This window comes from Sceloporus occidentalis, unplaced genomic scaffold (genome assembly GCF_023333645.1).
Source record: "Sceloporus occidentalis isolate IW3139 unplaced genomic scaffold, rSceOcc1.0.p SCAF_2, whole genome shotgun sequence".
NCBI lineage: Eukaryota > Metazoa > Chordata > Lepidosauria > Squamata > Phrynosomatidae > Sceloporus > Sceloporus occidentalis.
The window spans coordinates 132435608-132507696 of record NW_028316982.1 but is presented as its reverse complement, the minus strand read 5'-3'; the positions used below and the strand labels follow the sequence as shown (position 1 = coordinate 132507696).

Here is a 72089-nt window from a genome sequence, read left to right as displayed (position 1 = left end):
CCAGGAGCATGTTTGCACAGCTAACATTTGTGCACCAGCTGCTCCCACTTCTTGAGACAGCAGATCTTGCTATGGTGAAACATGCCTTGTTTACATCCCTTTTGAATTTCTGTAATGGGGCTGGCTTTGGAGAGTGTTCAGAAACTCCAGCTGGCCCAAAGAGCTGCTGTCAGACTCTTAACTGGGGCTGGCTACAGGAAGCATATTGTTGCAACAGCTGCTGGTCCATTTCTGGGCCCAATTCAAAGTTATGGTTATGACATATAGGTCCTTATAAGACTTGGGTCCTGATTATCTGAAGGGCCATATTCTCCCATGTGAACCCACCTGTGTCTTAGATCTTCGGAGCAGGTGGAACATGAGGCAGGATCTTCTTGGTGGCTGCTCCCACAATCTGGAACTCCCTTCCTAAAGAGGATAGACTGACACTTCCCATAGTGGCAGATGAAGACTTTTGTTTTGGCAGGCCTTTAAAAGCTAATTGCAAAGGACTGATAACAGTGAGCTGGCACTACAGTGGTCCCCCGGGTTACGAAATTAATTCGTTCCGCGGTTAATTTCGTAACCCGAAAACCTTCGTAACCCGAATTGCCATAGGCGCTAATAGAAAAAAAGCCGCGGCTCCGCCGCGGCTCCATTTGAAACAGCGCCGGGGTTTTTTCGTAACCCGAAAAAACCTTCGTAAGCCGAAGCAATAAATCCCTATGGGATTTATTCGTATCCCGAAAATTTCGTACCCCGGGTAATTCGTATCCCGGGGTACTACTGTATCTGTAATTTATGTTTTTGCAATTTTTAGTGGGCATGTTTTAAAATTAATTTTAATTCTTTTTATAGTTTATATTTTAACTTTTGTATGTATTTATGGTGTAGAATTTTATCTGTTCTTTTAATATTTGAGTCCTAAGGCTAGGGGAAAGGGGAACAGATAAGGATATAAATAAATATTAAAAGCAACAGCAGAGGAAGAGATGGAGGCAGAGGTAAAAGTGAACAATGCTACCCTAAACATTGACATAGAGAGCTCCCATCCCCCAAAATATAAAGTCTGTACAGCTAAAGGCTTTATGGGTGGGAATTGTAAAAATGTAAAATCTCAGTAATCTTTAAAAGTGAATATGGAGATAGTGGCTGAAAAGCATTTAGGATGCTGAAAATGCCAACCAGTTCCCATGAGCCTCTCTCTCCAACCAGCTAGACAGTAATTCTTTGCAATTCTTTCTGAGTGTTTCATGTTTCTATTTATTCACACAAACACAAATGGTGGGTGCCATTGATGAAATGTTTTTCCCTGCTTTATCTCTGGGAGTTTGGAGGAAATTGAGGCAATCTGCATTACAATGCCTTGTTACTACAGTGAAAGAATTCACAGATATTTTCTTACTTTTCTCCTTTTTTTTTATCATAGCTCCTGCAAAAGAATCATTCTTTCAGCATCATTTGCACAAGCAGCATATTTTTCCTTCCAATATGCGTGTGGGCAAAAACATGTTGAGGACACCTCCCGTACACGGCTGCTGTCAAAGGTCTGAGAACACAGGTCACTATTGAATTTGCTTCATTATTTCTTGAATTATATTTGTATCCTGTATATTCCCATACAACATATACAATACAATAATATGATATATCCCATAATACGTAAGATTTATATCCCAAAGATAATGTAAATAATATATTTATAGTTCCTCAGAAAATATAAGGTAGCATATATGGTTTTCGATGCACTACTCCACAGACGCAAACTGGATGGTATTCTGTTAGAGGCACACACAGTTTCAATTACCCCTTTGTAGGGTGCTGCAGAAACTAGAATTCCCTTCTTCCCTCTGCAGCACTCACAGCACTCCCCCTAGACTTCTCTACAGTCTCTGAAGCCTTCACTACTACCACCACACCGCACTACCATTCCATGCCTCCCATGAAACAGGTGGGATTGGAGAAGTGACAGCACTGAAATCGATAAAGGCCCCAATGGATCTCAGCACTGATATAATCATTTCACTTGTAGCTATGTGGGCAAAGCCAGACATTTCTCTCATCACGCCCACTTCGAGGAAAGCACAGAATAGTTGGTGAAGGGGGCTTCAGAGGCTGCACAATAAGTCTGGTGGGAAGTTGGTATATGTCTCAGCTTAGTGTAAATCCTCGTGTAGAATTACTACGCTACACTGAACCACAGAGGATTGCAGCCGTTGTATTCTAAAACACAGCTTTGTAAGACTAAGTAGGATGAGAGACATTGACTGGCCCAAAGCCACCTATTGCTCACTGGGAATTTAAACCTAACTATTTCTAGTCTTACCCAAGTTGGTAACCACCACACCACCTTATGTAGCAAGAGCAAACCATCATCTAAAGCAGGAAGGAACATGGAAGAAATGAAGATGAAAAAGAGCCCTGGTGGCGCATTGGTTAAATGCAGCCACTCACTTACAAACCATAAGCGAAGAGCTCAAGCTCGACTCAGGCTTGCATCCTTCCAAGGTCACTAAAATGAGTACCCAGATTGTTGGAGGAAATTAGCTTATACTTTGTAAGCTGCGTAGGGGGTGCATAAGTGCACTGATAAGCGGTATAGAAATGTATGTGCTAATGCTAATGCTATTGTTATTGGGGTTTTGCTCATTCTACAATCTTTTCCCTATGGAGAATCCACTTCACTCTTGCTTATCTTGCTTATCTTCATGACACATCATGATATGTGTTGTATTTTAATCTGTTGCTGTTCCCCAACTTGATCCATGGGAAGAGCCAAGCAAAAAATAATAATTGTTGTTAGTGATGTTGCTGTTGTTGTGATCATCATCATAAATATCTGCAACCCTGCCTGGAAGAAACGAGATTTCACAGGAAAAGCAGAGTGTAATTAAATTCTCAGAATAACCCTCCCATCCACAAACTACCTGGACTGTCAAGATCCCAGTCTGCCACATTAACTGCAAGATCTCAGTCATATAATCTGTACTGTTTTGCAGATTTTTGATATCATATAATTTTGGAGGTGTACAACACTATTGTCTACCAGTGATGACATTTTTAGATTTGGGATGACAAAGACCTACATCCAGATTACTTCAACTGTTAACGCTGTGCAAAAGTGATATTCAGCTTCTCTTGGTGACAATACTTTTATTTATTACATTTGTTAACAACTAAAGTGCCCTTGTGGCACAGTGGTTAAATGCTGGTACTGCAGCCACTCACCCACAGTCACAAGGCTGTGAGTTCAATACCAGCATCCTTCCGAGGTGGCTAAAATGAGTACCCAGTTTGTTGGGGGCAATTAGCTAACACGTTGTAAACCACTTAGAGACTGCTTAGTTCAGTGTGAAGCGATTTAGCAATGTAGCTGCTCCTAGTTGGCATCCTGTTCAATAATTATAGTGTTGTAAATTGGCTTACAGCATTCACTTTTATGGCTGTTGCACCATTGCGATGGCCAAAGTGCCCCCCTTGCCATAGAGTACCCCTCCTTGCCACCAGAGAGGGTGGTGAGTGATGACATGTGGGATATTAAGGGGAAAACCCTGCTCAATGACGGAACTCCTTTCCATGCTGGTAAATAATTTCATAAAACTGGTACTTCCATTTTGGCTAGAGACTACAGTTAAAAAAAAAAACAATTTCCTAGGGCTGACATGTGCACTTTATCTGATCGATGGTGATGTTAGTTCATACAAAGGAGTCAAACATCAGAATGTCTAAGTAAGCTTTTTAAATGAATTGGGGAAAGAAATAGGGTTGTTCTAAGCCGACATAACTGATAACAGGATTCCACCAAAAGAAGAATTACAATGTTTAAAGTTGGGAGTGACTTGTGCCAGATACACCCTGTTGCACATGAAGGGTGGGTGCAGGAGCTTCTTCTATTCCATTTGTCTTCTGTGTTGAATAGCACCACATGAAAAGTAGGATTTTAGCTAGTACTAGGAAAGAAATGCATTACCTTACGTGCACTAGAAAACTCTTCGCTCATATATATTATAAATTTAAAGATGAACTTATGAAATTTAAACATCACATTATGCAAGTATAGCTATTGAAAATGCAGTTGCCAGCAGAATGTTTACACAGTTGTCTGGAAGTGCATTGTTTGCCTACCATCCAAAGATATTTTGCATTCTAGCCACGTAGTAGCAAGGAGAAAAATCTACACAAAATCACAGATGCACCAAATGTCCAAACTCAAAGCTTGCTTTTGGTATTGGTTGCTGTTTGTTTTAAAAAACAGTACTTGCATGCTTCTAAATGAAGAGTTGAGGACGGCTGTGGGATGACAGGAACTGATAGAAAACAGGCAATTCCTACCTTAATAGTGTGCAAAGGGGTAAATGGATTGAAGAAGCAATCAGAAATAATGAGAAGAGGAAGGAGGGTGGTAAAACTAATGGGAATATGAGTTTTAAACATCAGTCTTGAAAGCAGCACTAAATTATGTGGATCCCATTGCCCCTCCCTTATCCATAAGACGGGGAGCACACAATTTCCTTACCTCATCCATTCTTACAATAACCATGTCTGGTAGGTTATTATTGCTGCTGTTATCATTTCCACAAGCAGATGGGGAAAAATGAAAGCAATCTGTCCAAGTTCACTTGGGGAATTTCTAGCTAAGCCAAGAAATATCTTAAATCTCTCAGATCTGGGATAAACACTGCATCCATAACTGGAACTTCACGCAATGCAAGCAGGGTTGGTTGGAGGTTTCCATGCCAGCGGGGTGGTGAATTTGCTCTGGGTTATATTCTGAACTTTAAAGGCACTATCTGAGGTGCTGGATAGGGCTTAGCTCCTTGAATGGCTCATATAAAATTCACACTAAAACCTAGAACAGATTCACCGCCCAATTCACACGCAAGCCACCAGCTGCTACTGCATGTGAATTGTTACTTGTCTGTGAAAATCTGGTTTACTTACACTGAGTTTCTTAACTTTATTATATTTGTATCCTGGTTTTTATTCCAGCAGAAATACTCAGTGTGGCTAAAATAAGAAATAGAAATGGGATAGAGGGTGTTTTACTCTCTCTCCTTGTCCTGGAAATTTGTTGGCTCCTGGTAAAATCCAAAAATGCATTGGCCGGTTAGCAGTAAGAACACCCAAGCAAAGACTCTTGTTCCGTATTTAGCTGTATGGGTGGCTGTCACTGACATTTTTCCTCCTTGTAACACATAAGAACATTTTCCCCATGTAATTGGTTTAACATGTTTTAAGCTTCTACACCAGTGGCAAAGAACATCAAAATGAGATGGTGTCACACCATAGGCTTTGCGTACGAGAATATGACTTCTGGCATCCAGACTTCTAATGCTTTCCTTAAAAAGTAATGATTAGGAATAATACTTGCTGCAACAAAAACATACCAAATTAAGAATTCCCCTATTATCTCTAATGTAAATTAATTAGTGGTTTTTGCCTCACTAATGATTAACAAACCAAACTAAGGCATTGTAAACATTCTAAGCCCTGGTTGTTCTGTCTTGAGAGGTTATCCCACCTAAGCACTCTTAAGTGCCTGACTTGTAAGCAAAAGGAAACAGTTTGTAATGCCTGAGCCTCCACAATGGCACTTGTGGCATGAAATTTTGCAGGCTTCACTAACAGACTAGTTTCCCCACTGGCTGACTGTACCATTGGTAACATTGCTTCTTGAGGTAAATGTATTTTTTTCTTATTCAGCAAGGGAGAAAGATGCCTCCATTCACAGCTGATGGGGATTCACATTAGGATTTGCCTCAATGAATATGTTGCCCATCGGCAAGCCAAAGAGGAAAATAGGTAGGGAAGTTATGACTGGGAAGTATCTAGAATGAGCAAGACAGCACCCAGGTAGTGAAGAACTCAATAGAGAAAGAATAGCAGCCTTTGCACACCTATCAACTTTCCAGCCAGCTGGAGCCATTTCCAACTATGGTGCTGCACCACCTAAGAGGCCAAGGCTATTTTGAGTCATAGAAGGTTTTAAAACTTAAAGTTTAATGGATAGTCCTTATCCACAAGAAATAAGTATCTCCAGGGCAGGTCTCCCATTGAACTAGCAATGGAAACTCCCTCCCACTTTCTGTTCTTTCTATTTATGTGAGCACTCTTCTGACCTTCATAATGACACCCATGGAGTAACTGATGGGATATAGCAACTTCGCATGCTGAGACCTTCTAGTAATGCATGTCTATGGTATTTTATTGCCCCCTATTCATTGCCCCTCCTCATTTCCTGTTTACCCATGAGGACACACCTAACCTTTTGTCCCAAGAAGAAGAAGCAAGAATGAGACGCCATTAGCACCAAAACTTACCTACTAATCTGCATGCCTACGTCCGGAGCTGAAAAGATGCTGGGACAGCATCTTTCCTAATATGCATGTTTTCTACCTCATTTTTCTTGCAACATGAAGCTAGACCTGTGTATCTCTTCATGCACATGATTTTGTAAGTAAACTTATTTCTTTTTTCACTTTTAACCAAGTGACTGTGTTTTTACTGGGGACATGTGGCTGGGAGAGGAGTGGAGCTAGTTGAGTTTTCCTGCTTGCCTCATATTCCACTATGTAAACTCTGCTAGTAAGATTAAACAATCTTGCTTACTTTCCCGAGTTTCTAACGATCCTCAAGAAAGAACTACATTTCCCAACAGTAACTGTTGGTTGATTTGGCACGTTGTTACAGCAGCTCTGTTCGCTCTAGAATGCATACTGGTCAATGGGAAATTAGAGTTATCCTTAGCTCTCTACTCATGCTTATCTCAACAACTGTTTTATATTTGATCAGTTGGTTAGTTTTGTTTGTATATTACTCTTTCAAGTCAATGAAATGATTAAAAAATACGATTTCAGACCAATGTTGACTGCACTCATATATTTCATTCCTATTGAACAAACTTGTGCATGCGCTGTTTGGGGATGAAGCAAAAACAAGGGACAATCTGGGATTAGGGAAAGAGTTTACAAATTTTAAATCTTTTGGGGTCTTCCAGCGAAAAAAGGGGGAAGGGGGGTAAACAATAACAGATAGAGGAAGATAAAGAGTCGAGGGAAAGTGCTATAACTGGGGGCACAGTGCTATAGGATCTTGGTGGCCCCCAAATTGTCCATTGCTTCAAATAAAATGAAATAATAGTAAAATAAAACTTTTATTTATATCCCGCTTTTCTATGACAAGACAATCAAAGCAGCTTACAACACGTTAAAATCCACATTTACAAATTTAAGTCCCAAATTTCCCCCCTTAAAACAGAATTAAACAAGTTACAATTAAAACATCTATTAGAAACACAATAAAAAATACAGCGAGGACAGAGTGGTGGGCTAATACATGATGTGAGGGGCAGTCATTCTGTGGCTGGGCACTTTTATTCAGGAAAGGCCTGCCGGAAGAGATCCATCTTGACAGCTTTTGTAAAGCTGTCTAAGCTGACAATTTGACAGATCTCGTCCGGCAGACCGTTCCATAGTTTGGGAGCAATTGCAGAGAAGGCCCTCTGGGAGGTAGCAGTTAGTCTGGTTTTTAAAGGCTGCAAATAGCTTGGATAGCCTCAGTGATAGATCCTCTGGACTGAAAATGTTGCAGCTCAATGTCCAACTTGTAAACTTGGCTCCTGATTGTTCCATGTCATTTGATACATTCAAATTTGTGTAGTTGGATGATGCAGACAGAATTCTGGGAGATGTGGGAGCCACCACATGTGTGATGAAACTGCATCCTTCCTGCCTTATAAAAGCAGTCAGAGGAGACTGCAGGATGGGTAAGACTGGATGAATGCCTCACTGCAGCAAGGCACAGCTCTGTTCTGTCTAAAGGAGGCTATTAATGTGGAGAGGCTATTAATGGAGGGAAAATCCTCCCTAAATTTGACTACACTAGATTGACTAATGGACAGTCCCTATTTTTGACAAGATTCTGGACTATATGTGGGCCTCCGAGCCAGTGGCATCCCTAGGGTTGGTGTCACCCAGTGCGGTAACTCATGGTGTCACCCCCCATTGACCTCCTCCCGTTTCACACCATATAGAATCCTTAGCAAAGCTATTTTACACTAATTCCCATATAGCACTGGGTGTAATGCTAATAGTTGTGGCATAAAAAACTATCAAATTTAAAATTATACCTTCAATTTAGAATCATAAAATCATACAGTTGGAAAAGACCACAAGGGCCATCCAGTCCAACCCCTTATCATCATAATAATAATAACAACAACAACAACAACAAATGGTTTATTTATATCCCGCCCAATCACAAAGAATCAGGGCAGCTTACAACAGTAAAGAAAATACATAGCAAATAACAATGGCAATCAAATAACATGGCAAATCACACTAGCAATATGCAGGAGCTCACAATCAAAGCATCCCTGACAGATGGCCATCCAGCCTCTGCTTATAGACCTCCACACTCTAAAGAAGTGTGTTCCACTGTCGAGCAGCTCTTACTGTCAGGAAGCTTCTCTGAATGTTGAGCTGGAATCTCTTTTTCTGTAGATTGTACCCATTGTACTGCATTCTGGTCCCTGGAGGAGCAAAAAACAAGCTTGCTCCATCTTCAATGTGATACCTCTTCAAATACTTAAATAGACTATCATATCACCTCCTAACCATCTCTTTTCCAAGCTAAACATACCCATCCCCCTAAGTCTTTCCTCATAATGCATGGTTTCCAGGCCCTTCACCATTTTGGTGGCCCTCCAATATCATATGCACATCCTAAATGTATCTACATACTGTATGCATAGTGAAGATTTGGTTAAAATGTGATGATTTTTAAAGAATTTTTTTAAAAAAATTAAAATTTCAAAAAATTAAAAAATTAAAATTTTGAATTTTAAAAACTTTTGGGGCCACTTCTTTCTCCTCCCACTGAGGTTCACCCCACTCCCACTATCTTTTAAAGCATGTTAAAGGGAAGCAGATGAATGTCACAGCACATTTCTGCCAAAAGTAAGTGTTTGGGGAGCAATGGTTTCACCCGCTCCCCCCATTAGGATGTCACCTGGTGTAGTCTGCACATACCTCCGCACCCGCTTAGTGACACCACTTCTCCAAGCTCCGGGGTTCCTGAATAAAATAGATTATCTGGATCCATCTCAACTTTGCTTCAAGCCTGGGTGTGGGTAACAGACAGCTTTGGTTGCCCTGGTGGAAAACAAGCACCAGGAACTGTACAGGGTGAGTGTTTCCAGTTGGTTCCACTGGACCTTTCAGGGCCTTTCAGTACCATAAACAAAGGAGGGCACATATTTCTGGGCCTCCTCTCTGGGATGGGTCCCAGAGGCTCTCTTCCACAGCAGTTCCAGTCCTCCTTGGAGTGGAGGACTCAGAAGGTGGTGCTGGTAGATTCCTCTTCTATCCCCAGGACGTTGGTCTGTGGGATGCCTCAAGGCTTCATTTTGTTTCCATGCTGTTTCATATCTACATGAGTTTTGGAGGAAGCTATTCAGAGTTTTGGGATTCAGTGACAAGAGTATCTTTCCATTCCATCTAACTACAAGGAAGCTTCCTTGGTATTAAGCCAGTGTCTTCCGTCAATATTGAATACATACAAACTGAAACGTAATTCAGATAAAACAAAGGTGCTCCTTGAGCTCATTCACACTACAGATTTAGGAGATTAAGACATGCAGCTTTTAAGCTGTAATAGTCATACAGTAGCACCTTTAGCAATACTTATCACACATTGTTGTGTCTGATCTTGTTCTATGTCCCAAGCATGGTTAGGACATCTCTTTTAATTGACTCAGTATGGTGGAATCATGGGATTTATAGTTTGCTATGGGACAAGAGCTCTCTGACAGAAAAGGCTAAATATCTCACAGAAATACAAATTCCATAGCATTAGGCCATGGCAGTTAAAATGGTATCAAACTGCATTACTGCTGCACTAAAGGTACATAGTGCTATCTTTCCAGTTTAACTGTCATGGTTCTGTGTTATGGAATCCTGGGAGCTATGGATTAGTGGGTGAGGGGCATTTAAAATTCTCACCCAGAGTACTACCATACCTCATCAAATCACAAGCCCCAGAATTCCATAGGAGGGAACTATAATGGATAAAGTGTAATACAAGCACTATAACTGAGTGATGTGAATGGAACCACTGTCAGTCAAAAGGCAGATTAGAGAATAGAGATTGAGGGTTACATTCCCCCCTGAAATCTCAGGTTCACAGTTTGGGCATATACCTCAACTCAAATTTGAGCCCAGGTGCCTAGATTTTGGAAGTATCTCAGACTGTCTGCTGCACCTGTTCCTTGACATGTCAGATCTGGCCACAGTAATGCATGCCTTAACTATATACTGGCTAGATTAATGTAACACATCCTTTTGGGGGCTGTTTCTGGAAACTGTTCAGAAGCTTCAGTGGATTCAAAATGCTGGAATCTGGATGTTGATTGAGACTGACTACAGGAAACACATAACTCTCTTATTGAAACTGTCATTGGCTATCAGTCCATTTTGGGGAAGAATTCAAAGTTCTAGTTATGACCTTTAAAGCCCTGTGTGCCATAGATCGAGACTATCTGAAAGATTGTTTCTTCCTATATGAGCTTTCCCAAATTTTAAGATATTTGGAGGAAGGATTTCTCTTAGTCCCAATGCCATCATCAAGGAAAACTTGGTGAGGAAACAGGAAAGAGTCTTCTTGGTGGCTGCTTCCATTGTGGAACTCCCTCCTACAGGAGGTTTATTTGACCCTCTCTCTCCTCTTTTTTTCCTCCTGGTAAGCAAAGACCTCCTTATTTAGACAGGCATTTGGTTTATAAATCATGAGGCAGAAAGGGCTTTTAATGGGACCTTTCTTTTATTTGTGTTTGTGTGTGCTTTAATTTTGTTTTAAACTGTTTTAAACCTTTCTTTTCAACATAATTAAAAAAAAAACCTTTGTACAAAAAACTTTTACACTGGTCCCTCCACATTCACTGGGGTTAGGGGAGAAGGATCCCTATGAATGGAAAAACTGCAAATAAAAAAAAAAACACTATTCTTTTTACCCAAGAGAATGCCTCTGGGAACATCTGCCAGAAGTTGATCATGCAATCTTGCTGGAGGACCTACAAATCTCTAGAGAAGTGTTCTCCAGTACAACTCTATGGTCAACTTCTGGCCAAGTTGTGCTGAAGGACCTAGAGATTCCCAAGGAGAACATATTAATCAAAACTGCAAATAATCAAATCCACAAAAGTCAAAGCTGCAAATGTGGAGGACCAACTGTAATTGGATTTGGGTCCTGTGTGAGGAGAAAGATGGGATAGAAGACAGAGACAGACAGACAGATTTGTTGTTTCTGTTGTGTGTCTTCGTATCATTTCCAACTTATGGTGATCCTAAGTCAAACCTATCATGGAGTTTTCTTAAGAGTTTTTCAGAGAAGGTTTGCCATTTCTTTCCACTAAGGCTCATAGTGTATGACTTGCCCAAGGTCACCCTGGGCATTGAGAGCTGGGAATTGAACCCTGGTCTCCAGATTCATAGTCCAACAGTCAAACCACTACACCACACTAGCTCTCCAACAGACAGAAAGACCGACAGACAGACTGTGGGCTATTTCTTTTGAAAAAGGAAGTATGGTTTTACTTAAAGCAGCCTAGAAGGGAGAAAATGATGGAACAGGATTCATTCATTCATTCATTCATTCATTCATTCATTCCCCATGTTTTTAGAAAACAGGTTAATGGGCATCATCTTCCTTAAGAGCCCTGTTGGTGCAATGGTTAAATGTCTGTACTGCAGCCACTCACAAACCACAAGGTTATGAGTACAATACCAGCCAGGGGCTCCGGGTCGACTCAGCCTGGCATCCTTCCGAGGTGGCAAAAATGAGTACCCAGCTTACTGGGGGCAATTAGCTTACACAATGTAAACCGCTTAGGGAGTGCTTAAGTGCACTGATAAGTGGTATAGAAATGTACTTGCTATTGCTATTCCTTGGCCCAGTTCTTGCTAAGGTGGTAAGCGTGTGTCTGTGCTCTACCACTTCAGACTCTTCAGATGGATGTCCACTTGAACTAAATCATGTTACTCCACACAGTTCAGGAAACATAGGCCCTCAACAGACTGGCAAAAAACATCGGCGTGAGGACAGAGTGGGGACATGGCAACTGCATGCTACCCACTCCCACACTAGCATCATGCCGGTGTCACTCCACCCAACCAACCACACATCGAGTAGCATCATGCTGCATCTTTGGCACAGTGTGTAGATGCACTGTGCCAAAAAGCTGTGGAAAAGCCACCACCGCAGCTAGTGCACCATTTCTGCAGGGCAAAAAGCCACTTTTGGCAGCTTTTTTTGTGCCATGGAACTGCCACAGTGGAGGTGTGGCATGTGGTTGCTGTGCCTCCAACCCAGGGCTTCCAGGAGTGGGGTGGCACCACATATTAGCGGCAGTGTGCCGTACCCCATAGTGTAAGCAAGAAAATGTGATGTCAGGCATGCTTTCAGCAGTTGGCTGACTTCTGAGGAAGGGGCTTTGGACAGATTGGTGTAATTTTTATTGATGTATTTTTAAATTGCTTTTTTATTTCTATTGTGTTTCTGTCTGTTTTTATCTGACTTGTTTCAAGCACTTTCAAGCACCCTTTACTCTAAAGTCTGGAGGAAAGACATATTGAATACCTAAACAAAACAGCAAACAAACACTCTACACATAGGTACTCACATTTTCTGTTGAGAAGACATATTTTTAAAGCGTATTCTGTCTTAAGAGCTTCCAGCATCAATCTCAAAAAATAGCAACCAAACTCAGACTCAGATTTTTGCTATTTCAATAAAACAAGGCCCGGGTTGCCAGCTGAACAGACCTAAGATGGCTGTGTGGAAGCCAGGTGGAATTCACTCACCAAATCATCTAACAGATTGCAAGGTGTACTCGCTGACAAGGGGCTCTGTATCCATTTGCTGTTTTTTTCCAGTCGCTTAAATAGCTGAGTCCAGAGGTGTGTGAGTGTCACTGTTTGGAATAAAATCTCCCCAAGCTGGCTGCCTGTTGTTTTCCAGACCAACTGTCAGGAAAAGACTTCAACTGCTAAAGAATTTGATTTTACTTTTTATTTCTAAAAATAGTTTATTAAGAGAGAGAAAGATCCAGCCAGTTGTTCAGCTATTTATTGTCTCTTATGCAGAAGCCCACATTCAGTGCCAAATAATCACAAAAATTGTATTCAACATGAATTATGCAGCACATGACTTTTTGTGTAAATACAGTTACATTTCCCAAGCTGACATAACTACAATGTTTTATTGTGAATCCATTTTAATAAATAAATTAATTAAATAAAAACAGTATTTGGAATTTATAGTAAACCGAAGAGTGCTGGCAGGAGCAATGAAAAAGGTAAAGGAAGTGTAGCTGTGGTCTTTTGATTTTAATTACTTTGACCATAGGCCATGCCATTGAAGATTACAGCCTGCCCTCAAAACACTAGAAGCGTTTGTAGATACTGTTTCCATGCACATAAATATCTCCACAGAAATGAAAGCACAGAATGTACTTGTTTTAAAAAAGACTGCTGAGATTCTCTAGAGTACAAGCTCTGTGTTAAATAACTTGTGGTCAAAATTCCAAATCCTACCATGACTAACAGATCTGGTGCCAAGTTACAATTTTTTTCTCTAAAGAACACTCAATCCAGTAAATAACAGGAATGGTGCCAATAATTTTGACTTTGAATATAAAATTGATTGTATCATTTCATCAACTGAAAAGATTAACATGCAGATTTTAGAACAAATCCTGCATGTGATTGGTTTGTTCGGGTAGTGAATGAACACTACACACTTTAAGACGCTTTACACCACAGAGGAGTCCTTGCAGAGTCTTCCAGATGCCAGCCACAGATGCTGGCGAAACGTCAGAAAGAAACTCTGCTAGAACATGGCCACATAGCCCGAAAAACCCACAAAAAACTATGGATGCTGGCCATGAAAGCCTTCGACTTTACACTATAATTCCACTTTACCTGCCATGGCTACATGGTGGATCCTGGAATTTGCAGTTTAGGGAGAGGCATTCAGAATTTCAACTAGAATGCTTTACTAATGCCTCTGACCAAACTACAAACCCTAGGATTCCACAGGATCCAGCCATGGCAATCCAGCACAAAATTAACAGTGTCTAAAGAGATTATCGCACACCACATCCCCACCAGGATATGTGTGGGTTGAAGCCATCACCAAAGGATATTTTCACACTGCCCCATGGCCAGGCACTAGGCAGTCTATATCCAACCCGGGCTTCTCCAGCAGAGAAAATCCCCTTCCTGAAAAGCTGCAGGAGAAGCCCGGTGGGGATTTGGCATGTGATCATCTCCTGAATCAATTGAAGAAGATCTCATTCTCCATTGCCCGGTAGCCTAGATCTTGATGTCATCCACAAAATTAGAATTAGGAACATTAATAGAAAGGGTTAATGTGTTAAATGTTAATCATTAGTTAACCATTAATAAACTTTAAAATCTAATTCAATTGCCTTTAGGTAAGAGGAATAATTGACTATTATGTTTATGCCAAACTGCCATTAAAATGTAAATTACATGCTGGATACGAGAATGAATTTAAATTTAAGCTAAATACCCACTTACCAGAACGAAGCTGAAAAATGCCATGATTTTACTCTCATCCCTTTTTGTCTCTGTCTTGACTTTGGAAATTAAAAAAAATGGCTGCATGAATTTTTGAAAAATCATTTTATCATCCAACCCATCAAAAATTATTCTCTTGCTTTCTCTTTCTCCCTCCGTTATATCTCCCTATCCCCATCCATTCTTTAAGTTACTGATTCTCACATGGATGTCAGCAAAAGTCCAAAGATTAAGAACTTTATGGAATCCTATGATACCAAATAACAAAAGGCAAAGGAACACAAATCAAAGCGTGGAGAGAGATATGGCAAAAATACAAGAGAATTGGGTTTTGGCTGAATAATTATTGAGGAAATGGAAACCAATGTTGGCTCTTTAGCACTGTCATTTAATTAATTAATTAATTGCATATTTGTATGACCACGTTAATAGTGATATTCCTACTTGGGTTAATCACTTTAACTTAATACGTAACCTTTTAGTTAGAAAAACTCCAACTTAATTGATAACCTCATTGACTTTAAGTAGTGAGTTCCTATCTCTGCACAAGAGTCTTTTTGGACAGAAAAGTTTACAAATCAGAATTATTTAATAGGAAAGATATTTTCATCTACTCTATCAGAAATTGATCTAATCCTTCTAAAAAAAAGTAGCCATAGCATTTATATTGCCCTTGGTATTTACATCAATGACAAAATGAAATGGGTTGGGACCTGTTTACTATAATGTCCTGTTTCAAGATTATAAGTTGTGGAAAGAAAGGTCTGAAGAAGCCCTATGGAAATGTGACCTCAATTTGTTTCTCCATGCATTTTCTTTATGCAGGTCCCATTTGTTTCATTGCAGCTTTCACAGGAACGTTTCTGTGAAGTTTTCACTAAGATGCTTGTGGGAGGTGATGCTTTGCTGCATCTCAAACTACCAGCTTGTAGGATACTTAATTCAACCCATCTGGAAAATATCATGGTGTGGAAAACAACTTAAAAATTACAAAAAGGAGGCACCAATAACAAAATTAGTTACTAGGGACAACAGTTGCAACCAAGCATGCAAATCCCACAGTTTCTTTTAAAAACAGACAGTGTTTGTCCTGGCTGCCCTATATGGCTCTGGCCAGGTCTGCCATTCATAGTCACAGTGGGATGGAGGTGAGGATCATGACAATATCCAAGGAGAGCACTTGGCAGAAAGGTGTCTAAAAAAAGAAGATTGGCCTCTCAGTGTTTCAGAAGCCTTGCTAAGCCAGTGAAAGTAAAAGTATATAGTGAAAGCATATAGTGGTTTATGCAAGGAGGTGAGAGATTATCTTGGGACTGGTGGATGTCTCAACTACCACACTTGTGTTGGCAATGGCTTTTTGTATTCATTTTTGCAGTCCTGTCAAGCTAATTTAATAGCATATCCTCCGGCAGATAGAAGGTCTAATTAGGAAAGCTGTAGAATATCGAGAGGCCCAAGGAAGAGATGCTATGGCAGAACTAATCAAGGTCACAGCATTGCTTGAAAGTAAAGATGTGGTGAACTATAAAAGGAGGGTGACCGAAATGGTGAAAGGTCTTGAAACCATGCCCTATGAGGAATAACTTAGGCAGCTGGGTATGTTTAGCCTGGAGAAGAGATGGTGAAAAGATGGTATAATAGCCCTGTTTAAGTATTTGAAGGGGTGTCATATTGAGGATGGAGCAAACCTGTTTTCTGCTGCTCCAGAGAATAGGACCCAGAACAATAGATGGAAGCTACAGGATTAGGAGGAACTTCCTGACAGTAAGAGCTGTTCGACAGTGGAACACACTTCCTCAGAGGGTGGCGGAGTCTCCTTCTTTAGAGGTTTTTAAACAGAGGCTGGATGGCCATCTGTCAGGGGTGCTATGATTGTGGGTCCCTGCATGGCAGGAAGTTGGACTGGATGGCCCTTGGGGTCTCTTCCAACTCTATGATTGTATGATTCTATAAGTCTATAAGTAGGTTGCTGGGAACTAAAGGATGCAAGTCTGCAGGATGCCAAAAAATGCAAGCCTTAAACAAAGCTTCAATAGGCCTGTAGGCTTGCTGTAATCTTACTGATAGGCCTATGTTTGCCTGTTCAGATCAGAGGTTGTCAGAGACTGCCTTAGAAGCCACTGTGGCAAGCCGGGTGATTTTTACCTGGTCCTCTAGCCTTTCTCCTGTAGTGAGACAGTACTTTTAACTTAGGCCAAAAACAGATGGCTCCTCTTTGTGCGCTGGATTGGGGGTGCGGCATCCACATGCCACAGCCCTGATCTGGCCTTTTTCCAGTGCAAAAAGGATCATCAGAAAGCCGCTCCTTTTTGTGCTGTGGAAAGGGCACCCCTTTTGCCACAGCGATGGCTGTTCTCTGCTTCTGCAGTGTGTGGTGTCTAATCGCTGCGTCACAGGAGCATTCCCATGCTGCCCCCAATCTACCCCCAAGCTGGCTCTTAGTTGGCCATTTCTGCATAGAGCATGGTGTGTGCATTACCTATGGGCTGCTGTTGCAATGCCAGATGGCTATTGACATGTGTGTCCCACTGTGCCATCCTGTGCAGCCACCACTGCAGCAGGTTGCTTGCTCTGAGATCAGAGCTAGTTGCCCAGCATCAATCACATGGTTGGGTGACTTGTTCTGGCCTCAGAGAGTGAGTCACCACTATGGCAGCCACAGCAGGTGGAACAGTATGATGCAGTATAAATAGCTACCCAGCATAATAACAGAGAGTTCCAAGTCTTTTGGAAAGATCCAGAGTAAATAGTGAGTTTAAAATATTTTGAGAGTGGCATACCCTAGGTTCAGTGCTAAACTGGTCAGATGTCATCCAGACTGTTTGCACCAGAACCAGGGATTGAGCCATGTGTTGTCCACACTCCCTTCCAAGAGGATGGAGGGAAGGATGTTTTATTTTGCACATACAGACAGGGCCCTGGTAAATTAGCTTCTTTCCTTTCTCCTGTAACTATCTCTTAACTGCCTGAATAACCTTTAAGATCGGTAAGATTTTGTTTTATGGAGTGGGTTATTTTGGTGGCATTCAAATTTTGCCTGCAAAAGATCCCAATTTCTTTTCATTGTGGTGTGCATTGTGATATTGGTTGTCTCTGTCTATGGCCTGTGCATTATGGCCCATTCAAAAGGATGTGGTAGGAAAAAAGAGAAAAGAAAGACCCCCTCCCATAGGGGTTTGAGTGCCCCTCCCTTGATCACAGGATAAGGAGGAGCTTGATGTCACAGCAGTTTTAGTTCATCTGGGGGCATATGAAAATAGTATGTTCTATCAGTTTTCAGAGGGTGCAACTAAGAAGATGAGCAATAAAAAGCAATGACTGGCTCTTAGCTTTAATTTGTCAGGCAATGTGTAAGGCAGCTCTTGAAGAAAACACATACCATCTATAGCATCTATATCTGCAGTTCATCTGACTCCAGTTGGGAATTTCTAGAAGATTTCCAGTCCAGCTGCTCTGTCATTCCTGGTCTAATATAGTGAATTTGTTGTGTGTCCCTGAAGCTTACTGTACTAGGGACCTTACAGACTTCATTAATCTCACACCTGGACTAATGATTGGCCTCATGCTGTCCTGAAAAGTTTTGGGATGATAGCTGTGGAAAAATCATTTTCTACCAGAAACAGAACTGCAGTTCCTGGATTTTGCTGCCATAGCGGGTGTTCAAATCTAGCCAGAAAGGCAATGATTCATTCAAGCATCTAAATACCTAAGCAAACTGGGCCAATTCAAATCAATTTGCCATAGTTCAGAAACAACTTGAAGACAACAACAGCAAAGCAGATTCTTGAAAGAGCTGTGCTGAAATTGTCTGATTGTCATCTCTTAATTTCCTGTTCTTTTGACTAGTTGAATTGCCTGGCTTTATCCTGTTTGCCTTTCTGGTTAATCTTAATAATCTGCTCAGTTGTCTGTATGCCTTCTAGGTAATGACATTTATTTTCCTACTCCCCAGTTGCTCCTAGTTTTTGCTAGATGTTTGACTTGCTTTTTTTCAGTGATCCATTTTGTTTTTAAATGATTGTTTCTGACTTTGTCTGTGTGTGGTCTTGGTTCGTCAACAAGCAATTTTATTTTCTTCACAATGCACATATCATTTATTATTATAGTTCACACTTAATCTATATTGTGAAGCAAAACACCAATTATTTTATTATCTGTTTGGCTGAGTAAGAAAACCACTAAATTTATTATTACCTCTGATTATTAATCTAATTTAGGGGCTGTGCAGACAACCCCGAAGGGATGGCCTTCAGCTGCCCCTTTTACACTGCTGCCCTGATCTGGCCTTTCCAGGATGCAAAAAGGAGCCGCAAAAAGCAGCTCCTTTTTGTGCCTGGAAAGGGTGCAATAGCCACGGCACTGCAGCTTCACAGCGCTCATTTGGTGCTGTGTCATGCGGACGCAGTGCCAGAGGAGTGCCATAATACTAGGTGCCATACAGTGTGGCACATGGCATCACACCACCCTGGGGGTGGAGCTAGGGCAGGCATCATATGGATGCTACACCTTGACTTTGCCCCCAACCCGGCCTTTAAGGCTGGTCTGCACAGGGCCTTAATCACATATGAGGTACCTCTGTCATGATAATAGAAATCTTCTCTGAATAAATCTCGCCAAGAAAATCCTATGATGATAGGATTGCCATAATTTGGAGTGAACTTGAAGGCACATAACAACAAAATAATAAGATGAAATCCACATGGTTTGCCTTCACCTCCAGCAAGGGTTGCAAAGGAGTGTTTTCTTGGTGATAAAGGGAGAAAGACTGCTTCACCCTCCGGTACGGCTCATAGGAGATTATCACATGGGGAAAAGGACATCCTTGTCCCGTCCTTTTCCCGTCTTTATCATGCAATCACGAAACGATTTTCAGACAATATCATGCTTATCTGGTCATTGTCCCATCATTGAACCACAATTGACCACAATTGCGCAAAGATTTTTACATGATGTTGTGCTTATCCTGTCATTGTCACATCACTGAAGTAGAATTGTACTGTCATTTTGTATTAACAGGAGTTCATGTTAATATAATTCCATTTAAATGACAGGACAAAGCATGACGTCTCTGAAACCCTTTCGCACAATCGGGACAAGGACGAGAGAGAGACCTGCTTCACTCCCAACCACGTCCCGTCCCTGTGTGATAAGCTCCATTATCTCAAATCTCTAGAATGTGATTAGAAGGGATATAAAAACCTGCATCCCATGATTAATAGTAAATCCCCCCCCCCCATTATGTAACATCCTTTTTTTCATAAAAAGAGTGATATACAAATAAACTGGAGACTTGCTTTTCTCTGTTCCCTTGATTTATTGGTTTGTTTTAAACATATACAGAAACCTATGCTGGTAAAATAGGCTGGAAAACGAGGTCATGACGAACAAGGTATCCATCATTGTACACATACAGTTTCTGATCTATAGGGCTGTACCCAATACTCTGAATGGTTTCCAGCATTTTATCAATAATGATGCTTAATCTCCCTTCTCTTCCAGTGTTTGTGTCATATGTGTAAAAGATCTCCTCTTTCCTAGTATTAATAGTCCTTGTGGCATAGAGCACACCACATACAATGAAGGCATTAGACACTGAAGGCTTGTACTGCTTTGTTTGCCATGTTTCAAGCACATCAAGAGAGGTTTCATTAAGTTTGCTGATCACAATGTTACCTGTACTGTCTTCTGTTGAGTAAATGACCCACAACCCACTTTCATCCACAGCAAAATCCATATCTTGCCATGACACACCTGCATACGAGAACCGATTGTTATAAGCAGCATTTGGAAGGGGTTTCCTCAGCACCACAGTGTTTCTGGCTAGATCTAGCTTAGCTATATCTCTGGTACCATGTACATTAAAATACATGTAATTGTTGTAAACAGTGACACCACTGCCATCACCATACTGGAATTTAGTTTCCACTGAGTATTTGAAGAGCAATAAGTCATCATAGGATTCATGAAGTCTGTAGTATTCCAAGTATCTTCCACTTGTCAGTGGTGCAACCCAGTAAAGTTCCTTTTCAGGGGCAAGTGGAGAGGAATATCTTCCCCAGGCACCTTGTTTGAAGGTGAATCCCCTCCAGTTCAACTGAATCATGTAGGGCTGGCTGATGTTCATAACTCCACCATGGCCGCAGGTTCCTTTAATCAAAAAGAGGAAGAAGAATGCTTTACATGTTTGAAGGAGGCATTCAAAAATTATAAACTCATGCCTCTAAATAAAGTGTCTCATATGTTCACCACTCACTAAACCTTTCTGTCTTAACCTGTCATCTACTTACCACCCATCCCCCAAGCCTCTTCCAACTTTTGGCAAATTCTCATTTCCCTTGGCACTCTGATTAAACCCAATACCTGGCTGCCAATGCATCCATATAGCTACTGTAAAAAGGTGTTCTTTTTCACAGATAAAATGTAACATTCCAAGCAAAATGGAGTAGACTATCTTGTCCAAAAAAGAAATGTGTTTTGTAGGAATATCTACTTCTACTTGCCCCCTTTGTATTGTCCAAGAGATTGGCTAATAAAGGGAAAATATGGCTGTTGTCTAAGATCCTTCCTGTAACTTTTTCACTATGAGAATTTTATTTTATTTTATATAAAGCATTTTTATCCTGTTCTTCAGCCCAAAAGGTTCCCAGAGCTGATTACACAGAATCAATAAAAACAAGAGAATCTTTGTCTGCAAAACAGCACAAAAGGAAACAGGAATAAGAAGAAAAAAAGAAAGAGAGAAAGTGGCCTTTCAGCATGGCTGGTGTAAAGGCTGAGCTCTCCGCCTCATCTCTGCCACTGCAGCAGCCTGCTAAAATTGCTGCTGGTAGAATCTAGCTTTTCTAACATGGACCAAACAGCAAACACATGCTTTTGTTTTTTAAAAAAAATAGGGCAGGATTTGTTTTTTATGGTTTATTTATTTATTATGAACATGTATGCATTCCTTTTCTGTCAAATATTAATATGTCTACAGCTTCTTCCATATCAGAGTGTTGGTAATTCTAGCTTCTTCATCAGTAACATAGTGGCTGAACAGACCGCCTGCAGCCGCCCCTTTCAGCGCCAGATCGGAGCCATGGCAACTACATGCCATGGCCCTGACCTGGCCTTTTTGCACCGCAGAAAGGATGCCTTGGCCACCAGCCCCGCAGCTTTTCGGTGCTCCTTTGGTGCTGCATCATCTGAATGCAGTGCTAGAGGAACACTGTGATGCCACCCGCCATGTGGTGGGGCACACGGGATTACCCTGGCATAGGGGCAGAGTCAGGATGTGTGTCATGCAGACACCAGGCACTGACTCCACCCCGATGCCGTCCTTTGATGCTAGTCCATCAAGGCTCTAAGGTCATTTTCACACAAGGCTTTCATAGGGCAATGGAAGTGGGCTAGCATCAGTAAGCAAGGGAGCTTTTTCACATGACATTGCTCCTATTGTAATTTCCTCCTGCTTTAATGCCAGCGTTTTTTGCCATCAAAAGTATTCCATTTGTCTATGCCCTCCAACTATCCTAATTTTAAGGTACAGTTCAAATTATTCTTCTACCAGCCCACTTTTGTAACCACTTTTAAAATGTCCCAGTTTCTCTCTCCTCCTCCAACTTTACCCATTTGTCCTCAGCTCTCAATTTACTTCATTGAGTTCAAAGTGCAAAAGTAGTTTGTATTCACTCAATTCAGCAGAGGAGAGGAGAGAAGAAGGGATAAAATCTTGTCTTTCCCAGAAGGCTCAGCCAAAAACAAATAACTTCAGCTTTTCCTAGGTTGTGTGTTCTTATTCATCAGTAATTTCAGCCATCTGAAATTTCACCATACTCTGATATTGCTTGGCCACATCTGTCCTGGTCTTTTCCTTTGGGGAGAGGGACTCTGGTGTAAAGAGTAACGTTCAACAAAAACACTTTATTGACAAAATCTTTGGTTGTCAGCTGACATTATGTCCATATATAGTTATCCCTCCACATTCACTGGGATTAGAGGTGCAGGACCTCCATGAAAGTGGAATAATGCATTTTTACCTGAGATAACATCTATCTAGGAATCTCTAGGTCCTCCAATGCAACTCGGTAGTCAGTATCCACTGGAAGTTGACTATAGAATTGTGCTGGAGAACCTACAAATGCCTAGAAAAGTGTTTTCTCTAGGACTCTGTAGGTCATAGATTGCAACTCTATGGTCAGCCTCTGGCAGAGTCATGCTAGAGGACCTAGAGTTTCCTAGAGAGACTGTATTAATCAAATCCATGAATAATCCAATCCGCAAAAATTAAAACCACAAATGTAGAGGGCTGACTGTACTGTATAATTATTTTTCCCCTACAGTTAGTAATGGACAGTCTTCAGAGGTCCCAGACTATTGTCTGACAGTCATCTCCTGACCTGTGGCCATCAGTACTAATGGAAATGTGTGCTTCTATGTCAGCTGTACAACCATGACCAGAAAGTTTAATTTACAGGTTAAATTATTGCAAGCCATGGGTATCTAGAGTAGAGTCTAGACTGAACTTTCATCCATCTGTGCAGCCAAGGAGGGCAAAAGTAAGCAGCCAAACCAGATGGCTGAAATGATGCTGGGCACAATACTGCTAAATTTCTCCATCTTAAAATGCCAATCAGGAAGAGAAGCTCCCAAACAGACATTCCCCTGGCACTACAAAAACATATGCAGCTTTGATGTATGTATCAAAAGGACAGGTGCATTATTGGCATTTTATTATTTCGGCAAAGGTCATAAATAAAACTGTCAGGTTTTATCTCTGAGGATTTTAAGTCTGACATTCTACCACAATTAGGTAACAGACTTTACATTGATCAGAATCAACTGCTGAGAAGAACAGAAATGAAATGCATGTGTACAACAAAACTGCTTTGTTGTACACAAATGCACTCCATTGCAGCTGTCTGGCCAGTCTGGATTGGTCAGTGATGTTAGGTACAATAACCAAGCAGTAAAATACCAAAAGAGTTGACATGGGAAAGTTATCAGTAAATTACAGAATACAGGCTCCAGGGCTTTCTTCACTTCCAGTATGTGTCAGGTCATTTTGCAATTTTTAACAGACACTTGTCTTGGCATATTTGTGCTAAATGCAATTTCAAATACATTTATGAAAGGTCCTGCCATCCAGACAGCCAGTGTCATATAGTGGTTTGAATGTAGAACTAGGACTCTAGTGATGGTGGTTCAATTCCCCACTTGACCCTGGGGACCCATTAGGTGACCTTGGGTGGGTCACACCCTCTCAGCCTCAGAAAACCCTATGACAGGTCCACCTTAGAGTCACCATAATTCGGAAATGACTTGAAGGCACATAACAACAAAGCCATCCAGAACAGGAAGCTTGAGCTATAATCTAACTTTTCCCAACCTTTTCACCATGTAGTAACCCTGGAAATAATTTTCAAGTCTCAGAGAACCCCTGCATTAAAATGATTGTACCTACGGCTCAAAAATGTTGTTATTTATTCCAGCCAGAACTTCTCACAGAAATCTTACTGACTTTTCATTGAAGCCTAGGGTTCCGGGGAACCCTAGCTGAGATACCCTGATCTAGCTCCTGGGTTGCCAACCGTCAGGGGCTAGGGACCTCCCAAATGAACTTCAAAAGCCTAACCATCACTCTGGCATAGCCACATTTTTAAAAAGTATATATTTATCCCACCACCACCAGGTTTGGAGGGGGGGACAATATTGCCACATTTTCCACACAGCCTGGGCCATTTTAGCATATCCTCCAACATTCCACAGCTGAAAACTGAGACCCATTTTGACCAAGTGACCTTACAGTGTAGTCAAGATGGCCAGATTACTAATGAGGGAGAACAAACAAACTAGGAGTGGCTGCAGCAGTTTGTTTTTGCCTGAAACTACGGGGAAAGGCAAAATTTGTCCCTCCTCTCCTCTTCTCTCACCACACTGAGTTAAATGAGTGCAAACTACTTTTGCAATGTAACCTCAGTTTGAAGGAACTGATGATAAAAGGGGAAAGGAAGAGGAGGAGAGAGAAGTTGGAACAGTTTAAAAGCAACTCAAAAAGTGGTACAACAGAGGATTAATTGGGCCTGTCCCCACCAAGTCAGAACAGATTAAAAATATGAAGATTTTCATACCTGGCTCCAACATCACTGAAACGTCCTGAAAAGATGGAGGAAGCATGCATGTCTGAACGCCAGGCGCACTTCCTCAATCATCATGGAAACGTGGCTCCCTCTAGCATCTCCGAATCATCACTAAGGAAGTGGATTTCCTATGAACGCAAAGTTTCCATGACGATTGAGGAAGTGTACTTGGCATTCAGACACGGATGCTTCCTCCATCTTTTCAGGATGCTTCAGCAACATCGGAGCCATGTTTATGCCAGGTATGCAAGTCTTCTACGTTTTAGTCTCAGGAGGTTCTTTTTTTTCCAAGAAGAAGTGACCTAGAATTCAACTTCTAAGTCACTTCCTATTGCAAAAAAAGGTCCCTTCTGGTACTATAATAGCCTGGGGGAAATATGACAAAATTGTTTCATGCAGCCTCTAGGGAAAATTTGGGAGCATTTTAAGAGCCACAATTTTAAAAAAAATAGATAAGAATTTTGTGGCCATAGAGGCCACAGTGTTCCCATCTTGAGCTAGACCCTGGTCCTAAAGTATGGTAGAAATGGTTTAAAGCTGAATCCATGTTTATTTCATTTTGAATCACAAACTCCACATTTAATACCTAGCTTGCAGCAGTGGCTCTGCTTTTTCTTTGACTAATTAGAGGCATGGGAGGTATTTTTAAAAGATCATAGAATGAATACATGCAGGGAGACAGCCTCAAGCCAAATCAATTCCCTCTGTCCTCAGGAGGTTTTTCATTTGAGAGAACATTCAGAAATAAGATTCTCCTGTAGCCCAGTCTGAAGTGGTACAATCCATTCTATCACCTCATTCAATTACAGTTATAGCCCAGCCTTTTCAGACATTTGTTTGGGGTAAAGAAAATGAGTGTTGAAACATTTCCATTACACTTTGAAAGTAGGGCTATTTTCACCCCAAGTTCATCAAACTCCTATTCTGCATGAGTAATTGGTTATATTCACCAGTGAGTCACAACATGTGGAGACCTGATTTACAGTCAGTTTGGGTAGAATGACAAGTTGTGCTCAAGATGAGATTCCAGCTTGTCCTATTGTGCATCACATTCTGATCCTAGGAATGTAAAGAATACATGCCCATTTTAACATGCTCAAAAAGAAAGAAAGGGTGAGTTGGCACATCAGGATACCCCTTCAAAAATGGTCAACTGTTGCAAGATTTTCCATATTTGAGGGATATCTTGCAAAAGTTTGATTTGTGAGATTTGTGAGTTTAGAGGCTTTGAAAAAACACAGTGAGACAGAAGATCTGGCTGCAGTAGTAGAAGTTGGTGAAGAGGTGGTGACTCAGGAGGCTAGTGACAAAGGTGATGCCTCTGAGCATATGTTGACAGGTGAATCTCACAGCACTTCTCTTCCTTAGTTACATACACTAATTATGAATCCAGAGTCCAGGAATGGCCTTGTGGGGATTAGAATAATTTCAGTGGAAAGATTGTGGTGGCACCAAGGGTTCAGCAAGGACATGGTTTTAGCCATATAAACCCTCCCCCATTATTATTATCATCTGTAGGAACCCTATCAGGCACCATATTCACAGCAGTGCATTTATGTCACTTATGGGAATCTACAGCAGCCCACCACTAATAATTATAGTGATGTGACTTATGGGGCCAGTCCTTTAGGGGACCATACAATGCCCTGGGGGACCATCTATTACACGCCACTGTATATAAGACCCTGTATAGAGAATGTGTGAATATTTTCTGTTTGCAGATACAATTATTCTTAAAGAAACTGCTTCAGATACAGGAATATCCTCGCCCACTTAATTTTTTTGAAAACATGTGTGTCTCTCTGGCTATATATTCCAAAGGCCAAATAGCATGCATATATAATTGTCTACTAGAGGAAACATTTGGGAACCCAACACTTCATAAGGCAGGATGGGAAGCAGAACTTTCCCTTTCAATTGATAGTAAGACCTGGGAAAATATATGAACTCATTTACCATTTAAAACTAGGTCCATAGCCATTAAAGAGAATACTATCAAGTTGGTCCATCAATGGTACCTCACCCCAGTCGAATTGGCTTGTATGTCTACCAATGCTAATCCAAAATGCTGGAGGGGTTGTGAAGGTAGGGGAACCTTTGTACATATGTGGCTGGATTGTCCCCTAGTGCATGAGTACTGGACAGAAATTTTACAACTGATCTCCAAGATCACTAAACAAAGTATACAATTATCCCCACTCCTGCTCCTGTTCTCTATTTTTATGAATGAAAATAAAGCCCTGCAGCGTAAAGAACTTATTAGTTTGCTTCTGGCTGTTGCCAGGCTTGAGATAGCTAAGAACTGGAAAACTGGAAAGTTGAATATTGCAGGATGGTGGACTACACTCTGCAACTTGTGGTTAATGGAGAAAATGGCAGATAATAACAACAGAGCAAGAGGCTTACACTCTGGGTTGACCTTTCATAAGATTTGGCACCCATTTATTGAATACATCCAACAAGATTTAGTCTCTAGACATCCCCCAATTTTAGCTAAATTTCTATGGAAAGATGTTTGAACACACCTTTTATCTATAACTTTCAGGGCCTTACCTGGGTTATTGCCTGTATTTATTGTTGATTTGATGTATTGTTTGTTGTCATGTTTTGCTTTACAATGTATTAATAAAATTTTAATTTAAAATTGTTTTCTGTCTGCTTTACAAAGAGTAAGAGTTGGGGAAGAGTGGGAGGATTAGAATGAGAAAGAGAAGGAAAAAATATGCAGGCATAAAGTGGACAGGACCTGGAGAAACTGGCTGTCTGGGTTTTTATTTATGTGGAGGTTATTGCAAGGATGTTGCCTTGGAGAGCATATTTGCTCATCCATTATATGGACATCATCCTTAGGGCCATAGGCCCGGTACAGTCAGGCCCTTTGCTGTGTCATGGCGATGAGCCAGGGTTGCCTCGGGGCGGTGTGTGCACATGCCCTGCAACCCTAGCACATGATGAGGATGTCGCAGCTGCGCAGCACCATCTACACGGCATACACAGCTGTGATGTCGCAGCAGTGCAGCGTCCAAACAGCGCTGCACAGCTGCGATGCTATAGCACCGCCTCTGGTAGTTTCTGGCATCGCAACTGCACCTCAAAAAGGAGCCACTTCCGGGTGCTCCTTTCTTGCTGCGCAGCAGCATCGCACAATTTGGTTGATGCAGCGCTGCTACGGAGCAAGGAAAGGTGCCTCCCCGGTGCCTCTTTTTGGCACTCTGTATTGTGCCTATGTAAATTTTTCAAGGCCTACAGCACCTGGTATTAGATAGTGCTCTCCCATCTACGTACTACCAAGAGCTAGCCCTGCTTGCCTTCCAAGATCAGATGGGATCTGGTGTTTTTAGGGTATTTAGGCCATTCTTGTTAAAGAAATATTTAATATATGATCCTCTACTTGCAGTATAATGTTGTACAATGCAACCACATGATCTAATGGTCTAGAACAGAGATTCCCAAACTCTGCTCCTTTGGGGTTTTTAGACTTCAGCTCCCTCAAACCTCAGGCATTTTGGTCAATGGTCTGGGATTCTGGGAGCCAAAGTGTAAAACACCTGGAAGGCCAGAGTTTGGGAATCACTGGAATAAAAAGACTGTAAAAATGTATAAAATGTTTGATATTCATTCACTTAGTCATCATTATAATAGCCTAGTAACACTGTTCTCCAGTTATTTATGGGAGGGCCTGAAAATAGTGACTTTCCTAAGGTCACCCAGTGAATCCATGGTTGAGGAAGAATCATAGAGTTGGAAGAGGCTTCAAGGACCATCAATTTGAACACCCTGCTCAATGCAGAATCTACAGCTAAAGCAATCCCAGCATCCTCATTTTGCCCACCTCTTTTTGAAGACATCCACAGAAGGAGATCCCACCACTTCTCTAGGCAATTGGTCCCATTGCCAAACTGCTCTTACTGTCAAAAAATTCCTTCTAATGTTCAATCAAAATCTACTCTCCTGTAACTTCTCTGCAAGTAGCAGAGAACAGGCCTGCCCCCTTCTCTGTATTAAAGCCCTTGAGATATTTAAAGAGGGTGATCATTTCATACCTCAGTCTTCTCTTGACAAAGCTGAACATACCCAACTCCTTCACTCTTTCCTTATATATTTTTTAATCCATACACCATCCGTATCATCCTTGTTGCCCTTCTCTGGCCCTGCTCCAGCATGTCTATATCCTTCTTAAAATGAAGAACGGACACAATGCTCCAAATGAGGCCTGACTATAGTGGGACTATTACTTTGAACTGTTTGACTATTAATTTGATCTGGAGATGTTCCAACTCACAGTTCACACTGTGAATCACTACATAATCAGAATTATCTCAGCCTTTGGCATGCATGTACTTTTCTACTTAGAGTTATATATGCCACTATTGGCACAATGAAAAGAAAGCCAACACTGATAGTAATGGTTTTATGAGCCAGGTTTACTGCTAAATGCCTTGCAGCTTACCAGCTCTCTCAATCAATAGGAGTTCTTTATGGAGGAGAGATGTAAGGTTATGTTGCTGTTGTAATTTATAGTTCGTCCTTAACTGTCAACACACTGATGGAATTAGTACACCAAAATTAGTACTGTTATCTTCAAATTAAATGCTTATTAATGGCTTGCATAAATCTTCAATATTTTGTTTTTTAAAAACAAAACTATACCAATATATGAAGATATAAAACTGTCACAGCAAGTCACAAAGATTTAATAATTTTTCATGTCATTAGACCAAATACCAATGAGCTCTGATTTTTAATAATTCATGCACCGTTTCATAAAAAAAAAAAACAATTGTGTATTCAGCCAAGAGGTTTTTTATTGTACAAAAGAAATACGAAAGATATCTTTTTTTCTTAAAGAGAGCTCTCTCCTGAACACTTGCTTTTTTATTTATGAATTAGTGCATGAATTATTAAAGTTAGAAGTAGGTTTGGTTTAATAATATCAAAAATTGTTTGAGGTTGAATATCCCATATAGGTTTTTTCTTTTTTAAAAAAAAATCAAATCCTTATGAACATACATTTTAACAACATAACAATACAATACTCAGGGAGGGTTACCTGTGTCTGGTACAAATTTTTAAGGCTGCATTGCTGTTGAGACTGTTTTATGCAAATGTGCTGACTACCCCATGGTGGGGTGAAAGGGAGTGAAAGAAAACAAAGCATCATCTGATTCTGTAAATATCAGAAGGCCTATGAAATAAATGTGCATCAATTATTTACACTGCACCTTCTTTTCACTGTTTAATTCTCTGTTTATTGTAACCTTGGCACATATCCTGCTTGGCTCAAAGTTTCATTATGCATTGTGCAGACTATCAATACAGATATGTCAAGGATTGTGTCATACGCGAGGGGAATTAGAAGACACTGGACTGAAAGCTTGCAGGTAATTAAAATAAGTAAAAGGTAAAGGTAAGGTTAGTCCCTTGACATGCAGATCTAGTTGTAACTGACTGTAGGGGGCAGTGCTCATCTCCATTACTAAGCCAAAAAGCCAGCGTTGTCTGAGGACTATTCCGGTGGTTACGTGGCCAGCATGACAGCACCAAATGCCATTACCTTCTCATCGAAATAGTACCTGTTTATCTACTTGCATTTGTATGCTTTCAAACTGCTAGGTTGACAGGAGATGGGATAGTGACAAGAGCTCACTCCATCATGCATCACCTGGGCCTCAAATTGCCAACCTTCTGATCGTCCAAATGGGCATCTTAACCACTAAGCCACTGTATCCCCTCAAGTAAATAAGTAGTTACTTCTAAATAGGCAATTGTTGCAAAAATGAAGGCATAAAAGTTACATTGTGATTGTAAAATAACAAGAGAAAACTTTACCCCTTGTGCAATTTAATTGTAACAGGTTATTCATTACTTTTATTGATACATGTGTGGGCTCAAAATTTAAATGTGTTTTGTACCATGCACCAGTGGTGTTTTGCACTGGGGTGTTTTTGAAAGTATGGGGGGTATCTATTTCAGTTACTTTCAAATACAAGAAAGTAAATAGTTGCTTCTTCAAAAAATGAATTGTAAACTATTTTTCCCTGTAAGTGTAACTATTTGTTTTTAAAAGTAACTATCCAAGCAATGTTTTGCCTTGTATATGTAAGGGTACAGCAGTGGCTCAAGTGGTTAAGATGCTGGCTCTGTTGATTGCAAGATTGGCAGGTTGGCAGTTCAAGGCCCGGCTCCTGTCACTAGTCCCAGCTTCTGCCAACCTAGCAGTTCAAAAGCATGCAAACGCAAGTAAATAAATAGGTATCACTTCTTAAAGGGAAGGTAGCAGGATTCGGTGCAGTCATGCGAGCCACATGACCACCAAAGCAGTTTTCAGACAACGCTGGCTCTTCAGCTTAAAAATAGAGATGAGCACTGTCCCCTACAGTCAGTCATGACTAGACATTCATGTCAAGGGACTGCCTTTACCTTTACCTTTACCTTTACCTTTACCTTTACCTTTACCTTTACCTTTATATGTAGCTAATTGCTTTTTAAAAGTAACTTTTCAGGCACCTGCCTCTACACTACACAAAGCCAAGATGCACCTCAAAATATGCTGAAGCATACTCCCGTTTCCTACATCTTGTCTATAAACCAAAGGGAACCAGGGCATACCACACTTTCCAATGGCACATACACAAGTAATGAAGACTGGCAAAATACCAGTGTGGCTATCACCTTTTTCGGAGATCCACACTGTATTCAACCACATACCAACTATGCCTATATGGTAATAATGGTGATCTTTATTTATACCTTGTCCTTTCCCCAAAAGCAAGACTCAAACTGGCCTTCAAATTAAAATGATTACATATAGTATATTCCAACAACACAACCAGACAACAATCTTAATTCTCCCAATCACTTGTAAATAGTGTTCCCCCCTCCATGGCCATTTCCATGTTGTCAGAGAACAGGGTGATGTGTCCAACCATTTTACTGTAGTTGGACAGGCTTCAAGGGTGTCATCTGTAGGGGCACAAAAATGAGCCCCAGAGGTGTCTACAGATGCCTGTTGCAGCACATCCAGCTACAGGAAAATAGCTGGCTATGTCCTCACTCATTCCCCTGCTCTACGATAACATGAAAATTGCCATGTGGCGTAGGGGCTGTGCTACTTACAAACTGGGATTTTTGAGTAGTAATGCCAGCTTGGTATAATGGTTTGAGCATTGGACTACAACTCTGGAGACCAAGGTTCGAGTCCTCAACTGGCCATGGAAACCCACTGGGTGACTTTGGGCGAATCAAACACTCTCCAGAAACTTCTATGATAGGTTTGCCTTAGGGCTGCCATTAGTCAGAAACAATTTGAAGGCACATAACAACACCAATATCAGGAGACATAGCTATGGAGCCCTTGCTACATGATAGACATACATCTCCCAATGCAAGATTTTGTCCATGTTTAAAATATTTTAAGACATACAGTATACCTAAAAATAATAAGAAAACAGTTAAAGACTTTATGATCTGAAATGATCAAAGCCCTTTAAATGGTGTGCCGTTTCAAAACCTTTAATCCTTCATTCCATAAACCTAACAGAAAATCTTCATTTCATAAGCCTGTCAGAACAAAAAAAAAATCTTCTTCTGCCAACAGAAGGAGAGCAAGGAGGGAGCTATTCCAGCCATCCCAGGGGGGAGTTCCTTAGCCACTGAGAAGGCTGTGTCTCCTTTCCCCACCAACCATACCTTTAAAGGTGGCAGGACTGGAAGAAGACCTCCTTTCAGTGATACTGACAGACAATAAAGATATAGCCACAATGTCTGCTGAAATTGATTTAAGAATTATTTTCACTTCCCAAAGAACCCTTGGAAATATAGCTCTCTGAGAGAATAAATGGATATTATCTAAGGTGTAGTGAAAACTGTTTGAACACATCTCTTGAAAATCAAGAAGTCTCAAAATACATATTAATGTGTGTACAAATCACTCCACTCACATTCATATTCAAATGCTATAAACCTCATGTGAGAAGAGTCTGGTGAAGTGCTCAGTAGCCTAACCGTTCTGTCACATCTCTCCCTCTTTCAACAAGAGTGCAAAGACTTAGGGCAGATAGGCTGCTTTCCGTGGGAAGAATCCCATGTAGTCTGCAATCCTAAACCATCACCACCCCGCCATACACGCTCATTCATACACAAAGCGGAAACTGCTATACAAATCCAGCAGTGGTCCCCAAACATGTTGGGTCTACTTCCCCCTTTCCTCTTGGGCAACAACCCTAGTGCCCCCTCAGTGTGTATTTCTTGATATTACGTCTACTATTCTACTGAAAATTCAAAACAACCAATCTCAATTGCCATTTCCTTTGCACCTGATCACCCTGGGAACAGCAACTGAGCAGCTGGCTGAGCCTTAATCAAGAAGCCTCTCACCCATGTTGGCTTTGTGGCAAGGGCAATATAAATGAGAGGCCTCTTGGTTGCTGCTCCCAGGGTGACTGGGTGTAAAGGGAGAATCTTCACTCCAGCATGCAAAAACTCTCCATCCTTTGTCAGGATGGAGAAGGGTACAGCTGGTATGTGTATAGGAGATTTACAGAAGCTAAATGCTCTGGACTGGAGACTGGTGCGGATGGAGAAAGGGAGAGATTTTAACTACAGAAGCCACTCCAAGACAAAGGACTCTTTCCAAGAAACAACTCCAGACACTCCTCTCTCTCCTTCCCCACAGACATGTCTTCCCCACACAGTTTCAGGTATTCCCCACAAACACATACACAAGTGTTGTTTCTTCTGTTAACTCCTCTCTCAGCTCATATGATGAAAGAAAGCAGAAGCAGCAGAATAGCTCCAACCTAGCAGCAAAATCCCACCAAAGCTCACAAAGCTTAAGCAGGCTCCTTTTTGCCACCATTTCTCTCACACTGCCACAAGCTCCAGTCAGTCAGTCTGTCCCAAAATGGAACCACTCAACACCACAAAGGTGATGCCCTGCACCCAAGCCTCATGAGAATTTCCCAACCACCCCTGCCATCACCAGTGGAGGATTCAGCTGACGGGGGTAGAGAGGCAGGCAAAGAGTGGGAAAGAACATGACATGAAACAATCAGTGAGGCTTTGTGGAGGTTTTAAGGGACCCTGAAAAGATGTTTCATGCAACCCTCATCCCCACCATGATCCTAAAGACCACTGGTTCTCCTTGTCTTTCCTGTGCACCAATACTTTGACTGAAGGCCCCCGGACATGTTTACCCTCACCACCCACCTGCTTCCCCCTTTCCCTCTCATCGCTCCCCTGGATCTTTCCACCATACCTGGGGGGGGGGGGGGCATACTGCCCATTTTGGGAATCACTGAAATACAAATATAGGATAGCTCGACATGGGCAATAAATGAATACATGTAAATGATTTTTTAAAATAAAAAATTGAAATGTAGTACAGTCGGCCCTTCTTATACACGGATTTTTTATACACGGATTCAAGCATACATGGTTTGAAATGTTCCTCAAAAATTTCCATTTCAAATATCAAACCTTGATTTTCCATTTTTTATAAGGAACACCAATTTGCTATGTCATTATATTTAATGAGACTTGAGCATACACGGATTTTGTTATACACGGGAGATCTTGGAACCAAACCCCAGCGTATAACAAGGGTCCACTGTATAGGATTTGCAGGACCCTCTACTGTCTTATCTCTTACTTCTGGAATTCAGTCTGCCTGTGCAATATAGTGCTAACCATCTTCATGAAGCTTCTTTCTTTTTAGCTGGTACATGTTAACACGGACCACCTGTTTGTGGCATTATCACCATGTTTATGCTATATTTTCAACAGTATTCCATGAGATATAGAGGTCATATGTACCCTTGGCACTGTTCTCCAGTGGCACAATTGTATAGACAGGGCAAAAAATTACTGGGGTCAGGGGGAGGATAGGTGATACAGATGGAAATGTCAATAAATTGCCAAATACTCTTCAGAAAATGAGATTGTAAAATGCTTTTTCTATCTCAAAATGAGCACTAAGCTAGAAATGTACAGGCAAAATGGAGGACATACATTGCTTTAACGTTGCTGCAAGCTAGGCTAATCCATTCTATAGAGCAGAGCCACAAGAGAAGCTTTACAAGAGTGCATCTCATGAGGTGACTTTCTAAAGCTCTGCCATAGCCGTTAACTTTATATATTCTCATTAGATTCATAAACCGAGACAGCTCTGGGATTTCCTAGGCGCTCTTCACACCCACCACAAAATATCAAGGAAAGAGAGAGGAGAAAAAGAAAAGCACTGGAAAGAGGACAAAAAACATCCCCAGCTTAATACAAACATTATAAATATAACATGAACCCAAAGCAAATGGAAGCCAAATGGGCTGGCAGGAATACAGGTGCATACAAGGCTGCTGGGAGAACGCACTGAACTATCTCCTCACCTACTTTAATGGGTATAATAAGGGAGCTGTAAGCCCTCCAAAGTCAGTCCCTTAGGAATTCAGGTACAAGCCCTCCCTCTGTCTTCTTGTATTTCCACTGAAGAGAAATATTATTTCAGTGCTGATTTTTCAAACAAGTTTTCAATAATGAAAGAATCAAATATACTATTATGTTAGAATGGGTGGTTTGTGTAATGTTAGAATGGCTAGTTTCTTTGAAAGATCTCCTCTCTAGCTCTAAAGTGGTGCTGGGAAATGCTGCAAAACAATGGGAGTAGGTAGTAGGATGGTTCACATGTGCACCTCCCCATGCTGAAATAATGTAGAAAGCATCAAGTTATCCTGAGGACTAGTTCAAATGTTATACAGGGCGCCTGCGTCATACGCAGGCACGCCTTATGCGGCTTTCAGCATATGCTGAAAGCCGTGCTGGGAGAAGGGGCAGTGCATCCCATAGGGAATAATGAGGCATGTGCCCATGGCGCATGTGCGCTGCTGCACCACTGCACTGCCACGTGCATGAGCCCCACTCATTTAAATGGGGCTCGAGTATAGGCGGAATTTGCTTTATGCGGGGGAGTCTGGAGCAGATTCCCTGCATAAAGCAAGGGCTCACTGTAATCTATGAAGCAACTATAATCTATGAAGCAACTTCTGAGCCTCTGCATGCCATTGGAATTCAACTCCTATAATCCCACACTTTTGGGATTACTCTGGCTAGAGCTAACACACATGCAGTCCAAAATCATCTGGAGTGTTAAAGGTCCCCAAATCTGCCACAGTATCTACATTCAAACAGCATAGGAAACCATTCTCCACACAGTCTGATGTGCACAGGTAGAGTTTGCTCACATGAAAAGAGAAGATGATCTGATGCATCCCTTTCCATCTGTGTTAGATGCTTCAATAACCCATTTCCATGCCATTCAAACACATAAAGACTGAGAAAGTACTTCCAGTGAAGGTAGCAGGCACCATAGCCATGGCATGGCATCACAGTAGAAGTGGGGACTGGGTCTTTGAAACACTGAAATCTGTCACACACACACACACACACACACACACACACACACACACACAACCCTTAACCTTACAAAAAAAAACCTGGCAGGCAGTTAAAATAACCTCTCCAAGTGATTTGCCACAAGGAAATATCTTCTATCTGTCTGTTTCATCAAATGTCAGAAAGCAGCTGAGGTACACAATCAGTGGATGGGGTGATTCTTGATATTAGGGGCTATATTGAGATAGATGTTATTCTTTTTTTAAAAAAAACCAACTCATTGTGCAACTCACTGCAATGCCCTCTAAAAAATAATTCAATCACATTAAGAATGTTCAGTTTTTTTAATGTGCCTCCGTTTCTTTGTTGTTGTGTGCTCTTGAATTTTGATACTACAGTGGTTCCTTGGTATCTGCTGGAGTTTGGTTCCAAGACGCGCGCACACACACACACCATGGATAGCAAAATCCTTGAATGTTCAAGTCCCATTAAACAGAACAGCATACTAAGATGGTGTTCCTTCTATAAAATGGCAAAATCAAGGTTTGATTTTTAGAATTTATTTATTTGTTAATATTTTCAAATCATGGATGCTTGGATCCGTGGATAAAAAATTAGTGGATACAGAACTGTATTTGTAAGGGTTGCATGAAACATCTTTTCAGGGTCCCTTAAAACCTCCACAAGGTCTCGCTGACTGTATTTCATTTAAAAAAAAATCTTTTTCCCAAAAAAAGGCCAGAATTTGAAAAAAGCAAAATCCCTTTCACATAATGTTGCCTCTCCTCATGTGTAAACACTGCTAGTTCCCCTTAAAAAAGTTATTGTTGCCAGTCATGTTATTCTGTACCCTGAATATTGTTATGCATTCTGCACCCCCAAAATAACACATTAAAGGTAACATTGTTATTTGCAATGCATTACTGCCAAATTCTAGCTGAGGATCAAGTAGAAAGAACCCTGGGTGCCCAATGAGGGACCCAGTTCAACAACTGCTTTCCCCATGCCATTTCAAAACCTCTCTACAGATTATCAGTTTAGATGTCTGGTAAAGAAATCTGTCTGGTCCTTGCAGGTGTCAGAAAAAGAGACAGACAGAGATACAGAGACAAAAAAGAATGGTGAAAAGAGAGACCGATAACCAGCCAGGGATGCTGTTGCCCCTGTTCACCACTATCCAGATTCCCCACAATCAGATTACATCTGGAAATGGGACCCTCAAAAGCAAAAAGATGTGACGCTTCAATGGAACTGTGCTGTCTACTTCCTTTGTAAAGAAGTAGCAAGGGCCTGGGCATGTAAATTGTTGTTTATTTTGTTCTCACATGTAAGGACAGAAATATTTTTTATAATTTTCACATTTTGGGGCTTTTTTGGTGAAATGTTTATATGCACAAACATTTTTGAGCAAAAACATTTATGCAAAAATGTTGGGTGCCCACATTAATTTTTTTCACACACACCTCCCCCCCCCCCCCATGCAATAATCATCATCGCCATCACCATCTTTTAGTAGGTGACCATTTTTCCCATGAGCTATCTTGATGCGTTGAGACACCCTGTCTTATCAAGGCTGAAAACCTTTCCTGGTCTCAACATTACAAGGTCCTCTTGTTTTTGAGCTGACTTCCTATTACAGCCAAATGAGAGGCAAATTAGACTTTGCATGTAAATGCTAGTAGTAATGCTTCAACAGCTGCTGTTGCTTTTTTTACATGAGTGGCGGCCTTGGAGGTCTCTACACTTGTGCAAAGGAGTAGCAGTGGGGTGTTCTTCCCATTCTCCCACAGCTGTTTTTCTATTCAAAATCAGCTCCTGCCAGATGCTTTTTTCTCTTCCCAATGCATATATTGTTCATACTCATCTAGAATCCACTGGGAATAACAATCAACTGGGATGGGAGTGATTTTGAATGAGGCAATGGCTGGTGAGGGGAGTGCTGTGCCGCACCCTGATCTCCACATCTTTCCAGTGGTAGAAGAATTATAAATGGAGTGGTACATCTGCTGCAAATTTTAACTTGAATTTTTAAATGAGCTACCCCAGGTGATGAACCTGTTTGGGGACAGGATTTAGCCATCTGGATAGCAAATTTAAGTTCTAAAACCCAAAGTAGATTCCCTGCCCCATGGAAACCAACCGCTGTCCCAGCATTTCTCTTGCATCTAAAATTGCACCCTGCTCAAGAGGATTTTCAGTAACCAACCTGGGCCATCTCACACCCATTTGCATTGTAAGAGACCTAAAACTGACAGCTCTTCCAGTCCCTCTTCCTCTCTTCTCCCCCACTTCATTCCTCAAGAACTCATTTAATGCTAAAGCTGAAGTACTTTTGAAACTGAAGGAGATACTTCAGAAGGAATCGAAGGTCTCCTTTGGCACACTGTCACCCACAATAAATCAAAAGGTGGCTTTCAAATACTTTTTCAAACTTCTTAGTTATTCCAGAAAGAGAGCAACACCCTTTTAAACCCTGTAAAGGTTTAGAGGTGTTGTTTCTGGTCTTGTGAGATTTTTTTTTTTAATGCCTTTTTTTTCTCCCCCACTGACCTGACAGACAAAGGGTTTCTCATCTTCCCGACAGAAAATATAGCAGCTGCTGCCAAGGCAAGACAGTTCAAAAAGGTATTTGAACAAGGAATCTTCATCTTCCACCATTTCATTTACTCTGCTAGTAAGGAATCCAAGATAACTGAAGAGAAATCTCTGGTAAACAGGTAAGATGCAATTTCTGGAGAGCAGCCACCTCAGATGGCAGACTCAGAATCTTATTAAGGGCAGCATTTTAAAAGATCAGACTCACTCTGCACAGTTCTCCAAGGCACCCTCCTGAGCAAGACCACAGAAACAAAGGAAGCTACACAAGGATATAGTATGCTAGCTACACAAGGATATAATATGATCCATGTTAGTCTACAGAAGGCAGACACCAGTCAGATTTTCCTGTCAATGAAATGTCTTCTAGGGTTGATGCACATCTTCCCACATCAATTTGTGGTCCCTGAGTTGTTCTATGATATCCTCTTCCTTTGGCCAAAAAAAAAAAGGGGGGGGGGAGGGGAGAAGTCTCCAGGAGCAACTATTTTTCTTTAAACCAAGAAGCTGACCCACCATGCCGTTCTCCACCCTCAATATGTTTTGGGTTTTAAAAAAAAAACTGAGAAGTACATTGCCTGACATTCTCAGTTTCATTTTGGGGGGTGCGGATGTAGTCAATGGGGGGTGTCTCACCCCTGGCCAAAATTCCCTGCGGTCCATTTTCTCAGCATAAAATGAACATTAGACAGAATGGCTTTTCCAAAGGTAAGGTATCTCACTAACCATTGAAACTTCTTTGAAAGACTCACGTCGCATATGGATACTGCTGATCTGGTAGATACTGTTTATTTAGACTCTCAAAAGCCTTTTGACAAAGAGCTCATCCATACTACACTTTAACTCCCATGGCTGCACTCTAGGTAATTATGCGATTTGTAGTTTGGTGAGACACTAGAGCTCTCTGGCTTAGAATGATCAATATAGCAATAGCAAGTACATTTCTATACTGCTTATCAGTGCACTTCAGCACTTCCTAAGCGTTTTACAAAGTGTAAACTAATTGCCCCCAACAATCTGGGTGCTCATTTTAGTGACCTTGGAAGGATGCAAGCCTTGAGCCCTTTTGCTGGTATTGAACTCACAACCTTATGGTTTGTGAGTGAGTGGCTGCAGAACAGGCATTTAACCACTGCGCCACCAGGGCTCTTTGTGCCAAGGCTCCTTTGCCTCCCTGAACCACAAATCCAGGATTTCCCTCCCTGAACCAGGACAAATCCAGGATTTCCCTCCCTGAACCACAAATCCAGGATTCCATAGGGTGTTGCCATGGTGGTTGAAGGGAATCATACTGATATAACTATATAATGTGAAAGGGCCCTTTGTTAAATGTCTTTTGTCAAAGTAAACAGTGTCTACCAGATCAACAATACTAACAGTGCTAATTTAGCCATTGTGGATAAAGAGGAGAGATTCTCTCCTGGGTTCATAACTGGATAAAGAATAGAAAGCAGAGAGTAAGAAGAAGAGATTTAAAGAGTGGGGTTCCCCCAAGGATTTATATTGGAACTAGGTTTTTGAACTTGTGCATGAATTATCTAGAGCTCAGAATGAGCAGTGAAGTGGCCAAGTTTGCTGATGACCTGATTATTCAGTGTGGTAAAAACAAAGAGGGCAGAGAAAAGAGCTCCAAAAGAATCTTTCTAAATTGAGGAGTTAAGCATAAGAATAACGCGTTTGGCTTAATGTAGGCAGATATCAAGTGATGCATAGTGAAGCAACTCCATGCACATGCACGCACACACATTTCTAGTGATCTCAGGAGATTCATGCCAGGAGAAAGGCAGGATATTAATTAAGATCTACTGGCAGGTTCTGACAACTAACAAAGGCTGAAGCACCCCTCCCCAATAGTGTCACAGGTAGAGAAGGGTGCTATTCCCCATCCCCAAAGTAACTTCTTTGAAAAAACTTTGAAGCTGGAGTGGAGATTAAAGATTGCAGGTGCTGTAAAAGGGAAAGGAAACCTGTGGCCTCTCAAATATGATGGTCTACAATGATCAGGGGCAAAGATCAGCCACATCTATAATGCAACCGTTTCTGGAAAGCTGACAACTGGCAAGACATGTGGCCTCTGTTTTAGGGGCTTAGACAATGAAGTGCCCATTCTTCTTGAAGCATCGCACATAGTCAGCTAAAATTGGGCACTGCCTTTTCTAATTATTAGTTACCAATAATATCCCTGCATATTCTTACATATCCCTAATTATTACTTTTTTCCTATCATCTGATTTGCAAATCTACCCTTAGAGTGTATCCATACTAAACAGTTATAGCAGTTTCATCCCAGTTTACATCCATCCTAGGAGATCCTGGGATTTGTAGTTTAGTTAGGTACTAATTTAAAGGCTGCAGCCATTTTGAATTTCTCGCAATTCAGAAAGTACTTCAGAACGGGGGGGGGGGGGGGGTTTCTATGAAAAAAACAGAATTGTGGCTAATCTATCTTTCTCTTTCACAACCCCAAATCCTTTATATATCTCCTTCAAATGTTCCTATATCAATTCAACACAGCCCTGGCACTGACTGTAGTTCCTTTTGTTTACTCAGCCTTTAGGTGACATTTGTATGTGATGATTTTCTATTTAACATGTGTAGCTGTTTTCTTCTGTATGTAATATTATTTTCATAGTTCAAGTTTGTTGTGGGCTTTTCTCTTTCTAATATTGCTGCTTTCCATAGTATATTAAGATGCCTTGGGAAACACTGCTTGGTTGAAATGTGTGAAATAAATCATTTAAAATAAAAATAGTCAATTAGAGTCTCCTGAGTAGTATTCTCCTTTATATGCACATTTTCTCATTCAGTTTGACAAAGTATGGAAATGGCCACCGCATGTTATGCTGAAGGCAGAGAAAATTAATAATACAGGTCATCATTTCCATGTGTGTATATATATATTTAAAAAGTAAAGCAGTTGTGAGAAAGAATTATCAGATCTAATGATGAACTATGCAGACTAAGAAAAACAGGGAAATGGTTCTCTGCTACACATACATTTCCATTTAAAATAAGTGCTTACCAGGTGGAAAGTAGTGGTTAATGCTCTGGTTTCTGCTTGCTTCACACTCCTGCAATTTCTTTTGTAGAGATGCAATTTCTCGGCGGACTGCAAGGATGTTATGTTTGTCCAGCGATTCTAGTTCAGTCACCATAAGACTTAAATTCTTAATCTAGGCAAATAAAATGGTACAAGTGACTTTGGGTAACATTCATGTTTGTTTTGGAAACTCATGTTTGCCATGTTTCTTTGTCCCTTTTTAATGACAAATATGCCAAGAGGAATGGCAAATTTCTACAAATAAATCTTCTTCCATCATCATTGATGGCACAGATATCTGGTGGTGGTGTTTGTTTTCACTCTCTGTTTTTTTATTGTGTGATTTCATTACTTTGTTGTTAAGGTTAGAGTGTGAGGTGCCATTAACAGGGATGAATAGTTCATTCTGTTTCCATGTCAGGGTTTTTTAATGTCAGTTTTTCATATGTCCATTTATAAATCTATAGACTGATCCTGTTTCTGTATCTTTTAACGTAAAACATGAATTGTTGAGCCGGCAACTATCACCAAAAAAACCTGGAGAAGTGCAGAAACTAAAAGATAATTATGTATTAGTCTGGGAAAATAAAATCAGATTGCTTCAAAAATGTGGACTGGACAAAATCCTTGAGGAACCTAAGCCTTTAACAAGGAATGTGCATTTTTTGTCTTTTGGGGGAGAGCAGTTCTGAGGTTCTCCTGAAGTTCTGCACACTAGTCCACTCATGAATATTTTACCCAATATGAGCCCTAATCTAGTTTTTTAAGAATGTTATAATGCTGAGAGATGATTTCTGCCATGCTGATATGTTTTTGGCCCCCTTAGGGCCAAAAACAGGTCAGATTGGGGCCACCCCAGAACCACAGTATCCACATGCTGTGTCCACAATCCACCCTGACGCTGGCCCAAATAGCAGCAGAAAGATCTGCTCCTATGTGGACTTCTGGGTGCTCTGGCAGCATGCGGTGTGTAAACGTCACATTCCCCAGAGTATCTTGAAGCCACCCCCATGTAATTGCCCAGGGCAGCTTCCGGACATCTTGGGAGCGTGTGGCATGTAAGTGCCACACTCCCAAGCCACCCAGAAGGCAGCTATACTGGGCTATTTTGGCCCTTAGTCTCACTTGTTATTTTGGATCTGAATCCACCATCTGGCACCTGTCCTGCATCTTAATTCATGACCCTGTTTCATCCTCTTATTCCTCAATATATTAATTGTTTTGGCCCATTCATTTTCTAGCCTTTGCCTTCAGTATAGTTTAACATCAGTGTAGGCTAACACTTATGAGGTGAGGCCTCAGGGAGCAGCAGGCAGGGGAAACAAATATAGTGGGGCCTTGGTATCCACTGGGATTTTGTTCCAGGATTCCTCATGGATACCAAAATCTGTGGGTTCTCAAGTCCCGTTATATATAATGACATACTGAAATGGTATCCATTGTATAAAAGGTTTGCTTTTTGGAATTGATATTTTTATGGAATATTTTCAACCCATGTATTGGTGAATCCATGGATAAGGAATCCGTGGATAAGGAGCGCTGACTGTACATCATTTCTCACTGCTTCTGCCACTGCTGATACCATGCTAAGATCATCCTTTCTGCTTTGAAGAACTGCCGCTATACACACTTCTCCCAGTCTGCATTTTTTTTTTTTATTTTTTTTTTTTAATACCTGACCCCAAAGCCCTGTGGCAAGGGTGAGTTAGAAAATCCCCTGAGCCATGTGCACCAAGAAAATGTATGTGGGGAGAGGTCACCTCTGCACAATGCATCTCGATAGTGGCCCCTGCACAATGTAGGGGATGGTGTTTTTCTACCTGCCTCAGGCAGATGGGGCTCCTCTGCTTAGCTTAGCACAGACAGAAAGGAAAGGGGTTAAGTTCTATTCTGCACAATTTCGGGAAGATCACATTAAAACTACTAGATATTTGAACAAGAGAGAAACACACACCTCCAGGAGATTTTGCCATACCTCTACATATAACTGTTCAACAATCACGTTGCTCCCAGTCAGAGATATCTTCAGCTCAGTCACCAGTCTCTCCATTTCTTTGATTTCCAATTTGATCAACTGGAAGTCCAGTTCAGTGTAAGTAACACTAGTCTTCTCCAAATACTGGATCCTGCTGGTTAAGTTCAGAATCCTTTTTTCATACACTTCAATGTCTTTGGTGTACTGGCTAACCTATAAACATATAAAGGAATGCATTCCATTTTAGCAAATGTATTTAAGACACCTTTTTTCAAAGATAAGTTTTGCCTCATTGCACCTCTGCAATCTCGCTGAGATCAAAATATGATTACATGGGTATAACTGAAGCACAGAGGCTTATCTAACATTGTCTTTATTTTTAGACCAGCATACATAGCAAAGATTACAGATAAATGACACAGATAAAGTAAAATGTCTGCAGGATAGGAAAAGTGTAATCACTGATCAGTTACATTCTTCTCAGTGATTTTTTATTGAGTTCAACAGAAAACTGCATCAAAGTACAGCAGAATGACACAGAGAATCCTTCTCTATACTCTAAAAAAGCTCTGATGAAGTAATCCCAGAATTACTTCCAAGAGCAAAAAATAATAGAACTTTTAGTCAGAACTATACCTGCATAGTAATCTCACCAAATACTTGTTGGAACCAGGGTGCAACACATAAAGCCCTTAGGTCAGTTTGCCCTGAGGCCTGAAATGCAATGAGCAGAAGATACTTGACTAAGGCAGGCACTCCTTCAGCCAATCCCGAAATTTCAGAGCAGGCTGGCCAGTGGAGCCATTGTCATGGGGCAACAAATCCACTTGCAATTTTACACTCACTGCTCACCCATGAGCTCCAGGTGCAAAACCTCCATGGGGAATAAGGTCTAATACCTTCTTGGGGAATGATGTCCAGTCATGTACAACCTAAAACAACTTCAGGAGACACATCTCTAAAATCAAGAGTGGATTCACTGTCCTCATACCACTGGATCCACTGGCAACATCTCCTTCAGACTGCATAGTCATATGACCACGTTAAAAGCATATTCCTATTTAGTTCTACCTCCGAAGAAGAGTTGAACATTTCAGCATGTAAATGCAATTCATGAGACTCAAGTAGACTAAATCCCAGTCTCAGATCATCACAGTAGAAAACTACAAACTAAACAGAATGCATTACAAAAGTCTCTTTTTACATCAGCTTAACTGCCATCACTTACTAGGGTGAGACTGTGAAGAAGGCAGATATAGATCTAGCAAAAATCAATTTAGTCCCTTTTGGCATTTTTGTAAAGTGTGTTGGGCTGGTGCCATGCTGCAGAATTAATGCAATTTAAGACTGCTTTAACTACCATGGCTTCATCCTATGGAATCCTGGGATTTGTAGTTTGTTGTGGCACCAGAGCTCTCTGACAGGGAAGGCTAAATAGCTCACAAAGCTACAAATCCCAGGATTCTACAACATTTAGCCATGACAGCAAACCACATTAATTCTGCAGTGCATGTGCAGCTTTGAACATTTCTAGAAACATGGTTATCTTTTTCCCCTAAAAATAAAATTGGGAAGGGGGTGAAATGTTAGCAGGATTTGGCTAGGGCTTTAAAACCCCTTGCTATGGCTGAAAAGAGATTTGGAATAGGTAGTACCATGTGGGGGAATGAGTAATATTTCACATTTTTAGAGTTTTTACCAAATTTGATGCGTATCTTAATTATAATTGAGCAAAATGAAATTAACTACATCTACATCCTTCTTAGTTTCTTGTAATTTTGCACAGCTCTGAATTTTCTCAATGTAAATGTATGCAACAAGCCACAGAGTACAGGCTAGTCAAGGGCTAGTCAAGAATTTACAACCATACAAGTTCTTTTCCTCTGGTTTTCATCTCACTTTAACCTCCAATTAACCTGTCATATTGCAAAAGCAAACCACAGAAGCTGAAGTGTGTTAATGGACTGTTGCGTCAAGGCAATAATTTGCGTAAAGCAAACCCACAGAAGAGTGACCCCAATAAGAGATTGTCAAAGGAACATTTTCTATATGGTACAAGAATGTATCAGACATGCTTGGAAGTGCAGTCTCTTTGCAGGGTAGCTGAGTACATATCTTTCCTTTGTATCCAAGCCATTTTTAAGAACAGTAATGCATTTACAAGTGCCATCAATCATTTGACAGTGGGAAATAACAAGAATGATGTTTATATGAAAGAATTACATATGGAGCTGCATTTGTTTTATATCTCTACTAAATGACCTCAGCTGTGAAGAACAAAGGACATCCCTGACAGATACACACACACACACACACACACACACACACTGGTTATAAAGTTGGCCAATATCTTTAACACCCCTGTAGTGAAGCTTTGTTTTCACATCTGACCTGATATGTTATCTGCCAAGCTCATGTCGGAGGATATGTCGCTCTGCATCTAGCTTGATGGTTGCCACCCTGCTAGGCTGAACTGCCCAGACATACTGTAGTGCAACAGAGGTCATACTAAGGGCTGAGATGCAGTTCCCAGGATCCATTACTTTAATCAGACACTGGTTCAAAGGAAAACATGAGTTGTTTTCAACAGAGTCATATTTCCAATCTTTATCTTGTTAAATCAGCCACCGACTGAGAAGATGACCCTTTCTGCAGTCACTTATTAGCTTATTAGCTAAAAATAACTCCTCAGAAGCACAATTGAGTAGAAAATGCTTTGGAATACTGACCAACTTTTTTTGTAATTCAGGTAAATTGGAGGTAAGTATTTTTCCTGTCTGTACAAATGGATAGGATTTTTCCTAGCCATACAAGGAAGAAAGGAAAGAAAGGGCTCATTTATTCCTTGGACAGCCTTCCTAACACCTGCGAGAAATCTATACTTGGAAAAGGTCAGTTGCACTTATAGAATTATAGAATTGTAGATTGGAAGAGATCACAAGAGCTATCCAGTCCAACCGCCTGCCATGCAGGAACTCTCAATCAAAGCATCCCCAACAGATGGCCATCCAGCCTCTGCTTAAAGACTTCCAAGGAGGGAGATTCCACTACACTCTAAGGGAGCTTGTTCCACTGTCAAATAGCTATTACTGTCAGGAAGTTCTTCCTAATGTTGAGGTGGAATCTCTTTTCCTGTAGCTTGCATCCATTGTTCCCAGTCCTGTTCTCTGGAGCAGCAGAAAACAAACTTGTTCCCTCCTCAATATGACATCCCTTCAAACATTTAAACAGAGCTATCATATCACCTGTTAACCTTCTCTTCTCCGGGCTAAACATCCCCAGCTCCCTAAGTCATTCCTCATAGGACATGGTTTCCAGACCCTTCACCATTTTAGTCACCCTCCTTTGGACACGCTCCAGTTTCTCAACATCTTTTTTGAATTGTGGTGCCCAGAATTGGACACAATATTCCAGGTGGGGCCTGGCCAAAGCAGAATAGAGTGGCCCCCATCCGATATCTGTGCATTTCATTTTTCCACCCTAAGTGCAGTACCTTACATTTCTCTGTGTTGAATTTCATTTTGTTAGCGTTGGCCCAGCTTTCTAGTCTATTCAGGTCATTTTGAATTTTGATCCTGTCCTCTGAGGTATTAGCTACTCCTCCTAATTTGGTATCATCTGCAAATTTGATAAGTATGCCCCCAATTCTGTCATCCAAGTCAGAAAACATTCTTAGACCACTGTCTCTTCCAGCTATTGAATTATGGGGACAGACTGGTCTGAGAGAAAGCTTTAGAATTAGGTGGGCAACTTGTGGCTCAACTGGCGTTGGTGGACTGGAGTTCCCATCATCATGCAGCACTGATTTGATATGTTGAGGGCCACAAATTCCCCACCCTTGCATTAGGCTCAGTCAGTCTTTTCAATGGTTGCTTCAGGGATTAAAGGGAAAGCCTGTTTTACCTTCACCCCTAAAAGAACCAGTGGAAGAGGGATGGTGACTGGAGAACAAATACCAAAAACAGGCATTCTCTGAACCCACGTCCTCCAACTTTGATTGTTTTTGGAGGCTCCCAGAACCAACAATGACCTTTAGAAAACATTCTCACTTTGAGTCCTTGTGCATAAAGTTGCAGAGATCTCCAGCAATATGAGAGATGAATACAGGAGTAACCTCAACCTGAACAGCTTGGGGCATTTGTGGGAAAATGCAGGGAGGACATCTTTATCCCCTGCTATTTTTTCCTACAAGTGTAGGGGATCTCTCTGTATCATACTTCAGTGAGTTCAAAGAAAATTGAACACAAACAAGTGTTTCCAGTGGACTGCCTGAGTCTCCTTTACTACCTCTCTGTTGTTGTGGGTTTTTTAAAAAAATGCATAAACTTCTTATCTCTTCCTGATTATACTGTGAGAAAGTTTATGAATATTTATGGCTAGAATTTATAATTTAGTGCTCTGTCTTTCCTCCTGATTAATTCAAGGACACTTCATTTGTTACGACGTCTGGTTCCTGGAGCAGTCAAACCATTTCTCCTGGACACCTAATTGAAACCCTGCATATTTTTCATCAAGCAGCCAATGTCAAATGCTAGATCTTGTGCAAAAACCTTTTTTTTTTCCTCCTGCTTTATGGAGATTACAGAAGTTGAGGTTTATTTATGAGTGTTTTCTTTCCCTGGAATTTTTCAAGGGAAATGGGAGCTGAATTCCTACAGCAAACAACCCAAACAACACAAGGTTAAGGAGATTTGAAAATATTTGACTGACACAGTTTGACATGTTATAACAAACTCTTTATTCCCTTCCACTTCTTCTGATCGTTTTAGAGGAAAGGGGGCACGTGCCCATCTTTATAATGTAAGATGATCAACAGACCACTTTTCATTTGATTTTCACAAAAGCTTCCTGCCTCCATTCTAACAAGAACTTCCCCTGAGGATATAGCAAGACTAATCTGCCAATTCTGTACCCACACACCCTTTCAAAAACACCTCATTTTCCATATAGATGTTTTCAGCTATACACCGAAAGGAAGACTAACGTTTAACAACTTTGCTTGCCAATTATATTTACATAAATATACAGAACATATCAATAACATTTTATATATAAGTAGTTTCTTGGAATTAATTCCTTTTCCCAATAATGCATGTATTATATATTACAAAGAGGTGGCAGACGTGGTTGGATATTCCCAGTTAAAGTAGAGTCATTGAATAAATTGCTTAATGGTGAGTCAATACATAGGAAAATTCAAATTCCATCAATGGATCTACCTTAATCAAGGCGAATGATGGGATTTAGGTTTAAAATTTTGACCTAACAAAATATATCATCCTCCCATTTGTGGTCTAAATAACTTTTAGTTACTTTAATACTTTACAAGGTTGTGGCTTCATTAAATGGTGGAGGAAGAATATTACAAGGTGCTTGAGTCAGTAGGCTGTGGGTAATCTCTAAAAGGCCATCTTGACAACCCTACCCCCAATTTCACTGCAATATTAAAGCTGACCTTCAAACAACTAGTGGTTACTTTGGACTCAGTACATTCTGTGATAACCCCAGAGGAAGCTCCTGTTAGAATGGAATCAGGCAGCTTTGGGTGAAAATCAAATTACCTTGTGAAGGAGTACAAGAGTGGTGGAATCTATCCCTAAACCTTTAAAAATTCCCCACTGATATGTTAGATCAGGGGTGGGCAACTGACAGGACTAGGGGAGCCTCCAGGAGACCTCAGAAGGCTAAGACCAGCAAAAGGGCTCAAGCTCGACTCAAGCTTGCATCCTTCCGAGGTCGCTAAAATGAGTACCCAGACTGTTGGGGGCAAATTAGCTTACAGTTGTAAACCGCTTAGACACTGCTTAGGCGGTATGAAGCGGTATATAAATGAAGCTTGTTTTGTTTATGTCCCCTGCCACACACACTACAATGTTCAAATGAGGAGGTTGCCCTCAAATGCCCGGGGGGGGGGGGGCAGGAGCAGACTTTCACCATGTTATTTAACTCCTAGAGCAGGTTAGGCCCATGAGGTATCATTTTTAATAATAAAAATTATCCAGAAGTTAATTTTATTTAATAAATATAACAGATAAAAATACAGAAGGAAAAAAAGAAATCACTACTATATATGATCACAGCAAAAAGGTGGAAAATCAAGGATTATACTGATACTTAATGACTAGCCAGTTAAGGTTATGAATATGATACAAATGGACAAATTAATATTGGAGATTAGCACATCGGCTTTTATTCCCATGTTAGGTATGAGATGTAAACACAGAGAAAAAATCCCATTCTTTAAGAGATCTGTTAGAAGCCTGGGTCGGGTATGGGATGAGTACTTACAAGGGATGGAGTTGTGCAATAGAATCCATTCCTGTGTGTTTACACCCATGCCTAGCGCAGGAGTAAAAGCCAGTGTGCTAATCTCCAATCATTATCAAAGATAGCTCACTGAAGAAACATGTGGAACAGTGAAAAGAAGTAAAAACTATTGGAAAGAGAAATGGGACAATAAGACTTTGATTAGCATAACAGGTTGGACACTTTTCGATAATCACATTTAATATTTCTGTAATACAAAGATAAATAAAGACGCTGAAAGAAAGATGTAGAGAAACAGTAACAAGGTTGCAGAAAGAGGCTGGGTTTAAGAAAATTAGCAAAGCCTTCTTGATATATAAGGAAATGGAAGGAGGGTTTTGTATAAAAAGGTATGGAAGGTACATGATATATTGATAAAAATGTAATGGTGAATGGATGGATGAAGGCATTTGTATTACCTGTTGTAAAAATAATATTTTTAAAAGAAAATTACCCAGAAGTCAATTTCTGTTTCACTTCTGGTTAGAAGAGTTTTTGCCTGGGTCCTGAAAACATGAAAAAAAACCTTACCCCACATGCTCCCAAATGGCATTGGGAACAAAATTTGGAGAGACGCACAAAAGCAATTCTGAGAGGCACATTTTCCCCATTCTGTCTTAGCTGCTTAATCAAACTGTTGTGGCTGAGATGTTGCACTCTCAGCCCAATGTTGCCAGTGAGCCCCCAAAATGACAGAAGATGGCATGAAGTCATTAGGCAGAATCCAGTTCTCCTACACATATCCTACTGGCAGGTGTACGTGTCTGTCATCTACAATGTTTCATAGTATCAAAAAAAGTGTTAAAAATCACTTACTTTTAAAATCTCTCTGTCAAATTTCACAGAGAGTTGTTGAGCTAAGATTTCAAGGCTCTCCACTCTCCCCAAAGGAAATGAAGTATCTGGTAGGTACACAGAGCATTGGCACACTCCATGGTCATCCAAAGATCCGGTCACATTGGCAAATGGCTGTAAGAAAATTAGAAGAAAGAAAAATTATGTTACATACTAAGAAGATGGTGTTTATCTGATGATATCGCCAAGGTGGGGGGGGGGGGAGCATGAACGGTATAAAATTATTTTTAAAATCTCAAGAGAACAACTAGCCATATTGTTACATTGTGAATCCTTTCTGAATCGAACCCATGATCAAAGATTAATGCTTTATAAGGCTGAACTAATTTAAAACAACAAGAACAACACCTAAATTGATTGGTATATTAACAATTTTTTCTCTAAAATGAGAGATTATAACTAACTCTGCAGCAGCTGGACTATTTTGCTGCTAATTGTGCAACTTTCAAAATAACAGGTGTGTTTTTTTGGTGCTGGGAACCTCACCATTGAGTCAACTGTACCTTTAAAAATTATATGGCTGTGAATCCGGCTCAAGTTCTATTTGATGCAATATTTGCAATACATTTACTGATAACATGAGTCAAGGATAGTCCCACATTATCCCAAAGAGCCCTAATTGCAGCTTAGTGCCCTAAGACTTTGACCATGCCAGCATAGACTAAATAGATCCCAGGGACTAACTTCTTCAACAGGTACATTCCTTGCCTTTGATATCCATTGCCCCTGCTCCATACAGGGGCAATTTACTAGGACCCCGACTTTCTCCAGCTCTGGTTCTTTTCTCCTTCTCCTTAAAGGACTTTATGGTCCCTGAAGTCCGGCTCCAATGCTTGTACTATGGAGCCACCAGCTTCTGCGCCAACTACCATGATCACCTTTCATTTTGTGAAACCTATTTAATTATTCATTATCCCCATACCAGTCCATTTAGGGGCTCTATTAGCTTTTGAGTGCTGGTTCTTTCCCTTTTGTTGTGTTTTCAAGGCGGAAGCATTTTCAAAGTGAAGAAAGGAAGCTTGGATATTTAGGTCAGTAATTCCCCAAAGTGCTCCCTATCGCATAATTTTATAATCACCAATAGTTGCTATGCCTGTGTTATTGTTGCTTTTGTTGTTTAACATGAAAAAGTATTGTCCCCTCTCCTTCCCCAAAAAAGCTCCCAAAGAAAGGAATATTCCTCATCCTGATGATCCCAAAATTGTCCCCTGCTTTGAGATACACTGGTATCTAGAACCATATATTGCCGGTCGTCCCTCACCTTCCAAACTCCAGCTTTTAGCTATCCTTTCCCATCATGGCCATTGCCTCACCAGTGGAGTGTTTGAGGAGGGGGTACAGCAGCACCAGTGACAAGAACAGAGCTGGGCACTCTTTTGTGCCCATCCTTCCACCAATAGCCATGTTGGGAGGAGACAGCTGAAGGTTAACACTGGGGTTTGGAAGGTGGGGAAGGACAGGTACATCCAGGTTGGCAGAGCTTTATGGTACCCCATGGAGCTCAAAGATCTGTTAAGCATTACAGTTACAGTAGCCCTGTCCCAAATACAACTTGGCAACCCTAGTAATAGTTTTTGCTATCAGATCACTATGAAAAGGAATATCAAAGTGATTTTGCCTGGAGGCAATGCTGATAAAGAGTCTTGGACTTGACAAAAGAATGTGAATAGATGGGCATAATCAGGTAATAGGCCAATTGTTGGATAATTTGCTTTGTAACACAGAAAAGGTAGCTATGAGGCATGCCTTTCTTTTCCCCTGTGCCACCTAAGGTTAGTGTAACTGATGGGTGGACATGAGAAAAATGTCTAGAAACAGAAATTTGGAGAAGAGAACTTAGGTAAACTAGAGAAAGGGGGAGAAACAGAGAAAGAAGTCAGAATTGGGATTGGGGGACTCTGTAATTTAACTGTTTCTAGGGATATATAGAGGTACCTCTGTGAATATTTAATATGGGGGAGTGGATTTTTCTTTCTTATAGTGTTTAAGTTGTTTTCTTTTATTTAGTATTCAGCATTGGTATAGTCAACCCTCCGTATCCACAGATTCTGCATCCACAGATTCAACCAACCACAGTTTGAAAATATTCACACAGACACCCCAAAATGTCCAAAAAGCAAACCTTGATTTTGTCATTTTATATAAATGAGTCCATTTTACTATGATATTGTATATAATAGGCCTTGATCATCCACAGATTTTGGTATCCCTGTCCCCTGCAACCAAACCCCAGCAGATACCCTAGGCCCACTGTGTCTACAGTATAAATATAACAGCTTGCTAGAAAGCAGTGTAAATCTCCAGTAATCCTTCCTTCCAAAGGAACCAAATCTGTTCCATTCCTATAATATCTTACTGCAAGTAGGGGACACCGAAGAGAATAACATTATGGACTCTCTCCCTTCTCCCCCTGCACCCCCCCCCCCCCAAAAAATAAACAGAGAGAGAAAAACTAGAAAGGAAGAGAGAGTACTTGATGGTCTTCCTTTTTCTGTTTTCAATTTCCAGAGTGTTGTTTATTGCCCTCTTGTTTGTCTCTGCTTTATCTTATCTGTCTTTCACAGATAATTACTGTCCCTGCTTCCTTGTTAGCAGAGTATAAGCACAGATAACCAATGAAAGGGGAAAGGCACCAGCAACTCTGTCATCCTTTCCAGTTTTCTCTCCCAGTTGGGGTCTTCAGAATTCTCAGAGTCTCACATTTTTTACATGGTCTCATTGCACAACCAGGATTTCACTGGCGTCATTCACTATCCGGAAGGAAGCACAAGCCACTGTATTCTTCCCCAGAATTGTAGGTACAGCTTTGACTCATTAGTTTATTGAAATATTTATAGCTCACTTCTCTATCCAAAGATCTCAGGGCAGATTACAATAAAATCAGTTGAACACAATAATAGACAATAACAATTAGATAATAACAATAGTTGAAAAAGATGAAAATATATTAAACATGAAGTTGAGGGCTTTCATGGCTAGCATCCATAGTTTTTTGTGGGGGTTTTGGGCTATGTTCTAGAAGAGTTTGTTCCTGACGTTTCACCAGCATCTGTGGCTGGCATCTTCAGAGAATGCTGGCATGGAAAAGAGTGGGGTATATATATACTGTGGGCGCTGTGTAGAGACCTTATTGCACCCATTTTGGGTACAGGAAGGGGATGCTAGGGGCCACGAGTCTGAGAAAAAACACATTTTACCGCACCCCAAAGTGTCCTCAAAATGGCCCCATTCTGGTGCCTGGCACCAAGCCGTTCCCATTCAGGGCTGAAGCACGTCCTTTGGCTTGAACGGAAATCTTCCAACCGAAGCAAAGGACGTGCCTCAGCCCTAAATAGGAACGGTTTGGTGCTGGGCGGTGGAATAGAGCCATTTTGAGGACACTTTGGGGTGTGGTAAAATGTGTTTTGCTCAGAGTAGCACAGCCTCAAGCGTCCCCTTCCCATGCCCATAACGGGGGGGGGGGGGGGGGTGTGATAAGTTTCTAGGGAGGAGTGATTTTCATCTTAATCTATGTATTGTTCTGTTGTTGAATGGCAAGGCCTCAGGGTGGGAGGATATGCAAAGAGGATTCGTGACTTCTCAATTAGTTATCATTGTCTGCTGGAAAAACCCCTGACCCTGGGTGGATTTTTTTCATTTGTATTTTGTTTGGGTCTTGAGTTTAGTGTTTTTCAAGACTGGTAGCCAAACTTTGCTCATTTAAGGGTTTCTTCTTTCCTGTTGTAATTGTCTTGGTGTTTGTGGATCTCAATGGCTTCCCTGTGCATTCTGACCTGATAGTTGTTGGCATGGTCCAGAATTTCAGTGTTTTCAAACAGCATTTTATGTCCAGAATAGTTTATAACATGTTCTGCTACTGCTGATACATACTGCTGTATGTATCTTATGTTCCTTGATTCATGTTTGAACACTGTGTTTGGTGGTCCCATGGCCACATAGGCCAAACATGGCCACATAGCCTGAAAAACCCACTAAAAACTATATTAAATAGTTTATCATTTAAAACCAGATAACTAAAACTGGTTTAAACAATTTTAAGTAGTGCAACCATAATATATGTACATCTCTCAGGTTTACAGGGGCTAGGAATTCCACAACAGACATGCCACAGCAGGGAAGGCACTTTCATATGTCTTCCCACCATGTATTTCCTACTGATTGGAGACAGAGGATCCCTCTACAGTAGATCTCAAGTCTGAAGAAGGTATATATAGAGGGGGGAGAGGGAGGGGGCACTCCCTCAAGTATCAAGGTTCCAAGCTTTAAATATTACCACCAGCACCTGGAATTCAGACTGCAAGCATAATAGCAACCAGTGCAATTCATTTAGAATTGGGAATATATAGTATCTGAATGAAAATCCAGTGAGCAGTCTAGCTCTAGCATTTTACACTAGCTGCAGTTTCAAAGTCATCTTCAGCTGTACATAAATCACATAGGAGTAGTCTAAGTGCAAGAACCACCAATCCACAGAGCCTCTGTCTTATCAGAATTCAGCTTCAGTTCATTCACCCTCACTCAGCCCATTACAGCATCCAGGCACTGCTCAAGCACCTTCACAGACACAGATAACTCAGATGGCAAGGAAAAGTCGAGGTGAGTGTCATCAGCACAAAGAAAGCCACCAACCCCACAACTCCTAATGACCTTCTCCATTGGCATCATATAGAGGTTGAACAGCATGGGAGACAAGATTAAATCTTGCCACCCTACACAGCACATCAGCAGTAGGGCTGTGTAGGTGTCCCCTACTCCACTCTCTGGGATCAACCTTGCAGACTGTAGAAGAATCACTGTAGCACAGTGCTTTCTGCTCCCATCCAGCGAGCTAGTCCAGTAAACCTAGTACCATTCTTGATCAATGATATCAAAAAGCTGCTGAGAGATCAAGGAAGATCAACAGGGTAGCACTCTTCCTGTCTTTCCTCGAGAACAGGTTGTCAGTCAGAGCAACCAAAGCTATCCCAGTACTGTATCAAATGGGTCCAGAAAATCTGTTTCCTCTAAAGATGTCTGAAACTGCAGAGCAACCACACACTCAAGCACCTTGCCCAAGTATGGGATATTAGTGACAGAGTGGCAGTTCTCATGTACATCCAGGTCCAAGGAGGTCCTCTTCAGAAGAGGGCACATGGCAGGTTCCTTCAAGGCAGCAGTCATCTCCTCCTGACTAAGGGCCAGAACAGACTGACTGGTAAAGCCAGCTTCTGCGCAGCTTGGAGGCATGGCTTTTAGATGCCGCATGCTACCAAGATGTCTGGAAGCCACCATGGCCAACCAGATGTGGGTGGTTTCAAAACGCTCTGGCAGTGCGGCATTTACACACCGCACACCACCAGAATGGCTTAGAGCTGCCCTCAGGTTGCAGCTGGGCTGCCTAAGGTAGCATTTGTACAGTCCAAATAGCAGTGGGTCTTTTATACTTTTATTTGGGCTGGCTCCAGGGCAGATTGGGGCTGTAGCATGTGGTTGCCATGGTGCCAGCCTGATCAACACCAGATTGGCCCAATTCCACCCTTTTGCATCAGTGTTCTGTCCCATAGTGAGGCATTTGCCACTCTCTGATCCACCCAATCAATCCACGTCTGCTAGATCTTAAAAGCCAAGATTGACAAGGGCCAAGACTATACACTGCTGGGTGGACCAGTTCAAGTGTCTTGTCCACATCACAGTTTCCCTGTAATAATCAATGATAAATATTTGGGTGAAAGTAAAAAGATGCAACTCAGACTGCTTTCGGGGGGTTTAACCTCCAGGTGATTGGTGCTATTAAGATGAGGGCAGTTCCTACCTGCATACCCCTTTCTTAGATTCTATTTTTAGTCACATTGGAGCATGACTGACTATTGATTGACTACACTAGATGAGTGTATAAGAATGAAAGATTTCTCGCCCTGATAAACAATTTTCTGGTAGTCATATTTGAAGTTTATTCCTAGCTAAAATGCATTAAAATATCAGAATTTTAAAAAGAAAAGATTCTCAAGCTTCTGAACATCCTGTGCTTATTTGTTGTTTTTTAAAAAGCATACAGCAGTGGCAACAGCAAAGCAAGTAAGACAGCATGTAAACAACCAGCAATTCCTTTGCAAAGCATGCACCTGCATTCAGAATGAGTCAGAAGAAGACTTTGAAGTGACATCAGTGCCTTACTTCTTTTTTAAATTGAAGCCTCCACAGGTCTTTGCACCAAGCAGACTGCTTAGGTATATGCCAACAGGAACAGATTCACCAAAGACCCTGCCCAATCCCCACTTGTCTCCAAATACAAGCAAGCTATTTATTAAGCACAGTGGCTAAGCCGTGAATAGTCACTACAGAAGCAGTTTCCTTCTGGTGAGAAGGTGGCTGCTACAGATTCGGCAGCTCGCCACAGAACTCATGGGAGGACTGTCCTCCAAATGAACAAGAACAATTCAGTGTTTAATGGACTTGGTGGCAAAGAGCCCTTTTGCGGTAACAGTGGCTTCCATGTCCATGGGGCAGTGAATCTGCTTTGAGTTCTAATGTGCACTTGAGGGACAGCTGTGGAAAATTCCTTTAAAGTTCAGAGTGGATTCACCACTTGACAGACTTAGAACCTGCCAGATGTTACTATACCCTTGTGGGTTCACTCCTAACCTAATCATCCCTGGTATCAGAGGAACTGGCTATGGCAATGGCAGCAACAGCAGGACTCTAAATGAGTGGCAGATGTCTGGGACCTACTATTTAAGTTTCACACAATAGCCCTGGTGCCAAGTTGCTCTAGACCAGTACTTCTCAAACTTTGGTCTTCTGGGTGTTTTTGAGTTCAGTTCCCAGAAGTTCCAGTGTAGCAAATGATAAAGGATGCTGGCAGCAGAGGTTCAATACAGCCAGAGGACCAAGTTTGAGAACTAATGCTCTAGAGCACTGTGGAGAATGTAAATGATGCCTTCAGATGTTCATGGCTTATCAAAGTACCACCTGTTGCTATAACATTTTTTGGAATAACATCTTGAGTTATCTGACTAGATGGAATCAGAAGGCTGGACTTGAAAGGCCTTCGACCAAAAGGCAATTCATAGTTTCCTAACTGCCAGAAATGTACAGGATTTACTGGTTTGCTTTTGAAGATTAACTCCTAGAGCATTCTTCCAATCTGATATTCCTAAATGACACACCACTGCCAGCATACTGTTAATGTCATTTGGTGAATTATAATTGCATTAGATACTCTTCAGCTGAAGGCCCGGGGGGTCCCACCCCCAGAAGGTGGATGGCCCACCCTGGAAGTCCTGTCATCCCCTGGAAGTCCCGCTCCTGGCACTGGGTAACACCCAGTGCCAGAATGCCTTTTAGTTTGAGCACTCCGTCCCTAAAAGGTTCACCATCACTGATATAGTACAAACGTCTTGATGGTCTTCATGACGGAGTTTACTGTCAAGAAACCTGTTTTGTTGTTGTTGTGCCTTTTAGTCATTTCTGACTTAACGGCAACCCTAAGGTGAACTTATCACAGGGCTTTCTGGGGCTGTATAACTGAATCTGTGTAACTTGCCCAAGATCACCCTGTGGGTTTCCATAGCTGAGTGGGGAATCAAACCCTGGTCTTCAGAGTTGTAGTCCAGTGCTCAAACCACAACACCGTGGTAGCTCTCTGTGGAAAAGCACTGGCAGATTGGAATGTTTGGAGTAGCCAGTTGGCGTCAGGCTGGCAAAAAGGCCTACCTGAGGGCGAGCTATAAAAAGGAGGAGAAGCTGTTAGGAAGAGGAGTGTGTCAAGCCTGCTGAGGCAGGAGTATGACTTAGGAGATTATTATATGGGGGTTATCTTGTCCTGTTCCTGTCCCATTCTTCCCATGCAATTGCGGGAAGGACTTTCAGACAACAAGCATATCCCATCATCAAGCCATCTAAAAGGCACAATTGGCCGGGATCGCACAAAAGACATTGTGCAGATCCTTTCATTAACCCATCATTAAAGCAACATTGGCTGGCATTTTGCAATAACAGAAGTTTGTGTTATTGCAATGCCACTTTAAGGATGGGTTAATGGCAGGATCAGCGCTACAGTTTGAAAGCCTTCCGTGCTATTGCAATCACAGATGGGTTAATGACAGGATTCAGAAGGACAGAAGTAGTCCTGTGAAATCAATTTAAATTGATAAGTTCTTTGAGCAGCAGAGAGCCAGTGAAGATCCACATCATTCTGTAGAATTGTAATTTATGAATAAAGCTAGAGATTCATAGGATTTATATTCCTGCTGAATAAGCTTTAGTGGAAAGTGTGTGCAAAGAACTAAAACACAGTTGAAGAGCAAGTGAAGTCTTTGAGTGAATTGAAACAAAGTCAGTTTGTAACCAGTGAAGTAATATACACTCTGTTACCATAAGCTTTGAGAACCAGCTACCAAAAGAGATACCATCATAAACTCTTTCCATAAATAAAAGTTATTTTACTTTTGTTCACAAAGGAGTGACCTGAAGTGATTTATGTTTAACATCAAAACATGCTACCAAGAGTAGTAAAAAAAACACTTAATAATAAAGAGACTTAAGTCAGTGGGAGGATCAAGGGTTAGAGAGATAGTTCTGAGGTAACACAAGCCTCAAACTATTTGTCTTAAAGACAGGAGAAGAATCCTGTGTAACCCAGTGGCCACATAATTTGGTACCAGTTGGTGGGATCTGAAAGACACCATGTGGTGGGATCTGAGAGACCCAGTGTGAGGAGATCTGAAAGATCTAGTGTGAGAGATCTAAGAGATCCAGTCACATCACACTCTCTTTTCAACCTGGGAACAAACAATTAGAAATACAGCATTACTTTTATCCCTATGTAGTGTGTGACTTCAACTATAAACTGAGTTATAAAGGATGCAGTTATTCTATTTATATAAAGAGGTTAAAAACATTTTACCTCCAGGTGACTATTTGGCTTCAGTGGTCTGGTAGTTGAGTATTCTGGCAGAAAAGCAGAAAACTAAAAGGTAAATACACAAGTTAATAATATTAGAAAATAGCACCTTATTGAAGACTTATAATTGAATAATAATAATAATAATAATAATAATAATAATATAACGATTTATTTCTAGCCTGCCCTATCACAGAGAATCTGGATGGGATACAACAGTAAAATACATCAAAGTTACAATAAAATCCAAGAAGAAAACAATCCCTATACCCACCCACCCCATTCCCAATGCTAAAACAGGATTAAAAAGTCATAGTATAAAAGTATTAAAAACAGTAAAAACATTAAAAACATTCAACTAGAATTTGGAGAAAAATAAGCAGACAAGGAGGCATTTTTCATAATCGTGATCATGTTCATGTCAGGTTCGTATCCAGATATATATCAATGGCGAGTTATAGACCGCCGAAAAGCGGCGCTCTGCCGCCGCTGCCAGTTGCTGTGTCTGGGAACCGCAGCAGCCAAACCGCGCGGTTCCCGGACACAGCAAAGAAGCATTGCGTCTGCGGCATCACATCCAGGGCACGACGTGCGGACGCTATGCGTCTGATACGTTAAAATGGCGGCGGCCGTGTGTATAGGGCGCCGCCATTATTATGCCCTCGTCACGTGCTGGGGTGAGGCCAGTATGGACGCTAGGTCCTCGGCCAACCCCTAGACCATGACGGGGGCGCTGCAAAGGCCCGTTTGTAATGGGCCTATGTTTCTATATCTATATCTCTATTTCTGGGGAGGGGTAACTAAGTTGGGAAGGCCTGCCAGAAGAGATCCGTCTTGAGTGTTTTCTTAAAAGCTGTCAGAGTGGAAATGTGGTGGATCTCCTCCAGCAAGTCGTTCCATAGCTTTGGAGCAGCAATAGAAAGGGCAATCTGGGAAACTGATATCAGCCTAGATCTTTTTGACTGTAATAAATTATTCCCAGAGGACCTTAGTGTGTGGGACGGACAGTAGGGAAGAAGGCGTTCCTTTAAGTATTCTGGACCCAAGCCATGTAGGGCTTTAAATGTAATCACCAACACCTTGTCCCTTGCCTGGAAACTAATTGGCAGCCAGTGAAGGGACTTCAATACCAGTGTAAAGGCTGTGGGGGAAGGAATTTACATATGCTTTATGTTTTCCCATTAAATTGGATAGCAATGTTCACTTATGTAAGAGAAAGTAAATGTAGTGCAGTTGAGAACACCCTGGGGGGAGGCACAGTGCTGTCCTCTGCTCCAGATGATCCCAACCATTGAGAATCCGGCCTGCTCTAATCTGCATAGCTTCACCTCTTCATCTGAAATGGTCTATTTTGGACTTTGTTGATTGTTCACACTACTTTTTGAAGGACTGTTAATTCTGTTAAGTTAGAATGTTAAGAACTTGCTTTTTATACAGTCTTAAAATAGCAAACCAAAGAGCAAGCCAAAGCTTGCAAAAAGCAAGCTTCCATAAAACTTCTTCAAATCCCCAAAAGGGAGTGTTCACACATGCATACACCAGCCTAATGAGGTTTAAATGTGTTCAGTGGACACCATGAGCCACAGAATGCTAAATGTCAACCTGAAAAGAAAAGTGGAAAGTGACAGGAGTGAACTGATTTGTTAGAGCCCCTAATACAAGGATGTGGATTGCATGGCCCTTCAGACACTGATGGACTTCAACTTCCAACAGACCTAACAGCATAGCCAGTGGTAAGGAACCTTGGGAGCTTTGGTCCAACACCTTCTGGAAGACTGTGTGATTCCTACCTGTGCCCTGGCAGCATACATTATCACAGGGAGATATGTGGCTGACAGCACCTCAAATAGGAGCACTACTATGACATAGGTGGGAAGGATATGCTGCAACTTTTTGTTGCAGATCTCATCTGTAGATACTCTGTAGAACTTTTCACCTATTTGTTTGAGCGCACATGACTATGTTGATCGAGTGGTGATCCTCCACCAGCAACACAAAGTGTACATATCAGGAAGAGTTTTGTGGTCTCCTCTCCTCTTTTTTGGAACAAGTCCATAATAATCAATCCCTTGCCTGTTTTTCTCCTCTGTGGAGATTGTAACGTCCCAGGGGCAGAAAGCTGCCCTTTTGCACTTTGTAAAGCATTATGCACCATGATATTTATGTATAAACAACATGGTCTAATAGCAGTCCCTGCCTCTGCTTCCTTCTTTCCTCAAATCCACTTCTAAAGTATTTGTTCCCTCAATCTATGAACCAGCAAATCATGTTCTCTTGATATTTTCTAAATTTAAAACAACAGCCTGACCTTGTTTTCTTATCCTCTTTTGAAGAATGCTTCCCTCTGACCTGAACACTGCAATGCTACAGGCGCTCACTTTAGAATAGGCTCTTTTGAAAACTGTCATCCCATTAAACCTGCCTAGCTTTGGGTTTTGCTCATGGGAGAAGGAAAGCAGAAACAATAAGTGGAGTTGGTAGCAAATAGCGAGAGCCAGCAAGTGGTTTGGGTGCTGGACTAGGACCCTGGAAACCAGAGTTTGAATCTCTGCTTGGTCATGGAAACCCCTGGGTGACCTTGGGCAAGTCACACTTTCACAGCCCCAGAGGAAGGCAAAGGCGAATCCCCTTCTGAACAAATCCTGCCAAGAAAACCCTGAGTTAGGTTTGCCTAACTTGAAGGCACACAACAACAATAAAATCATGAATAATCTTGCAACATCGCCAATAATCAGTCTTACCCCTCTATTTGGTGCTGTTGTAGAGGCATTTACTACAGTGGTACCTTGCAGAAGAAACAGCAACGCTGCTGCTTTGATGAGCGTCATCTTATCAGCCCCACAGATGTGATGTGATGAAGAGCAGAAAGGAAAGCCTTTTTATAATGTGTACTGGGGATTTCCCTGCCAGGATTTTGTCCTTAGAAAGAGGAACTTACACAATTGTTATTGACTTTAGTAACTCACAAACCATTAAAGTCAGTCATTTCCCAATGGCAGCAGAACAAGAACACTTGCTCCATTGTTCATCCCGTCTTACAAAACCAGTAATCATGGTCAGTAGCTAATCTGAGTGATTGTAAAAGATTATAAAGCCTAATGGGAACTTTGAATACCAGCTGCCATTTTACTACGTAGCTGTGATATGTATGTTTATTGAAAAGCTGGACACCCATAAGATATTCTTTTTACACTCCCAGAATTATAGCTAGCATCTTACCAATTCATTCTTTTAGTAAACATTATAGCCATTACAGTAGTATTAAAGCATTTCAGTAATTCTATCCATAATAAAAATAAACTTTTTATGAATGGAAGTGTATTTGTCCCCGTCATATATTTTCCACTAGCAAAAACTACCTGGCTTCACTCATTTTGAAAAACATATAATCCCCCCCCACACACACACACACACACCTCTTTTTCTTGCCTCACTCCCACCCAAATCTTCTGTGTTCATCTGACTCTTAATCCACCTTGGTTCCCAAGCAGCCTGTACCAGCTTTGTCATTGTCTCCCATGCTTTATTTGACTGAATCTGCACTGCAGAAATAATGCAGTTTGATACTGCTTTAACTGTCACGGCTCAATGCTATGGAATCCTGGGATTTGTCATTTGTTGTAGCACCGAGCTCTCTGACAGGGAAGGGTAAATATCTCACAAAAATACAAATCCCCAAATTCCATAGCACTGAACCATAGCAGTCAAAGTGGTGACAAACTGCATTATTTCTGCATTGAAGATTCAGCCTTTCTCACTGGTTTCTATAGTAGTAACAGCTAAATGGCCTTGCTTGGAAGACTCACGGTTAGATGGTTTCCTCCTTGGTTCTCTTTCAGCTTTTGCATCTCTCTTCTCCATTTTTTCTTTGTACTAAGACTCAACTCTCTCTCGTTGTCTTTCTCCCTCTCAACCTCTGAGTGGATATTTTCTAAGTAGACAAATCCAGCCAGTCACATCTGAATATTTTGCAAATTGATGGCTCTTTGTGGAAATAATGTTATGGAATAGCATCCACATACTACTGATTTTCTACTAATTAGGATTCCTTTCAGAGTTGCTTTGTAAGTTTGAAACTGAAGATTGAATTGCCTTGGATTCTTTGTAAGTAATACAGGGATGCACAACCCTGCTATTATGTATACCCACATTCCCCATTTTAGCTATTTTTTCTACTCATAGGACTCATGTAATGCAAGTTAGTAACTGCATGAAATACAGATCTTCCAGAGTTATATCTTTCCTAGGAATGGGAATTTTATAGAGATCCTGCTTGAATTATCTGAGTTTAGTCCTTTGCCTGTGTTCAGCATCATCATGATCGCCATCTGACCTATTTGTTACTAAGAGGAACAATAATAATATTCAATATTCACTCTGCACTCAGAGAAAACAACTGCTATCCATTTTCAAAAATGGATCTAAAGACCAGTTGTCTCTGATTATATGTAGAAGGCTTTCAGACATTGACATAGTGTGCAAAGGGATCTTGTAGCACCTTTGAGATTAATGGAAAGAAGCTGGTAGCAGTCTCAAAGGTGCTACAAGACCCTTTGCACACTGATTTTCCAGACTAACACAACTATGTCTTTGAATTCTACAGCCATTAACACAGTTACGTTCTTTTTAAAAGCCCATTTACTGTTCAGTCTTATCCATGTGAACTTGGAAGTAAGCATCACTGAGTTGTTGGAAATGTTAAAGATAGTACTGGATCTCTCAAGCAGAGTACTTAATATGCTAGGCAGACGTTGAACAATTCACCCAATAAGAAATCGCTGACATGAATTCAATGGGGCTCACTTCTGGTTAAGTGGATGTAAGATGATTTGTAGCATAAAAGCAAAGTACTCTAAAAGAGGACATTTATAATTGCCCCATTCTGCCATCCCTACCATCTTCTCTCTCTTTCTCTCTCCCCGCTCTTCCCCTCTCCCCAATGGCACACACACACACACCACTCCCAATGAAGGCAAAATACAAATAGCTGCCATATAGCCAAGGAATAGAAAATAGGAAGCTTCTGCTGGGAGAAGAAAATCTCGTTTTTCCAGTCTGTGTGTATTTCTTTTTCTCACACACATACATACTTATATATCTGGAAACAGAAAAGGAAAGGTTCACCAAAGAGCTGGGTTAAACAGCAACAGGGCCTACATTTTCCCACCAGTGGAATGAGTAAGAACAGAGGTTTTCATAGACCGATTCTACATACTCAGTCCAAAGGCAGCTTCAAGGTTTAGATTAAATGTTAAAACTTCCCTTTCTTGAGACCCCTTATTCTTGAGAAGGCCCGTTATATTCAAGGAGATCACTTACTCCCAATGATCTGGGTTTTTGCCACCTTGTGGCTTAGTGCCTCAGTGTCACCTAGTGAGCCAATGGGCTAAAGCCAGCTATAGTTTTAATTAATTAACATTTATTAACCCATTTAAAATGTATTGTCACCACAGTATGCACACTAAGTTCAGGTGCCTAAGTTTCATAGTCTTGGAGCCATGCAGAGAGTGACAGACCGATCACCATTCTTTTTGTATATATTCTCTATAAAGTGGAATTATTTGTTTGGCGGAATTGGTGATTCCACATTGCAGTGAGCAGCTGTTCTATGTTGCTCATTCTCTTCCCAATTAGGGTTCAATTTATTGCCTATTTGTATGCTGATTCTTGTATCATAAAATTCATGACAGAGTAATACACATTCCACAAACAGTCAGACATAGATAGTTGATATGTGGCATAATATGCAGATGAATTCCACCTGTACATTGTATGCCCCTCATGTGGGTGGAGGACATGTTTCAGAGCATAAAATCTTCCTCTTTGTCTTCACAATGGTAATGCACAATAAGCCATCTTAATCTTAGCTTCAACCTTTACGTTGCCAGTTTTATCAGTGGTGTGAAATTGTTGTAGATTTCTTTTCCTTAGAGAGACCCAGGAGTCATGATTGAAAAGGAAGCATAGCTGCAACAGTGTTCCCAGAGGAAATTCATATTCCAAATTCTGGAACCTCAATTCCAAAATGAACCAAGCTTTTATAGTACTTTGAACAAAGAAAACTGCAAATCACATTTTCATTGGTTATATTGAATTAAACATTTGCACCTGTATATTTATTGGATGTCTCTATCCCTTGTGGGTTGCCCATCAATCAATCTTTTATCTATATGTTTTGTTTCACTGTCCCGAAACTGTCTATGCAGTACTTCCTTTTAGTTTGGTTAGAATCTTAAGTTAGGAGCCATTTCCAAATTGTTTACATTCCAAAACAGAGAATTTGACATGACCTGAAGACCAACCTTTGCTCTTAGTTCATTTTCAGCACTATAATCTTCAGCTCCTGAGCATTAGTAAAATTCTGAATTTTAACCATACTACCACAAAATCAGGACATTTCAATTTAGTTTTAACTTCTGAAGATAAAATTAGAGAACATGTCCCAGTGTATCTAGTAGGGAAATACAGATCAACTCCACAGTTCAAAAGGGATGTTGACAAGCTGGAGCGTGTCCAAAGGAGGGCAGCTAAAATGGTGAGAGGTCTGGAAACCATGCCCTATGAGGAGTGACTTAGGGAGCTGGGTATGTTTAGCCTGGAGAAGAGATCATAGAATCATAGAGTTGGAAGAGACCACAAGGGCCATCCAGTCCAACCCCCTGCCATGCAGGAAATCACAATCAAAGCATCCCCGACAGATGGCCATCCAGCCTCTGCTTAAAGACCTCCAAGGAAGGAGACTCCACTACACTCCGAGGGAGTGTGTTCCACTGTCAAACAGCCCTTACTGTCAGGAAGTTCTTCTTAATGTTGAGGTGGAATCTCTTTTCCTGTAGCTTGCATCCATTGTTCCGGGTCCTGTTCTCTGGAGCAGCAGAAAATAAGCTTGCTCCCTCCTCAATATGACATCCTTTCAAATATTTAAACAGGGCTATCATATCACCTCTTAACCTTCTCTTCTACAGGCTAAACATCCCCAGCTCCCTGAGTTGTTCCTCATAGGGCAAGGTTTGCAGACCTTTCACTATTTTAGTCGCCCTCCTCTGGTTAAGAAGTGATACGATAGCCCTGTTAAAATATTTGAAGAGATGTCATATTGAGAATGGAGCAAGCTTATTTTCTGCTGCTCCAGGGAATAGGACACAGAATAATGCATGCAAGCTACAGCAAAAGAGATTCCACCTCGACATTCGGAGGAGCTTCCTGACAGAAAGAGCTGTTGGACAGTGGAACACACTCCCTTCAAGAGTGGTGGAATCTCCTTCTCTGAGGTCTTTAAACAGAGGCTGGATGGCCCCTGTTGGGGGTGCTTTGAATGTGAGTTCCTGAATGGTAGAATGGGGTTGGACTGCATGGCCCTTTGGGTCTCTTCCAACTCTATGATTCTATGATTAACTCTCAGAATAGTCTAGTGAACATTCACTGTTATCTGCTCTGCCATTTGGAGTAGGTCTCTACTTGCCATCTTACAAGCACTTTGTTATTATCAGTAATATGCTGAAATATACAAATCAAAACAAATATACAGACAACTTTACTCTTTTTGAGTTTCCTTTAAATCACTCCTTGTTTTTCATGTCCTAGCACATACAAAGTATTCATGTTTTGTCACCAGCATTTTGTTGTACAAAGAGAAGGCCTCATCCTGTCACTTGGGATCAGCATCTTTATGGCCCTTGTTGTGGTCCTTTTACAACTCCTACTTTTATGGCCTTTCCAAAAGAACAGCAACATAGTGCCCTGTGGATGTCATTGCTGTCCTGGTCAACACTGTCAATCATGAAAGTAATAATTTGGAATGACTAAATTTCACAGTGGTGGAGAAAACCATATTGTAGTGTTTCAAAAAAGAAATATATATACATGCACACACCAATGCATAAATGTTGTATACTTCATGAAATGCAGCTTGCATCTCTGTACAAGACACAATTTAGATAAATCAATAGTTATACCAAACCAATGATTCCACCCCACTTTCTAGAGGCACTGTACAATAATAAAAGACTTTATCTCTCTCTGCCCTAGTTTGAAGATGATGAAACACAGGCATCCGAAATTTGTTGTTAGTATTAGGGGAACTCTGAGTGTGTGTATCTTCAGTTATGTTCTGTTTAAAACTTGACTAATTTGTTATTTTAAAATAAATAATTTAAATTATTTTATTAATAATTATTGTTATTATTAATTTTACTTATTTAAAAGTGTATATAGTCTATATTAGCCCATTTAGCCACTAGGCCACAAGATGGAAGAAAGTAAGTTCTTTGTGAGTAAGAATGCCTTGGAAGAAAAGGTCTCCTGAAGAAGGGCATTTCCTCAAATGGGGAAGCCTTAAGGTTTGCCTCAAATATGAGGCTAGGGGACCAAGTCGCAAAGTCTGTGTTCTTGTCCCTGCAATTGCTGGAAGAACACAGTCCTACTGTGGTGTGTCACCCAGATGCCTGTTGAGCATTACCTTTTCTTTGTTCCAAGTAATGCTCAACAGGGAGAGAGAGTAAGCAAGAATAAAAAATCCTTCTTGCTGCTGTGTTCTCTTATCTTCCTTGGTTCCACTCCTCTTACGAATGATCACTGGTTCAACAGGCAGAAGTAGGATTCTTGTCGCAATTCCCCCTTGCACTGGAGATTGCTTGCGTGAGATGGGAACATCCATCTGCTGCTTCTTCATGCAACAAAAACACTCTTGTTGACTGCAGCAACTGCTGACCAGTAAGTAGGAACTGAGGACTTTCATGGTCCCTACATAACCCCTGAACTAGGGCCTATGTAGAGAGTCTGAGTATGTAACAGTTACGAGTGCATAACTTTCCACTAAAAATTCATAATCTGCATCCAGCCATCAACAATGGAAACTCAAAGGAAAAAACACCAGGTTGGAAGAAAAGACCAGTGAGAAAGAGAGCAGGAAAAGAGAGATGAATAACAATATTAGGGTGAAGGGGAGTAACCTAAGCAAAACTGGGACAGGCCAAATTACTACCAGGAAAGGGAGGGCGAAAGAGAGCTTGATCCGTGTGAAAGGAAAGAAGTTGGGAGCCGGGGAGAGGAGAGAGAAAGAGAGTATGGGGAGGCTGAGAAGTGAAGGCTTGTGGCTTCCGTGATGTTAGGGCAATGAGTCCTCTCCTAATTTTTGACCAAATACAAAAGGAACTCTCCAAGGTGCTAAACCTGTTTGGAAGATAAGGTTTAGCAACTTATACAACATCTTTAAAATCCAGTCTAAAGCCCAAAACGGATTCATTGTCCCACTAACATGGGAGCCACCAGCTGCCACACAATCCTGTCAAACCTGATTACTTTCATTAGTGGAGAATTAATTTGTATTCAGAAAGTAATACCAATTGAAATCTATCAAAGCTCAGTAAGGAAGATTGCTATTGTGTGCCTCAAGTAGTTTCCGACTTATGGCGACCCCAAGGTGAACCTATCATGGGGTTTTCTTGGCAAGATACGTTCAGAGGTGGTTTGCCATTGCTTTCGCCTGAGGCTGAGAGAGTATGATTTGCCCAAAGTCACCCAGTGTGTTTCATGGCCAAGTAGGGAATTGAACCCTGGTCTCCACTGTTGTAGTCCAACACTCAAACCACTGCACCACACTGGCTCTCTTACACAACTGGAAACAAAGACACCTTGTACATATTTTGAGATAATGTCATTGAGGAAGACAGACACAAAAATCTATTTAACATGTTTCGGGGATTCCCCTACATTCCTCACTGCCTGTCAAGGATTTCCCTTCTGCTACTGCCTTTATGAGGTAGACAGTTATATCCTCAAAAGCCTCACAGTTTCCATTCATCCTCTTTTGACTTGTTCAAATGGAACAGTCCTAAACTCTTACGGGGGGCTTTCAAGAAAAAATTATAGATTAAGAACAGATACTCTACTTGATTTTAGCCAAAACCTGGCAAGGAATGCAAAAATATGTTTAGTTTGAATTGGCCAGAATGACCAATTATAGGGCCTGGCAGGCCTCTCCAAAGTACCCCATGCAATGCCCTGCTTTGAAGAAAGATATTGGAGGTGAAGAGCAACTATGAGGGTCCCACAATGCTTGGAATGTTACCTTCTAAAAAGTAATTCACCCCAATTACTAATTGTAATTGTGCTCAGAAATTAATTCATTCTCATTATTTCTTACGGTGTTTAAAAGTAATTCATTGTGTTGCTTGATACTTTTTATGGCTTTAAAAAAATGATCCGAAGGGAGAAGCAGCAGATATAAATAAAATTTATTATTATTATTATTATTATTATTATTATTATAGGTAACAGCATAAACCTGGAAAGAATTCTGGGGGAAAAACTTAAAAATTACAATATCTAAAAATGCCTAAAATCCAAAAACAACTTTTAAATGGTCTTCACTATACCAGTGAAGTGATTTTGTTCTTATCCATTGTGTTACTTTTTACTTTATGGGTTAATTTTGCATTATGAATTAATAAGCCATTTTTAAAAGAGTAACTTATTGCAGGCCACTACATTACTTCCAACTCTTTACTTCTGTGCTCGCAATCTCTTACACAGATTTCAACTAGACCTTGAAAGTGGATTTACCTGTCCTACTCCTTCCCATGGCAGCCCCTCCAGCCTGCTGAAAATGCTATTTGGAAGACAAACAATCCTGCTAAATAAGAAAAGCTGCTGTGTAGGGAGAGGAGAGATCCCACAAATTGAGGTGGAGGCATCTCTGGGTGAAGTCCTTTTCTCCATGGACAGAAGATCCTAGAACCACCACACTCCATTGTGCACTTTCTTTAACCCGGGGGATTTAGCAGTGCCTCTCTAAATATTATGTAATGCCCCCTCCTTTTGAATATTTTTGAGGCAAGGCCAAAAGACAGAGAATGCATTCCTTCTTGCCTCACACATGGCATGAGAATTTCTGAAGACACTTTCCTGCCAAACCTGATTGCAAAATGCTTCCTTTCTGAAAGAAATCCCCTATTCATTAGAAGATCAGTTTGTCTCAAAACAAGGAAATATTTCACTCCAGTCCTAGAGACTGTGGCATGCTCAGTGGGCAGCCTACTTCCATTGCCTTCATTATAAACTGTGCTTACTCTGAGATTCTAGCCTCAAAAACAATTTTAGTATCTAGAAGGCATCTTAGAGTCTTCTCTTTCTTTAGTGGGGGTGGGGGAGGTTAAAGCAAGAAAGCACAACAGTCTTTGGCACAAGGAAATAATCACCTGGCTGCTTTGGCATTCTGATAGGCAAGGTCAAGCTAAGATACCTTCCAACTGCCCCGATTTGGCAGGGACAGTCCCAGTTAATCCTCTACCATCCCACTTTTTCAGCTGCTTTTAAAAGGTCCTCATTTCTGTCTTCTCCTCCCACTTTTTCTTTCAGCTTACTTCAATTGCTCCAAACCGCATTCACAGTGTAAAAATAGTTTGCATTTAATTAATTCAGCTGAGGAGAAAGAAGAGGATAGAATTGTGCGCTTTTCAGTAGGCTCAGACAAAAGCAAAGTTTTGCAGTTTTTCCTGGGTTGTGTTTTCTCCCTCATTAGTAACTGGTTTTCTTTTATGAAATGTTGGAGAGTATAGACTAAGGAGAATATTGCATTGCCTTTAAATCGCCTTATCCCAGACAAGATAAAGATGCATTTAATTTTAAAACCGGGTATTATCGCACTTGCTGGTGGCAGGGCAAATGCAACACATACGCGGCCCAGATCCCAGTCGCACTTATCCAGTGGCTTTTCAAAAACAAGATTTTGAAAAGCCACTGGATAAGCGTTGCTGAGATCTGGGTTGCATATGGGTTGCATTCACCCACCCACCCATGAGTGTGGTAACACCCAGCTTTAAAATTAAATCCACCTTTATCCCATTAGAGATAAGGCACTTTAAAAGCAAAGTGATAATCTCCAATGTTAGAGAGCCAGCATGGTGATAGTGGTTCGATCAGGGTTCCTCACTCAGCCATGGAAATCCTCTGGTTGATGGAGTCACACACTCTCAACTCCAGAAAACCCCATGTTTGATTTGCCTTAGGGTTGCCACAAGTCAGAAACAGCTTGAAGATACACAACACAACAGCAACATAGACTAAGTTCCAAGGCTTCACAGAATTGGCTCACTACAGCAGAGTCCAAAAGATCTTCCAGACTCCCTTTCTTCCAACAGCCTGGTGTGGTCAAAGGCATTTGATTTTTCAGATACGTGGGAGCTGTGGTTAGCCCCATTAAAACCAACACAGGCACTCTTCAACCAGATACAACCCTGCTGGCTTTTCCCATTCAATTCTTCTCATCCTCTATCCCTCATCTCACCTTCTCTAGCTCTGCCAGTCCCTGTTTCATAGAGTTTCATTTTTCCATCCTTTACCTCCTCAGACCACTCCT

The 72089-nt window shown here is 41.1% G+C and overlaps 1 protein-coding gene across 1 annotated transcript; it reads right to left on the bottom strand.

Moving 5' to 3' along the window:
- Positions 1-19880: 19880 nt before the first annotated feature.
- Positions 19881-62560, bottom strand: OLFM4 (olfactomedin 4). Its single transcript, XM_089511062.1, has 6 exons — positions 62473-62560; positions 59735-59797; positions 50812-50964; positions 43690-43902; positions 41697-41847; positions 19881-20723 (listed from the first exon to the last, which is right to left on the bottom strand). The coding sequence occupies exons 1-6, from the start codon at positions 62557-62559 to the stop codon at positions 19921-19923; spliced, it is 1470 nt and encodes a 489-aa protein (XP_089367188.1). The 5' UTR covers position 62560; the 3' UTR covers positions 19881-19920.
- Between the last annotated feature and the right edge of the window lie 9529 nt (positions 62561-72089).

Excerpts from the sequence above, each read along its gene's own strand:
- OLFM4 (XM_089511062.1), bottom strand. The coding sequence starts at position 62,559 with ATGACGCTCATCAAAGCAGCAGCGTTGCTGTTTCTTCTGCAAGGTACC. Across the intron at positions 59,798-62,472 it reads CAACAGCACCAAATAGAGGG|TTTTCTGCTTTTCTGCCAGA; the intron begins GTAAGACTGATT and ends TTTACCTTTTAG. Across the intron at positions 50,965-59,734 it reads AGCCAAATAGTCACCTGGAG|CCATTTGCCAATGTGACCGG; the intron begins GTAAAATGTTTT and ends ATTTTCTTACAG.